This window comes from Ambystoma mexicanum, chromosome 11 (genome assembly GCF_040938575.1).
Source record: "Ambystoma mexicanum isolate Mex_15411 chromosome 11, UKY_AmexF1_1, whole genome shotgun sequence".
Taxonomy (NCBI): Eukaryota; Metazoa; Chordata; class Amphibia; order Caudata; family Ambystomatidae; genus Ambystoma; species Ambystoma mexicanum.
The window spans coordinates 433,271,157-433,343,245 of record NC_090934.1 but is presented as its reverse complement, the minus strand read 5'-3'; positions in this window follow the sequence as shown (position 1 = coordinate 433,343,245).

The following is a 72,089-nucleotide window of genomic DNA, read 5'->3' as shown; positions in this document are numbered from 1 at the left end:
GCCTCTCCACTCCACAGCTGCACATTCATCACTCTGTGTCCTGTCTCCCCCTTGCCCTCTGTCATGCTTCACATTGGCTCCAACACTTATACTTCCACTCCCCAGAACGTTGCCTCATCACTTGGTGTCCTTTTCCTCACTGCATCCATGTGTGACCTGAAGGCCCACGTGACACCTGACAGAAGGTATGTAGAACATGCATGTCTGTAATCAATGGCCTCACTTGTGGCCTCATCCCAGGGCTGACTGACACCAGTTTCCAGGGTGCATGCCATGCTGTGCCTGAGATCTGTTTGCTTCACTGCCTGGGACTTCTCTCTTGTCGAGATTTGCTGTCATCAGGTTGATTGTTGCTCACTCTCTGTTATTTATACTTCTGGATGTTGACACTGGGTGGTCACGGGAAGTTGCCTTGTTCAATATGGGAGTTGTCAAGATTGTCACGTTTCTTTACTTTAATGCAATTCCTCTCTATGCTAGCTTAGAATGTTGTTTCAGGGTTAATGCTGTGTAATTGTGATTGTAATTGGTTGTAATAGGTTATTTACAATGTGCTTAATGCCCAGATGATTCTTTGTGCGAACCTGTGTTGCTCCGTGTCGTCTTGCTTCTAAGGCAAGCACGTTGCCCCTGAGCTATCCTCCCGGATATGCGAGACAGGTGGGTACCTTGTGCAGGTAAGTTGAAGGCACTCAGGAGGGCACAGGTTTGATGTTGGTGGCAGGGATTCTGGCACTGTGTGCAGCGTTTTGTTTGCCTTGCACTGAGGCGTGCAGGTCCAACTTCATAGGTGCGGGGACACATGGCAGAGGTAGGCTGGTGAGTCTATGGTTGCTGTTTTTGCATGGCAATCATGGGAGCACTAGATGTGGGTGGTGGTTGTGAGGGAGGATATCACTGTGGGGTGTTTATTGTTGAGTTATCCTCAGGTGAGCATTTCTGGCTGCATGGGTGCAGGGACACATGGTATTAGGAATCTGGTGAGTGATTGCTTGCAGGCTTTTCATGTGTCTTGCCTACTGCCTGGCATCCTGTTCATTCAGATTTTCATGGCATGCCTAGCCATGCTGGCCATCCACTCATGGTGCTTTTACCCCTTCAAGGGGTGCAGTCCCGAGTCAAATCCACACACAGCACAGCAGCCCATTTGGGGGATGCAATGTTCACCACAGACAGCAGGCACACACCGATGGCTTGGTGTTGTTTCCCATGGGGACATGTACCATGCTTGGTACACCAGCAGATATTTTGCTGCCTATGGAGAGCTGCTCAGTGCATCTCAATGCTCCCTTCAGTTAATAGCACATTGGTCCCTGTTCAGTCCCTGTGAGCTCATACTTCCCTTCCTCTTGCCTGTACTCTGCTCCGTTTTGTGTGCCAATCTCCTTGATCTCCTTTTCTCATTCCTTGCTGTTGTCTGCTTGTCTCTTGTATGTCAGTTGTCTCCATGCCCTGCCTTCCTTTATGACTGCTGCCTCTTTGACCAGCTGCTTTCTGCTGGATACTATTTCATTGCAATTGATGAGATGTGTGAATTCCATTTACCATCATGGGCGCCCCTGTGTCACCTAGGAGCCAGCTGTTACCGAAGGTTCTTGATGTCAGGGCCCGGCAGAGTGCTGACTGGGGGAAAAAGTAACTGTCATGTGTGTTTCCAGGAAAATCGACGTTGACTTGCATGATGACTCCTTTTGCATCACGAATGAACTGCACATTGATGTAATGCCCATGCCTCCGGTTCCGATAAATGTTTCGTCAATCGGGGAGGGCGTAACGCAACATGTGAACAATCAATGGCTCCAAGTACATGTGGGAAGTGTGCTACCATATAGAACTCCTGGCACACTCTGCCTTTTGTGCACTGTGAACGGCGTGTGTATGTTCCTATGCATACTTGCATGTGCTGTTATGCAGGATAACACCTCATGGAGCCAGCAGGATTGTGTTGCTTGAGATATACCACTGACAATAGCTATGGTGCACTGAAAAGAGCATATGGCTATGAAATGGAGTGCTGTCAGCACCTTTTCCAGGGGGGAATGGAGGGAATGGGAGCAGATGGTGGGGATGCAATGTCTTCTTCCCACTCCCTCACCAGTTCTATTATACCATATACCTATTCTTATGTGCACCTGGCTGTCTGGCATCCCAAACAGCATGGTGTGTGGTGCAAAAACTGGGGGTCTCCACATCCTCCTGCCCAACTACAATGGCTCCCAATAATCCTGCATTAATTTTGGATGACTGATATTGGAATGGTGTGCATTGCGTGCTTTCCATGTGTTTTTCCTTTGCATGTTGTACATGTGTTGTACTTTGCGTGTACTATCTTGTGGTGGTCAGATCAGGAGGTGTGCATGTGAGTTTTCTCTACGTGACATTGTTCATGGATTCTCAAACCCCCACCATACCACCCACTGAAGCAGCCCCACAGAACATACCCAGATGACATCACCAAAGTAATCATGAAAAGGTGATATGGCTGAACACACCCGCATAGACGTTAGCCAGGTGCAAAACAAGACACATGAACTGCTTACTGACACCAAAAAAAAACAATGATCAGCAAAATGGAAGCCACAGCTGCATTGAAAAACATTGGGAAAGCTCACAACACAGGGTTGCGGTCAAATACTCTGACTTTTCTGAGAGATGAGAAACAGGGCTGGCAGCATGTTCAGCCCTACCAAGGACACTGGGGAAGAGGGGTCGAGTCAGCTGAAAAGCCGAAAAGATACAGCACCTGCAAGGACATAAAGGCTGAACTCACTCATAAATGCCAGCAGAGAAAATAATGTATACGGTCGTTGAACACGTGACCTGGAGCTGGAGAACAAAGCCCATTCAGACAGATAAGTCATGCCCATCAAATCGAAGACAAAAGATGAAAAAAAATGCAACACAACGTGAACATGGAGAATGGAGTGTCCTTGCTCAAGGTCTGGGAAGTCAGAGGGGTGAAACAATAGTGGGAAGCAGGTGATACTATGAGGGCACCTTCCCCACCCATTATTTTTGCTCACATGCTGGTTAACTAAACTGACAAGGCCTGCACTGACCTGGCGGGGTGGTGCCAGGTGGGACTACCAGATCTAACCAGACCAATTAAATTATCTGTCCCCGTGAGACTGTAATTATGCCTATAGTGCTTACCAATCCCATTTTGCCTAAGATCAAGGAATGTATCATTTGGTTGTGAGGTCATGGCAGATTAAAAACTCACTGCCCGCCTGTAATGAGCTGGAAGTGCATTTGGAGCTGTGGAATCTGTGTGCCTATCCCTGATTGGACTAATGAAAGCAGCAATTTGTCACATTTTAGGAATTATCTGTTTTTGGGGGGAATTCCCCCAAGCCTAACTCTCTTTTTCTAACCACACTTCAACATTGCACGGTAACCTCCATAAATTTGGTTGTGTTTGTGCGTTTTCTTCATTCTGCGTTGGAAAGGGGATATATGCATGTTTCGCCCCCTATTTATTTCCTTGCGTAGGCCCGTCCCACACTTTGCTTGGAGTCTCACGCACTGCACTCGACTTCATGCAGGTACGCGGCAGGCCCATGCCAAGCCACAGAAAGGCACGCAAAGTCAGTTCCAAGAATCGATTAAAGGAGTTTTGCATGCTGCTTAGTGCGTAAAGTCACCATTCAGCTCGCAATATTATTCTATAAATCAGGTACCAGTTCTCAGAAGCCCTCATTTTGTCACTGTGCTGGTCATCAGCGCTCATATTTAAGGTGCTAGTGCCACTTTGCTCAGACTACTTGCAGGGCCAGCAGCATGACTCCCACGAAGAAAAGGTTGTTTGAGTTGGCGATGCACCTGGGGCCACCAACCTCTGTATAGTCAAATGAAGAACACAGGTGTTTACAGACACTGGCAGAGCTATGCCATGTTAAACACTGTTCTAAGGATTCATTTAGTTATTGGAATGTGGACTCAAAAGGGAAACACCAGTGTGTCAGGCAAGAAATCGGTCACAAATACAGAGACTTCGTTCCAGAACTTCATTTTTGGGCGTTTGTGCTCATAAATATGACATATGTCAAATTTGAAAGTGTGTAATTTGACGAAAAAAGGCCTTATGTGGAGAATAGCTGAGTAACTAAAAGCAAGAACCAGACAATGACAAAGGGGCACAAAGGTGTGATACACACTCTCACAAGCCAAACATTGTTTTTTAAACAAGGGCACATGTGACAGATTTAAAGTGAGATATATAAAAAATATGTAAATGTTAGCAATCTTTTTTTCATCCTGATAGCCATAATCTTTTATCATTTGAGAAAAAAAAAATGTGCTTTCAGTTCACCGTAGAGAGGGGTTTCAAAAGAATACTTTAAATAATCAATGTTTCAGTTTTTGTTTACTGTCCTAGAAAACAAATCTATATAAACAATATCAAGTAGGTGTGGAGGTAACCGATTCTTCAGATGCCCAGGAGTAGGAAGACTTGCCAATATTATCTGAAATGCACCCTTCCTCACTAGCCTTATATCTATTGCTATTTTTGGATTGCTGGATTATGATTGTATCTGCTCCTACAAAGGTTAGGTGGAGATTTATTATCTCTGAGCTAAAGACATCTGCCGCCTACCAGTGCCATCGGGACACACCTGTGTGAAGTAGGACGGTTTGATGTCTGTTCTTTGCTGCCCAGCCACTTGTGTCATGTTTAATTGTCCCTTTACTCCCAGCTATGAAGCATTTGGACTATTTCCGTAGACTAGAAGGAGGGGTAGACCCTTAACAAAAACTGAGGATCCTGGCATATATTAAGAACTCATCATGAATTTATAAAAGGGCCATGTGGTGCCATTTTAGAGAATGAAAAGTTCCTGTTGCAAGCTATAAAACTAAGCGTATTTAAAGGGGACAACACATAGAATATGTTTCTCTATCTTTAAATGTGTTAGTGCTAATATACACCAATCCGGTTTTGAGCAAGTAATACATATTAGCATCTGGGGTAAAGGAGCCAGCCAATCAGGTTACTTGGGTCACAGACTGAATCTCATCATCTAAGGCCGCGTTCCGAGCAACCTGAAGGATGCTCACACCTGCCGCGCCATTTCTTCCGCACACTCCCCTGCCCTCCGGTCTCCAGCTACTTCCCTACCCACCCCCGTCCCCACATTCCTAATTCATTTGGCGGCAGCACCAGCCTCACCACTCCAGCCTCCCGGGCCGCCTTGGAAATGGAGCTTAGGTAAGTATTGTGTTTGAATGAAATGAACGGCAAGTGCACATCCTGTTTATTCAAACAAAATACATTGCTGTCAGTAAGGCAGGTTTTCAGATTGAAAATAGCAATGGCAATAGCAATAGCAATAAAACCCAATCCGGTGGAACGGATCGGGTGGCAACAGCACCAGGGCTCATTGTTATGGGTTTTATAGCTAAATTATTAAATCGGGAGTTTGCCTATTTTCAGAGACAAGGGAATGTGTTTTATAAATATTTCTTCTTCGTGTTTATGAATAAAATCCCTTTCAGAGCCCAGTGACATTCATACAACTCTTAAGGAGCTATGCCTGTACCTAACTGCACCTGCTATTTAAATTTCAGGTGGAATTGTCTGGCTTGTGTGTGCATAAATGCCCATCTTCTTATTATTCATCATTGTCTAATTCATTTGGTGCTTTTACATTCCCAGGCACCCTAATCTGTGCTGGCACCAGTCTTGATTACAGTCATATGCCATTTGTTTGTATTTTCTATTTATGCTATGAAGGCGTTTTAGGAGTTCTTAGGTGCAGAACTGTTACACTTCTGAGGCCACAATCAATGGTTCTTGAGAGAAAAGACCTTTCATAAGGCAAAATCCTCCAAACCTTGTAGTACTCGACATAAAACCTGCATGGTCTTGTTTGGAAGATATACGCAGTTCACTGAAACGCGATGGCGTGTGACGATAAAGGCATTACAGCTGCATTCTTATACATTGATCTCAAGTTTCCCTCGATCATGCATGACATGTTTAGGCAGTCCTGGTCTTATTCTTTGCACTCTGAGACTTGTAGTATTTTTCCTTTCCCATTTAAATGTGGATATACAAATCCCTGAAAGCAGAGCCAACTCTAGAACTGGACAAACTACTCATATATGTCACGGCAAGATCTGCATACAGATGAATGAATGTATTGTTTTGTGGTCTATAGATAGATAGAAGCCTTAGGGTAGCAACTCTAAAATGTAAGTACAAGTTTGAGTTTAACTGTTTTATCAATAATTCGAGTTGTACATTTGTTTAAATGGAAATAAACACCATTATCAGTTGTCTTGGCCATAGGTCTGCAACCTGCTGATCGCCAGATGTTTTGAACGACTCCCATCTCTCTCAGCATTGACTATGATGACTAGGGCAAAGGGGAGTTGTAGTCCAAAACATCTGGAGAGCCAAAGGTTGCAGCCCCCTGGCATAGCACATTCACAGGCCTCTCAACTAGAACCAAATCAGGAGGGTGCAGCACATCTAGTGGTGCTTTTTGTTTTATTTTGCATTCTAGCAATTGGAATCCTTAATTTATAACAAAATGCAAAACTACAAGTCCCACCATGCATATAAAAACAGTGGTTGGTGTACCATGACATGACATGGGTCTATTGATGAGCTCTGGGCATTGGTGTGGAAGTTTTTGATGGTCCGACAAAATTTATTTTCGCCTGATTTACAAACCATTTCTTAAACACTTTTGTAAATCAGGCCTCCATCTTTAGACCAATTCATTCTATTTATACACCAGCTCTGCATTTCATAACTAATATGATGAAGGAATACATCCCCATATATTACAATAATAAGCCATATGTTGGGAAGAACATCCTACATCCCACACATGAGAGGAAATACACATTAAGGAAACCCATAAAACATGAGTCTGAACACACATCAAAGTCCAAAGGTCCAGGTTGCAAGCAGATCACCCTGTAATTCCCATAATATCCCTTGAATAAGAGATAAACAGTGAACAGTAACATACACACACGTGTTTAGGTCTAGAGGCACAGAAAGACAGCAGACACTGTTAACCAGCAGCTACACATTAAGAGTCAACTTGGCGCAAACAAGTAGAGGTGCAAGCAAGACGGCCCCAAGAGACAGGGAGCCCGGCTGGCGATAGAGCATGCATACACTGGACAAAGCAAGCAATGAACATATCATGGCAACATACACAATATACTAGGAGTTCTGATAGTTTCTATTGATATAAGGTAGATAGCAGCCAGCACAATCTGCAGACACACGCAAATAGGTGCCCTTCTTAAGCCATATAAGGAATGGCAACAACAGAATAACACAGAGGTAGATTTCAGCCCTAACCAGATACAAATACACACGTCAGCAAGGACTGGAAGAAAGAAGAAACACTTCCGATAGTTATGAATGTGAAGTAGAAACACTAAGGAAAAGAGAAGGTAACACACTATATGTATATATATTCAGTGAAAAAAACTTTGTTAAAGGGACATTATGGTTCCAAGTAAAACCGAAAACCCCCTGAAATTCACCAGTTATGGTAAGCTAAGCAACCATAACTCGCGCCACCACGGTACACAGCTAAAACTAACACCCAGGACATCAAAGATGACATCACAAATGTCATTGATGACATCACTAATGACATCACATATCTGGCTCCCTCTTTTTTCCTTTACTGACATATCTAGGCCAGTAACAGTCAGGAACTAAAAATGAAAAAAATACTATTTACTGTAGACTTATACTTCAAATATGTTCTTACAGTAATTCACTTGGGGTTCACTCACAGCATATGAAACATATACATAGGGAAAAACAGACTTGGAAAACAACAATGCTTTCTATGTATGAAGATGTTCAGTAAGGTTATGAACACTTTCTTATAGTTCTGCTGTTTTTTTATTGCTGTACTTTCCCTGGATATGTTCATATTTGTATACATTGTATACACACTACTTTCCTCAGGGTCCAGTCATGATATATGATAGTTATAGTAGCTTTGAAGCAGAGCAATCATTTATGCACATAAAGTTAATCAGTTAGGGTATGAAGATTGGATGGTAATACTGTTGTTTACTTCGTTTACCCTGTATATGCTCATATTTGTATGTGTTGTTGTCTATTTGTGCTTTGTTTCCAATAATACAATTATGTAGTAAGTTGGTTTTATTAGCTAGTTATTAAATATTTCACAATAGGCAAAACTGTAATAAGAAAGCATGTATCATTTTACTATTCAACATGGTAAGATGAATAATATTGCACCTCCAACACCTAACAATAAGAGACCAACTGAGTAATTGCACCTCCATCATGTATATTGCACACAATGCCTATGTTTCTACATGAGTAGCTTAGTATACTGGAACGAACATGATAATAGAAAGGTATTCGTATTATTGGATTAATTAATGAACTACGTACCTCATGATATTTATTCCAATAATCCTTCACACTTTTTTATCAACATTACTACAAGAATCCCTTGTACAGACTTTTCATGAAAAGTAAATGGATATGTGATGTCATCAATCATATTTGTGATGTCATCTTTGATATCCTGGGTGTTAGTTTTAGCAGTGCACCGTGGTGGCGCAAGTTATGGTTGCTTAGCTTACCATAATTGGCGGATTTCAGGGTTTTTCAGTTTTACTTGGAACCATTACATCCCATTACATTTTTTACTGAATTTCATAGGTTTTTAGTAGCGCAACTTAACCACAACGTCCGTTTAAGAAAGTTTTCTTCTCTGAATTTCATAGGTTTTTAGTAGGGCAACTTAACCATAATGTCCCTTTAACAAAGTTTTTTTTAATTAATTTCATAGGTTTTTGGTAGCTCAACCTAACCATAATACCCGTTTCACAAAGTTTTTTCACTGAATATAGATATACATGGCATGATTTTGATAGGTGTTTATTAGCATTCCCTTAGTTTGTATACATGTAACATAGAACATACTGAGCCCCCTGCTAGTTATTTGATGTCCGCGGACCGTGCTCATTGTGTCCGCGGACGAATGCGGTCACCATCAACACTATCCAAAAACTCAGGGGGTATCTTACATTATTGTATAATACAATAAAAACACTGGGTATGTTCAAAAAGTGCCACAAAAATACATTACATTTAATAATAAATAAGAAGGAGAAACTGTATATGTAAGACCCCAACCATCCACTGAAATAGTGTTTGCAATGTAATGGAATATACCAACAAAATATAAATATGCCTCCAATATAATTACCTCACACAAACTGCACAGCAAGAAGCAAGAACATACCTATACAACAGTAACACCAACAGTTTGTAAGAAACTAGTAAGTACACTACATTTATTTCATATATTCTTACATTTTCTGTATTAGGTACACTAAAACTAATATATATATATATATATATATTTTTTTTACACAGAAATGTCCAGTACTTTGGAATGGCTGGAAGAGAATTTCCCAAAAGATGAAATGAGTGTAGAGAGTGATAATGATGGTAGACAAAAATGTCTCTATATAAACCAATTAATAACCATTCTTTATGTGTACATTTTTTTAACAGACCAGACAACCAATAAAACTAAGATACCACAAGAGATAATAGAAGATCCTCTCCAATGAATGGAACTGAAAATGGATGTATTTCTACAATACTTCAATCAACTAAAAGACTGCATTGTGGACCACATTAAAGAAAACATTAAGGGGGTAATTCATAGAATTTTGCGCAGAAGTAGCGCACGCGGCTGGCGCAGAGAGGAAGCGTGCACCAGCCTGCGCCAACCGCGTGTGCCAAAACCCATTTTCACACACAGCGTATTCATGGATACTTACATCCATAACCAGCCGTGTGCAGAGTGGCGCACCGACCCTGCAGCAGCACCAGTTACGCCCACAACGCCGTTGTTACGCTCACCAGGGTTCCAGAGGGGCGCAGAACGAAGCTGGACTGCAGCAGTCTCCACCAATGTGACTCGTAGTGTAGTGATGAGTGACTGCACTTGCCCACTCAGTTTTGTCTGTCTGGCACATAGGAGGATTATCCTAAAGTAGTAAAATTGTAATTAGCCTACTGTGGTAAAAGGGGCTAACTTTGTCTTTTCTGAAACCACTTTGTGTTCCCCTGATCATGTCTCACCTTATTGTTAGGAAGGATGGGCTCTCCATCCTGCGTCGGCGTGCAGGGGTGCGTAGAAACCAGTTAACTTCACTGGTCCGTAAGCATATGGCAGAGTTTTCAGACAACGATGACTCCGAGGTAAGTTTTATGCCAATACGAAGTATAATGCAAGTTTTAGAGTTCAATTGTCTTATAGTTCTCTCTTGCTCCTTTATATATTTTTTCCCTTGCAGAATGTCTCAAGGTGAATGTTCCGTCTCCGAAAGGATTGAGGTAGCGCCAAGGTAAGAGTCAGTTTTGCACCAAGCACTAATCTTAGCAAGCAATATTGTTCATTAAGAGATTAACCAATTGTCCTCTCTATATTTTGCAGGTGTGGCGCTTCTCCAGAATGAGGGACGTAGGATGATGACTAGCGACACCTCGAGCGGTAATGTACTAAGTAAGTATCTTGCGGTATGAATTTGAATGTCTTATGCAGAGCGCAGCTCACCTGTTGTTTTTCTTTCTTTTGCAGACGCAGATGCTCCGAGCGGCGATTTCAACAGAGCGACTCGCGGGATCGTGTGGATGAAAGGTGCCTTGGTGAGTATGCCGCGGCGCTGCTGCTGACAGTGCAGCCCTGTAACAGATGTTTTCTTTTCCTCACAGGCGCGGCGACTCCCCGATGAAAGCGACGACTAATGGTGTGGCTCCTGTTCTAATCTGATTTTCCTTTTCTCTTTTGCAGGTTCGGTTCACAGAGAACAAGACAGATGTAGCTGTAGACTGGATGCTGAGCTGCAGGCATGGTGAGCATTATGCTGCAGAGATGCAGAATAACACGAAGCGTTTGCTGTTCTCCGGGCGTGGTTTAAATAGCCACCATAAAGTAGTTCCCAGGTAAAATAGTTCCAGTACCACACCCAAGAAAAATAGTCCCTGGAAGAAAGTAATCCCTTCAAGGCCTCACGGTGCCCTGTACATGATTTCTCTACAGGATGTCCTGCTTAGTTTTAAAAAAGGCAATATGAGCCTGGCGCCAACGAGTCCATAAAGCCCCTAGGCGGTCCCTTGAGCCTCCCTGAGTTCTCATGGGTGCCTGTACTCTGGGCACATGGGTCTGCTCCTGATGTCTGGGGGAAGGCATCATGACAGCACTCCCCCCCAAACCCCCTCCCAAGGTGGTCTTTCTCGTTGGTCCCGGTTTGTCTGGGAAGTTCTGGTGGAACCGTCTTACCAGTCGAGGTGCATGAATATAGTCACTTGGTTCCCATGATCTCTCTTGTGAACCATAGCCTTTCCAATCAACTAGATAAAAAAGTTTTGATTTGACTAATTTTGAGTCCAAAATGTTTTTTACTTCAAATTCTGGTTCTCCATCTACTAGGATGGGGCCTGGTGGTTTTGTTAGTCTTGTTCCTGGCTGTACTGGTTTTAAAAGTGAAACATGAAAAACCGGATGGACTCGCATATTCGGCGGTAACTCCAATTTCACAGCCACAGGGTTGATAATGGCCTTAATGGTGTAAGGTCCCAAATACCTGGGGTTACATGTGTGAGTCCTCTTTAATGGTATATGTCTTGAAGCTAGCCAAACTTGGTCTCCAATCTGGTATTTTGGAGCCTTGCTCCGATGTTGATCAGCGGTTTTCTTGTACCTCTCTTTTGCTTGTTTTAAATGTTCAGTTGCCTTTTTGAAGGCCTGTGTTATAGTGGCATGTAAGTTACTTACGGCAGGCATCTCCAAGTGTTGAGGTGGGTCGAGTTCAGATGTTCGAGGATGCTGTCCATATATGGTGAAAAATGGAATTTGTCCTGTCCCAGAGTGCAACAAATTGTTGTAGGCATACTCGATTATCCATAAAATATCTTTCCAGTTGCTTTCAGTTTGGTGTAACATGCACCGTAGGTATTGCTGTGACGTTTGGTTGGTCCTCTCGGTTTGACCATCTGTTTGTGGATGGTGACTGGTTGAAAGTCTTACATCAATTTGGGCCAATTGACAGCATTTTTTCCAAAATTGGGAAATAAATTGACTGCCCGATCTGAAACTAGAACGGAAGGAAATCCATGTATTCGGACGATGTGTTCAAGAAACACTTTGGCCAGGGTGTAGGCTGAAGGTAAGCCTTTTAATGCGATGAAGTGGGCCATTTTGGAAAAAAGATCCACTATTACTAAAATAGTGTTGTACCCATTACATGGGGGAAGAAGTGTGATAAAGTCAAGAGATAAGGTATGCCAAGGTGTAGGTGGAATGTCCAAAGGTCGTAATAGCCCCGCCGGTTTTCTTTCTGGATCTTGTTTTGGGCACAAATGCCACAAGATAATACAAATAACTTAATGTCTTTTCGACCAAGTAGGCCACCAGAAATGTCTCTTGATTTTGGCTTCGGTTTTAGTGATTCCGGGATGCCCTTCTACCAAAGACTCATGATAATTGGAGATAATTTGTTCTTGTAGTTCTTTACCAGGTAGATAAAGACGTCCTTGGTAGTACGGTAGATGATCAATGACTGAATAATCTTTGCCTTTGTTTGACCAGTCTTGTAAGGCTGCTGGATCGAAAAGCTGCTGGATTTTCTCATGGACATCGTTTAGAGTTAACAGAGTAGTTATTCCTAGAATTCTTCTTTCTGGAATTATAGGTACTGGTTCTGGATTTGTATATGCTTCTCCCATTCCAATGCGGGATAGAGCATCAGCTTTGCCATTTCGACAACCTAGTTGGTAAGTGATCACGAAATCATATTCCGCAAAAAATAAAGCCCATCTAAGTTGACGTGATGATTGATCCTTGGCTGTCTTCAAATATTATAAGTTCCTATGATCCGTGATTACTGTGATGGTGTGTTGGGCTCCAAGAAGATAGTGCCGCCAGGCTTTGAATGCCGACTTGATGGCCAGGAGTTCTTTATCGGTAACGGCATAGTTAAGCTCAGATGCTGAAAACTTTTGTGACCAAAACGCCACTGGATGAAGTTGACCTGTTTCAGGATCTTTTTGGGAAAGAACCGCCCCCATGGCCAAACTGGATGCATCAGTTTCTACCACGTACGGGAGATCTGGGCGTGGGTGCTTCAAAACAGGAGCTGAAGTGAATTTCTGCTTTAGATCTTGGAAGGCTTTTTCTGCTTCTTCTGACCACTGAAAGCGTTTATTCTTCCGCAATAAAGATGTGATGGGGTGCACCAGATGTGAAAAATCGGGAATGAACCCGTGGTAGAAATTCACAAATCCAAGCATACTCTGTACCCCTTTTATTGAAGTAGGAGAGGGACACTTGAGGATAGCATCTACCATCCGTGAATCCATTCGAACTCCATTCTGGGTCAGGACAAACCTAAGAAATTCGACCTCAGAAGTGTGTAAAAAGCATTTTTCTAATTTCACATATAATTTATGCTGGCATAGTTTTTCTAATACTGCACGAACATGTTTCACATGGTCTAGTTCAGAAGAGGAGTATACCAGGATATCATCAATATACACAACGACACAGACATAAATGAGTTCGCGAAGGACATCGTTTATAAAATACTGGAACGCTGCCGGGGCGTTGCAAAGCCCGAAGGGCATCACCTGGTATTCGAATAATCCGTATTTGGTACGGAAGGCGGTCTTCCACTCGTCACCTTTTTTCACATGTACCAGAAGATACGCCCATCGGAGGTCCAGTTTAGTGTAGATACAAGCATCTTTTACTTGGTCCAATAATTCTGGATTAGGGGCAAAGGGTACTGGTTTTTTACAGTTACTTGATTTAATGTGCGATAGTCAATACAAGTTCTTAAGTCCCCTTCCTTTTTTGGGACGAAGAACAAAGGTGATGCCGCCGTAGACTTTGATGGGCGAATGAAGCCAATAGCCAGTTATTGATCTAAGTATTGCCTTAAATGAAGATTCTCGGGTTCAGTAAGGGCGTAGATCCTACTGCATGGAATTAGTGCACCAGTTATGAGGTCAATTTGGCAATCATATGATCTGTGGGGTGGTAAAGTGTTGGCTTGATCTTTCTGAAATACATCCTGAAAATCCTGGTATTCATGGGGTAACAGAGTTGTCGGGTTTGTGACCGTGGCTAGCTTCTTGGTCGAGGGTTCTTCTGGATAGCAAGTGTGCACACACTCCGAGAAGGTCATTCTTTTTTCACGCCAGTTTATCCAAGGATTATGCGTTTCTAACCATGGCATTCCCAGAATTATTTGGAACTTTGGGGCCTTGATTAAATCAAACACAATGTTCTCTAGATGTCCATCTTGGCACAACAGCGTCATCTCCATCGTTGAATGAGTCACTGGGCCGGAGGCTATTTCGGTCCCATCGACGGTGGTGATTACATCAGTTGTGGTTTTTTCACAAAGAGATAGATTAATCCTTGTAGCCAATTCTTGATCCATATACTTACCTATGGCTCCGCTATTGATGTATGCTCTAACTGCATGCATACGAGATGGCTGTCAGTGATCAATAAGGATCATTGGTATGGTTAGGTGTGAGGGCTGAGTGTCCTTCTTCTCGCTCAGCAAGCGGACCTCTACGCTTGTTAGGCGGGGTCGTTTCCCGGCTCTGATTCAGTATTGATCTTGTCGGTAGCTCCTACTGCCTTCTTAGGTGGTTTCACCGGAAAATCCCGTAAAAAATGCCCTGAGGTTCCACAATATAAGCACAATTGCAGCTTTCACCTCTTGACTCTTTCGGTTTTGGACAAGGGTCCTCTAACCCCCCCATTTTGCATGGGTTCAGATACGTCCATTCCTTTGGGGGTGTTGTCCTTGGGTCTTACCAGTACTCGATTCTCAAATCTAGCCCGATCAACCTTTCGATTCTGAAGTCTGTGGTCTAGTTGGACCACCAGGTCTATATATTCTGCACAGTCTTGAGGTGGGTTCACTACCTGTGCTAAAACCTATTTTAGCTCGCCTCGTAACCCACGATGGAATAACGTAGTTTGCGTGTCTTCAGGCCATCCGGTTTCTACAAAGTTGCGATGTAGGTTAACAGATCCTGTTTACCCTGACGTAAGGACAAAAGTTCATTATCTAATGCTTGGCCTTGAGAATGTCGGGCAAATAACTTCTCCATGTTTTGTTGAAAGCCCTGGATCCCAAAGGAGGGGGCCATCCTGGTTGACCAGTGGAATAGACCAATCGGCTGCACTGCCGTTGAGATATGACAGTAGGAAGGCCAACTTCAATTCATCATTCGGAAAGGCTCCATGCCTACATAAGAAGTGCAGGCGGCACTGGTTCATAAACACTGCAAACCTTTTAGGGTCCACCGCAAAGCGTTCTGGTGGTGCTAAAGGGACAGCCACCGGTAATACCACTTGTACAGGATTGCTGGATTGAGTTTGGACTGAAGCTCCCCCCATTCCAGGTAGTCGTGCATGCCCAGCTTGGGCTTGAAGTAATTGCCTGGCGAGATCATCTTTACGTTCCTTCGCCACAATCAGTTCTCTTCTGAGAGCATTGGTTTCTTGGCGGGCGGAATGCACTTCAGCCCTGAGCTCCCCCAGGAGCTGGGCTAATTGGTCAGTCTCTGAGGTTTCCATGATGCCCGGGTGGAAATTTGTGGTAAGGCTTTGCGTTCTGTTACGCTCACCTGGGTTCCACAGGGGCGCTGAACAAGCTGGACTGCAGTGGTCTCCACCAATTTGACTCGTAGTGTAGTGATGAGTGACTGCACTTGCCCACTCAGTTTCGTCTGTCTGGCACGTAGGAGGATTTTCCTAAAGTAGTAAAATGGTAATTAGCTGACCGTGGTAAAAGGGGTTAACTTTGTCTTTTCCGAAAACACCTTGTGTTCCCCTGTTCATGTCTCACCTTATTGTTAGTAAGGATGGGCTCTCCATCCTGCGTCGGCATGCAGGGGTGCGTAGAAACCAGTTAACTTCACTGGTCCGTAAGCTTATGGCAGAGTTTTCAGACAACGATGACTCTGAGGTAAGTTTTATGCTAATCCGAAGTATAATGCAAGTTTTAAAGTTCGATTGTCTTATAGTTCTCTCTTGCTCCTTTATATATTTATTCCCTTGCAGAATGTCCCAAGGTGAATGTTCCTTCTCCGAAAGGATTGAGGTAGCTCCAAGGTAAGAGTCAGTTTTGCACCAAGCACTAATCTTAGCAAGCGATATTGTTCATTAAGAGATTAACCAATTGTCCTCTCTATATTTTGCAGGTGTGGCACTTCTCCGGAGTGAGGGACGTAGGATGATGACTAGCGACACCTCGAGCGGTAATGTACCAAGTAAGTATCTTGCGGTATGAATTTGAATGTCTTTTGCAGAGTGCAGCTCACCTGTTATTTTTCTTTCTTTTGCAGATGCTCCGAGCGGCGATTTCAACAGAGCGCCTTGCGGGATCATGCAGATGAAAGGAGATTTGGTGAGTATGCCGCGGCGCAGCTGCTGACAGTGCAGCACTGCAAAAGATGTTTTCTTTTCCTCACAGGTGCGGCGACTCCCCGATGAAAGCGACGACTAATGGTGTGGCTCCTGTTCTAATCTGCTTTTCCTTTTCTCTTTTGCAGGTTTGGTTCACGGAGAACAAGACGGATGTAGCTGTAGACTGGATGCTGAGCTGCAGGCACGGTGAGCGGTACGCTGCAGAGATGCAGATTAACGCGAAGCGTGTGCTGCTCTCCGGGCATGCTTTAAATAGCCACCATAAAGTAGTTCCCAGGTAAAATAGTTCCAGTACCACACCCAAGAAAAATAGTCCCTGGAAAAAAGTAATCCCTTCAAGGCCTCATGGTGGCCTGTACATGATTTCTCTACAGGATGTCCTGCTTAGTTTTAAAAAAGGCAATATGAGCCTGGCGCCGAAGGCGTCAGGACTGAGGCCATAAAGCCCCTAGCCGGTCCCTTGAGCCTCCCTGAGTTCTCATGGGTGCCTGTACTCTGGGCAGATGGGTCTGCTCCTGATGTCTGGGGGCAGGCATCGTGACAGCCGTCCTGTGTGCCAAAAACATAATGAAAATCCCCTACCTGGCGCAAAGGCCGGTGGACCAGCATACAACCCTTCAACCACAAAAAAACGCTAAAAATGCCGCTCAGCCCTCACACGCCAGTGAAATCATTTGTAAAACTCACTGGGCACCCCTGGAATATGTGTACCCCGCTCATGCTAGTGAAATCGTGTGTAAAACTCCCGGCGCACCCCTGGAATACGCGTACCCCGCTCGCGCCAGCGAAATCATGTGTAAAACTCCCTGCACACCCCTGGAATATGCGTACCCTGCTTGCACCAGTTAAATCACGTGTAAAACTCCCCACGCACCCCTGGAATATGCGTACCCCGCTCGCGCCAGCGAAATTGCATGTAAAACTCCCTGCGCTCCCCTAGAATATGCATACCCTTCTCGCGCCAGCAAAATCATGTGTAAAACTCCCTGCGTACCCCAGGAATACTCGTACCCCACTCGCACCAGCAAAATCACATGTAAAATTCCCTGCGTACCCCAGGAATACGCGTACCCCGCTTGCGCCAGCAAAATCGCATGTAATTCTCACTCCCGTACCCCAGATTCACGCAGCGGTGTAGTGAGAAACCACATGCACCCCCTGCAGCCATACCACGCCACCGGGGTCCATCGCGTGTAAAATTCCCTGTGCACCCCAGGAATACACGTACACCACTTGCGCCAGTGAAATCGCGTGTAAAACTCCCCACGCACCCCAGGAATACGCATACCCTGCTTGTGCCAGCAAAATCGCAAGTAATTCTCACTCCCGTACCCCAGATTCACGCAGCGGTGTAGTGAGAAACCACATACACCCCCTGCAGCCATACCACGCCACCGGGGTCCACCCTACACCCCTCCCCATGCCCCGCAGTCAGCCCATCCACCCTCCCCTTGCCCCGTAAGTACCAAGTAAGTATCTTGTGGTATGAATTTGAATGTCTTTTGCAGAGCGCAGCTCACCTGTTGTTTTTCTTTCTTTTGCAGATGCAGATGCTCCGAGCGGCAATTTCAACAGAGCGCCTCGCGGGATCGTGTGGATGAAAGGAGCCTTGGTGAGTATGCCGCGGTGCTGCTGCTGACAGTGCAGCGCTGCAACAGATGTTTTCTTTTCCTCACAGGTGCGGCGACTCCCCGATGAAAGCAACGACTAATGGTGTGGCTCCTGTTCTAATCTGCTTTTCCTTTTCTCTTTTGCAGGTTCGGTTCACGGAGAACAAGACGGATGTAGCTGTAGACTGGATGCTGAGCTGCAGGCACGGTGAGCGTTACGCAGCAGAGATGCAGAATAAAGCAAAGCGTGTGCTGCTCTCTGGGCGTGGTTTAAATAGCCACCATAAAGTAGTTCCCACGTAAAATAGTACTAGTACCACACCCAAGAAAAATAGTCCCTGGAAGAAAATAATCCCTTCAAGGCCTCACGGTGGCCTGTACATGATTTCTCTACAGGATGTCTGCTTAGTTTTAAAAAAGGCAATATGAGACTGGCACCAACGGCACCAGGACTGAGTCCATAAAGCCCCTAGGCGGTCCCTTGAGCCTCCCTGAGTTCTCATGGGTGCCTGTACTCTGGGCAGATGATGTCTGGGGGCAGGCATCGTGATAGCTGTCCCGTGCGCCAAAAACATGGTGAATATCCCCTACCTGGCGTAAAGGCCAGTGGACCAGCATACAGTGCCTCAACCATGAAAACACGCTAAAAATGCTGCTCACCCCTCACACGCCAGTGAAATCGCTTGTAAAACTCACCGGGCACCCCTGGAATATGTGTACCCCGCTCGTGCCAGTGAAATCGCGTGTAAAACTCCCTGTGCACCCCTGGAATACACGTACCCCGCTCGCGCCAGCAAAATCGTGTGCAAAACTCCTTGCACACCCCGGGAATACGCGTACCCCGCTCACACCAGAAAATACACGTTTAATACTCCCCGCGCATTAATGGGTACCTGCCAGCAGTCCCCGACTCCTGTCCCCAGCCCCCCAATTGACAGGCACCTGCCAGCAGGCCCCGACTCATGTCTCCCGCCATCCCCCATTGACGGGCACCTGCCAGCAGGCCCCAACTCATGCCCCCACCACCCCCAATCGACAGGCACCTGTCAGCAGTCCCTGACTCAGGTCCCCATGCCCCCAATTGACGTGCACCTGCCAGCTGGCCCTGACTCATGTACCCCACACCCTCCATTGATGACCACCTGCCAGCAAGCCCTGACTCATGTTCCCCCAAACACCATGTCCTAACTATACAGACCCATGGCCCAAATGCCAACCCAAATCCCACACCCCCACCCTCCAGTACGAACACCCAACGATCCACTACACCCACTCCCTACAAAATCACCCATTCCATGATAGTCTGAAAAAAAACATGACTCCATGGGAAAATAAAAAAAAGGTATGTACAAGTCCGTAATAATGAAAACAAAAGACTGACGGGTGCATTATCCCAAAACAAAAGGAAACCTACCTAAAATACAACTATATACAAAATGGGGAGCAATGTCTGTGAACTCCAAATAAAAATATTAAGAAAAATGAAACCTAAACCTAAATAACTATATACAAAGGCGGCGGGCTAGTCCAATGGCTCACTTTTTGATGTTCTGGACCAAGGCATCAACAAACTCCATGTCGATGTTCCAGAGGCGGGCCTCTTCCCTGGCCTCGAGGTCTCGCAGCGATGCCGCCATGGCCTCGTCCAACTCCCTGCGAGTTGCCTCGAGGCACTTAGCCCACCTCAATGCCCTGTGCATGGAGTTCCCCGCCCTGACCATTGTGAGCCGTGCCCTCTCCTCCCGCCGCGTCTCTGCACCTATTTGCTGGCCCAACCACCAGCACACGGAAGACACTCCCAATCCTGGGTCCTCCTGCCCGCCGGCTGATGCCTGCCCCGATGATGTAGGTGGCCCTGAGGCCACATGCCTTCTAAATGGCAACACCAGGGGCCGTCATGCAGGTGCCCTGCTTGCATGTGCCTGCACATTGTCCGTTGTCAGGGGTCCAGTTGCTGGGGTGACCACCTGTGTTGGAGCTCCGACTCCCGACTGTGGCAGGAATGGGATCTCCACCAGCCTGGCTGTGTTGGTTGGGGCAGGTCCACAGGGGACCCTGGTGTCATCTGGACCGGATGATGGCATGGAGAACGACTGGTGTATAGTGTGCACAGAGGAGGAGAGGGCCGCAAGACAGAGAGACATATGGAGGAAACCCCGACCACAAGCACTCCCAACTGGGCCATTTTGGCAAACATCTCTTTGTGATGACGTGCATGGACCCCCAGGAAGCATGCACGTTGTCACAAATTACACTGTAGGCAACGTGACACCAATCAGGATGGAGTCAATCCTGTCACAGGTCCCAATGTCCGCAGGTAGAGGAGTGCCAGATGACGTGGACCTCCCCCCTACCTGCAGACAGGCCTGGGAAGGGGCATCCCTGCTGGTGCATGGTGATGCTGTCACAGTGTCAGGGACAGTGACATGCACAGAGCCCTATGTGCCGACCTGTGCTGCCTCCTGCCCCTGGACTGCACCACTTGCACCAGTGGTACCACCCTCACAAGCCCCCATGTGCAGCTTTGATGTGGCCTCCTCCTCCTCAGTACACACCACCAACCTGGATGTCTCTGCACCATCTTCCGCCGTCGCCAGCCCCTGTGGGAGCTCACCCACCCCTTCCTCTGCAGCTGTAGTGGCAGACGCGGCACCAGTCCCCTCGCTCCCAGATGATGTAATTTCCTAGGAGAGTGACTGGGCCTTGCGTCGCAGGCCGGTGGATGCTTCCCTGCCGCTTTCCTCTACAGCGCCGTCTCCACCCTCTTCTTCACTAGCCACTGTATAAAGGGAGACATTGAACACAAGCATCATGGTACTGTGGAATAGTACCCTATACATAAAGCAGTAGCACATGAGTGACACTGTTAAATGTCACTTCCATCATGTCCATCTCCACAACACATGGGCCAGTGCAGGCAACACACATACAGGAACAGGCATGGCACATGCAACAATCATTTACATCAATGTCCAAGGCACCGTAGAAACATCTAACGGTAGGTTGAAACTCACATGCATCATGGGATATACTGACAACATGCACACACATCACCGGAGGGTCATGCATCTGGCCCTGTATACCCCCAGACACAGTGGATACAAGGATGATTAGGCTGTATCAGTGAATCAACACATCGTAATGCACATGTGTCATGCATCCATGGCGTTTACCAGTCACTCACACACTACTCAGACACACGGACATGTACACCATGCATGTCCATGACAGCAGCACCCATCTCTCACACCCCAAACATGTCTAAGTATAGACACAGGCATGCATACATGTGTGCATTCCGCATGCTGCTCTGCATGATGCATTGTAACACATACACCATCCAGGTGGGTCACGCCTGACTGGACTCCCATGCAGCACCATCATGTCCCAGCACACACATCCATACATGACCCATGTCACACATACAACCAAGTAGCTAACTACCACCACACTGCAACATGCACTGTTTTAAATGGGAATGCATGGGCACTTACCGCTCGACTCCAGATGGGCCTGCCTCCTGAGAATCTGGTGGTGAAGCTCTGGGCGAATGCACTCCAGGACCCTCATCTGCTGGGTGGTAAACTGGCCCCGGCACCCCACTGCATCCGCTGCCTTCAAGAGGTGCCGGGCATTCTTGAGGGTCCTGGATTTGTAGTCCTCCCAGCATTTCTGGACATGTGTGAGGTCACAGGGTGCCACCCCCTCCGCGTTGATGGCACCCACTATGTCCTTCCAGATCCTCTTCTGTCCTTCCTTGTCGGCGCGCAATGATGTAAAGAGGACATCATAATGCCCCAGGACTTGCTCCACCAGGATGCCAACTTCATTTGCCCTGAAGCTGGCAGCCCTCTGCCTCTCTGCTGGGGGGTTGCCACTGGTGCCGGATGGTGTTGGTTCGGACATGGCAACCCCTGAGGCAGGTGTGGGTGGGCAACTGGGTCCTGGGGCTGGGCTGTGGAGCGATGGAACACTTGTCGGGGGTATTCTGTTCCAGCAGGGGTGGTCACAGCAACTGGACCCCTGCAGATGGCTGATGAGCAGGCACCAAATGGCAGGGCACTGTTGGCAGCAGGCAGGCAGCAGCAGATGGCTTGTAGGAGGCTCCCTCTGGGTATGGGGGGGCAGGAAAATGGCCTTTTGGACAGGAGCGTGGTCTTCCGTGTGTTGTCGTATGGCCATCTTGATGCAGAGTGAATTGGCACATGAAAAAACAGCACGTCAGCGTGTAATCGAGGAAAGGGCCTTAGCGCGTAAGCGCGTAAGTGACGTGATGCGCACAGGTGTTTCCCTCGTACAGGTGCATATTGAATCTGCACGTGTAAAAACAGCACATCCGCGTGTGAATGCATGTAATTCGAGGAAAGGGCATTAGCGCATAAGCACGCCAGTGACGTTACGCGCGCTGGTGTTTACTCTTCTGGAATCACAAGCGATTACTTCACAGTGTTTGAAGGTCATATCTCTTCTTTTGGCGGGGTGTTGCCTACGCGCAAAAGCGTGTGTGTTTTTCTTTTTCTTTTCAACGCAAGGCAGGCGGTGAGTCGCGCACGCTATTTTTCCCACTGTGTATTGCGTACCATTTTCGAGGTCATAGTAGCCCGCGTGTTCCACGCGTACGTGTTTTTGTGTCCCTGGGTGCCACACCGTACATTTTTCTTTTGTAATTTTACAATTTTTTAATTTTTTTATTTTTTAGGGGGCATGAGTGTTGCGTGACCCCGTCATTTTTCCCCAGGGGTCACAGATAGCTTTGCAGGAGCACAGGGGTACCTATTCCATCCAGTACCCTGCCCCCTTCAACCCAATTGCCCAAGACAACTGTTGAGTGCACCTCCCATCGGCTATTTACCATCTGTGCCATGGTTGGGAGGCCACTAAAGGGTAGGGGGGCAAAGCTGGGCGTCCTCCCAGGGGTGTGCATGGTCGGGCATGTGGGTGTGGAGACCAGGGGGGACAGGGAGTCCAGGGTAGCCAGGGTGGCTACAGAGAGGGAAGAGTCAGGGGTGCCCCACTGGGGCGGGATGCCCAGCCATGTGCTGGTGCAGACATGCCACCACCCGCTGTGGCTCCTGGTGATGCAGCTGTTGCATCACAGCCTGGCACCCATATGACCCAACAGCAACTTACATCTGCTGTCACGGGCCCACCGGTGGTGGTAGCTGCAGGTGCAGCTGTGGGGACCACCACCCGGGCTCGGGCAGTGCATGTTGCATTTCGTGATGAGGACTCCTAGGGCGATTTCCATCATGTCCGAAGGTGCTGGTCATGGGTGTCCAGTGTAGCTGTGACTGGGGCACACGTATCTGGGGCAGTTATGACATCTGCTGCCCCAAGCAGCCGAGTGGTGGTAACTGCATGGGCAGATGCAGTCAACACCACCCTGGCAGTGAGTCAGACCCAACCAAGACCTTCTGTCCTCATTGTCGTTGTTCCCCATTCCCCGTGTTCCGCCCCCTTTTCAGGTGTATGTGCACTAGAAATAGTGCGCTTTCCCCGTTTCTGTCGCGCACGCGTTTGGAAAGTCGCAGTGAAGTGTAAGGTAAGCACAGATTTGGTGCACATCCCGGGAAAAACATGTGCAGGGCCTTTCATGAATCGCACATGTGTGATTCGCACGCGTGCAATAGCTTTTTCAGGCCATATTACGCCACAAATTTTGGCGCACATTTATTCCATGAATTACCCCCTTAATATCACTGTCCCACATGTAACTGCTCCCCCTCTCCATGTCCCAGCCAACTATCCCCAAACCCTTCCCAGCAAGAAAAGCGCTACGATGAGACTTTCATCCCTTCCTCCCATAATGTCCAAACCCCTCATTCCCCTGTATTTGTTTCAGTTTCTGCTTCCCCCTCTGTTTCCTAATTTGTATACTGTTAAACAATAATACAATTTTAAGTGTGTTCTTAGTATATGCCTATGTCTTATTTTGTTAAAAAAGGCAGTTAGGGTGTCCGCAGACAGTGCGGCTGTTCGGGGTGTCCGGAATTAACCAAACTGGAGGTCTCCTAAGGACACTATACCTGTCTGTACTGTCCGTACTTAAAATGGAGGTGTTCATAGGACACACAAGATGTCCCCCTGTCCATAATTAACCAAAATGGGGGTGTCCTAAGGACACAATACATGTCCATAATTAAAATAGAAGGGTGATTAGGATATACAAGATGTCCGCATGTCCACAATTAACTAAAATGGGGGTGTCCTAAGGATACTAGACCTGTTCATAGTTAAATGAGAGTGTCCACAGGACTCCAAGTCCATCTGCATGTCAGTAACTATTCAAATTAGGGTGTTAAGAATGCCCCCCCTGTTCATAATGTCCGCAACCAGAATAAATATATCCTTAGAACACATATCCCGCCCGCATGTCCGCAAAGTTTTTAACACACATTTATGTTATTCAGGGACTTCAACACTATTCGCAGAACACCCGCGCACATGAGCAACACTCTATTTGGTCCTACGAACATCGCACCTGTCCGTAACACATGTGTGTCGCGCTTTTAATTCGTTGAAGGACCCGAACACGGTTTGAAGAACACCCGCGCACATGTGCACACCTGTCCCTGTGCATTTTGTGTCCTATGGACAGCCGTCCCATCCGCGAACGTGTTTGCGGCATCATCATGTGACCGCACCCACGCTGAGCGTGTGTCCTTATTTGCGGACACTGTCCGGGCCCCCAAACATTTAAAAAGTGCTTTTTGGAGCAATCCAGGGTATTTTAAAGTAAAAGTTCACCATTGCACATGTCCCAGACTATGTCCCTGCCGATCTACATACTTTCTGTAACTTTTTGGGCCCTTTCCTGGTGTTCGATCTGCACCAGCACCCCTATAAAAGGCCACACCCTAGAAATGCTCCTCATTGTGCTTCTGGCTACCTGACAAAGCATTGCTTCTGACCTACATTCACTGCATTGCTGCTGACGTCTGCCTGCTATCCTCCAGATGGCAACCATGTCTGCTTCGGCTTCATCATCACCCCAACACCCTCCACCAGCACCACCACCTCCCCAAGGACCTGCAGAGGGGAACAGGCATGAGGATGCAGAGGAAATGGATGAAGAGGATGAGGTAGTGGAAGACCCTACTACCAGCATTCAACGTGAGTTTTGGGTATGGTGGTTGTTTACCAACGTTGATGGAGTGTGCAAAGCGTGTGCTAATAAGGTGATCTGCACTCAGTGCCGCATGATGCTGAGTCGAGGGAAGGTCTGGTTTGTATATCTATGGTACGTCATCAATGAAGCGACACCTAAAGTCATTCCACGGTGGGGCTATTTGTAAGGTTGTACAGTGTGATAAACATAGTAGGCTGCGTTCCTCTACAACATCCTCCATTTCCGCTCCTGTCACCACAAGAGACACTCCTGTGGGACAGCGCATCCCTCCATTCATGATGCTGTTGACCCTTACCTTTCGAGGGTCACAATATTGTGCATGTACTGCGACGCAGTACTCTGCAGGGGGAGAACCTTCGGAGTGCTTTTGAGACTACGGTCAAGGAGCATGAGAAGGTCTGCGCCCTACCTCAATAAGGCCCACGCTACATCTTCCTCTCTACACCTACTCTTTCTTATCCCCGTGGTTGGTGTCACTTCCTTACCCCTCCTTTCCTTGTGTGTCGTGTTTAAAAAAACAAAAAAATATATAAAACAACAAAAACCAAAAAAAAGTTTCATTTTAGAGCCGCTTTTCAGTTTAAAACTAAAAGTGGCAAACAAATGGTGCAGGGCCCTGTGCATTCTTTAGAAGTCAGCGGACAGTCCGTGGACATCTAAAATTTTTGTGGTGTTTTAAGTATTTCAAAAACTTCAAATGGTCAACACCTACTGCAAAATGGATTGCTGTATTTCCCAAAAAACGTAACAATACATTTTGTATATTTTGCAGAAAAATCTGATTGCTGGCATAAGTAAGATGTACTCCATCTCTGCAAAAAATGTTTGTGCTACGAAACATTTTATTGTTGAAAAGAGGACATGCCAACATCTCTCAAAAAGGCTCAAAAAGGCACAAACAGCCTTGCTGTCATGATGCCTACCCCCAGGCATCCGGACCAAGCCCATCAGCCCCGGGAGCAGGCAATCAGACATTTAATAAAACCTCAGCAGCCCCGGCTAGGGGCTATCTGGGTTCAGTCCTGGTGCCTTGGGCACCAGGCTCATAGTAGGAATCAGTCCTGGCACCTAAGGTGCCAGGCTCATAGTCATTACTCACCTCAGGCAGACCATGCTGCAAATGACTCAAATCCAACATGAAGCCTGAAAGGGACTATTTTTCTACAGGGACTATTTTTTACTTGGGTGTGGTTCTAGGGACTTCTTACCAGGGACTACTTTTGAGGCTATTTAAACCACACCCGACCAGCAACACACGCTTCGCATTATTCTGCATCCAGAAGCGTAACACTCACCGTGCCTGCAGCCTGCATCCAGTCTTCTGCCACGCCCGCCTCGAATCCAGAGCTCCTAAAACAAAGAGGAAAGAAAGGGACAAGGTTAGAAAATGAACTTATTTCTATTCCACACCTGATTCTGGATCCATCTTGTCTCCGGACCTGTAAAGAACATCATTTCTGCACGCGCCGCACCTCCAGCTGCAGTGCCGCACCATACTCACCAGTCTTCACAGCATCCTTCGGGTCGGCGCTGCCTCCATCATTTCTTCGCCGAACTTCGGCACCTAGGAGACAAAAGAAAACCACAAGGTGAGCCGAGGAAACCAACAAATATAATTCTTACCACCATAGACTTACCTTATTTACCACCAGAGGCATCCTTTTGTGACTCTCTATATTTTCACGTGCCGCATCTGTAAAGAGAGACAAAACAACACGTTTTCATCGTGCAACATTTACCGGACAGAGCCGGGTAATACAGACTCTTACCTGAGCGCCACCAGCTGCCACAAGAGCATCTTTTCACGAGCCAGCTGCAAGACAAGAAAGGAAGGGGGGAACAAGAGTGAACATCGGACATATTGAACGCTATGAACTTAATACTTACTGGTCCTCACCAGAAACCTCAGAGTCAATACTCTCCGGAACTCTCCTGAGCCTTCAAACCAGTGAAGTAACTGGAATCGACGCGCCCCTGCAAATCCACGCAGTATGGAGAGCTCATCTTTCAAGAATATAAGGTGAGATTGCTGTGAGGGCATTTCGGAGGTGATTAGTTGGGGAGGACTGTGGGGGTGCCATCACTTGAATCCACAAGTGGCTAAATCCATCTCTCCACTTGCAGGAGAATATTTCTACGGGTTAAGCAGACAAGATTAGGAGGGCAGATCCAGTCAGTCCTCGCTGCACTACGCATCACGTGGGTGGAGACCGCAGCTGTCCAGGTCTGACCGACACCCCTGTGGGAGCCAGATGAGCGTAAAACTTATTGATATTGCACCTCGCATTCTCCATTTGTGGACCAAATAAAGAAGAATGCAGCCGCATTTGTCTCTGCGCAATACGAGAAAAAAATTACTTGGGAATTTGGAAACATGTCCATGACCTTCCCATGTTCTTCTTTCATTGCAAATTGCAAAGAGATTCCAGAGACATGTCCTAAACTGTTGCCTCCACAATGAATAATAATAATGTCTGGATGACACTGTGTCACCAAAGTAGCAAAAGAGGTACCAAAATCAAAGAGGTACCAAATCCTGCCACTTCATTCCACGCACTCCATGCCAGTGCACTTCCACATGAGGGAATCCAAATGTGCTGTCACTCCACAGTGATCTGCTTGCACCTCAAACCAATTTATCCACAAATCTCACAAAATCCAAACAATCTGCTTTCTGAAACACACAGCCATAGCTATCTGCTCTCCTCTCAGGAAAAAGACTTTCTGACAAACTCTCTCCTTACACAACACACCCAGTAAACCTTGTTGACCAATCCCTTCCTCATCCAAGTCTCATTTGTATGCCTCTCAACCCCAAAATCCCCAAATCTCCGTACGTAATACGCGCTGTATTCAGAAAAACCTTTTATTTTGTATTTTTTTTCTTATTTTGAAACAAAAATCTTCACAATAACTTCTCCAAAGCAACCCTTATATTCCAAAACAGTATGGCATTTCCCATAAATGATATAGACATGCCTTCTTCTTTAAAATAAACAACATTGCCAGAATCAATGTTCTCATTATTACAAAAGAACATACCAGCTATAATAATGAAAGCAAACATGCTTCGGTTAATTGCACATCTAGCAATATTTTGCTGAGGACAAAAAAACAACTATTTTCCCATATTGCCCTAGGTGCTAGACCAGGAAAAATAACCTTGGCATTTGGGAGTGTTTCCATCACTGCCTGAACCAAGTTTTCCAAATCTGCCAACAAAGTAGGGGCACTGACAAAGCCCAAATGCAAAGCAATACACAGCGCAATACAACTACATGTGGACTGTTCACCCTGCTATATCTCGACAAACTTGTACAATTACCTGCACATTGAAACCAGGAACAGTGCTCCACCCAACCTCCACTCCTTTAGCATCAAAATTCTTTGCTACATTCCTGCATTTAGCATACTGCTCCAAACCATGCACAAACATATCTCCAACCACCAACACCCTGACTTTCTCCACCTCTGCCATCTTCCCTACACACAGTCTCTTTCAACACAAACCACAACCTCAAAATCTGATTGGCTGATCCCTACAGTCACCTTTCCATGCTGGATTTGCTGAGAAACCCCAGATGTGGAACGCTCTGTCCATGGATAGCTGCAGTGTCTGCGGAGCATGTAACACTGGGGCAGCCCTTCTACCCTTTCCACTCCACTCTCTGCACCATTTCCTCATTGGCTACTGTTAAGCAGTCACACAGTCATCCACCAATCACATCCAAGAACTCTACATCTAACTTTATCATCACAGATCAGCACTTTAGATGTACTGTTGTTCACTCTCAGTACAATTGGACTGTGACTGCAAAGGACTTACAGCAACAACTACTAAAAAACTCCCCAAGATTTCTACTTGCAGATTCATGCACATCCACATGTAAGAACACAGACTAAAGGTATGAATATTTTGTGCACAGTACATGTACAGCTCTTCTAGGAATACATATAAACAGAGTAACTGCCACTTACCCTGTATAAACTGTAAAATAAACTTACTGTCATTTCTCCCGTCTGCTATGATGAAGTTTCACTTGCAAACGTGTCTGCTCTCCAAATTTTTGTTTACACAAACAGCTATCTAAAAAAATGTTCTTCATATTAAAAGATGGGAGAAATAAGAGTATAATTATGAAAAAGGCTGGCTAGTGTGTTATAAAATTACAAGCAGCCAGGACGAGTACATGCATCTTCATTCATCCACACACAGAGACAATATCATTAGAAAGGCTTCCAGCTGAAACAACACCACTGCCTCTATATCAAATGCATATGATTGTTTCTTCTATCACTTAACATCCAATAACATATTCAACTAACATATTCTAAGTAAAATACACAGGATCACACTGCATTTAATACACTAACAAACTCTACTAATCTTCACTCAGCTAAGGTCCCGCGCAAGTGCACAAATTAAAATCCGGCGGAAGCGGTTAACCCTAGCACATCAACACCTACCTCAGTTGTCATTAACAAGAATCATCGGAAATTTGATTTTGATTCAATGTCACACCAACAGGAAGAACTAGGTCAAAGGTGTCTAAATGTCTCAATGCTTGGAGGTGGCAAGACCAAACAACACCACCTTCTTCCTAGAAAACAACTATCCATGCCTTACCATCTTCCAGAAAAATGTATATGGCATACTTGAAACTATGAGCATGGGCATCCAAATCTCAAATACCCTTACCGCACTGGTCTGCACACCTCAGCAACAAGAGACTCGGAAGTTTCAGATCAACAACTCCTGGATTCTGCTTCAAAACTGGAAGCCCTAGAACGCCGCTTAGAGGACAAGTCTGTGAGGTCTATTGGAACAACGCACTCACAGTGCTCATATATCGCCAGATTTAACTCAAAACCACAACAACTATCCTCTGACGCAACTGTATTCTTGTCAGAGGCTCCCTTTGATGATTCACCACGGGATGCCTTGGTTCAGGTTGCTTTTGAATCGGAAGAACCCAAAGCAACCGTCCAAGACAATACTACACAAACTACCAGGACACCGGACAAAGATATTCAGGCCAGACCACCTCTAGAGGCAACTGTAGAAAACAACTTTAACATAATAATAAATATACAGGAATACAGGATGCACATAGGCAAAGGAAAGTGCATGTCCATACTATGCTCACTTGTTAGAAAACACTTCTACTACAAACACAGATATTCACTAACTTCTTTCTTTTACAATTGCAGTGAAGACCACTCTCCTGAAATGCAGCAGCGTCTGAAGTACGAACAAGGACTTAGAAGAAACCTCCTCTTTCCATACAATAAGTAAGTACAAAACTAACATAATGTCCTGTTACTCAAACACACTAGCATTTTAGTATTGTAGAAGAAACAAGTGTAGTAACCCTTTACCATGAGATGTAGTATTAGTGCTTTCCCTTACCATTTCCATACTTTATATTGTCATCTGAAGGCCAGTATAGTAATAAACAAATATAATACAAGCCTTCCTAACTAGATGTAGCTGCCCATTGCACAATCACACACCTCCACAAACATCCTTACCATCAAACTCAGACACACAAAGCATGCATAAACTACACAACAGCACAACCCACACTTACTTTTTTCTCCATCAGACCCCAAAGAATGCCTACCAAAAAGCATCTCTGTAGAAAGCAATGCAGAAGTAGAGCAAATCAAAATAAAAGTATCCAAAATAAGCATCCATCTCGAGCAGATTTTGTACGAAAAGCTCAAACAGAACAGCTAATATAGTCATTAAGCGAAAGAAAACAAGCTTCCAGTACAGAAACTTTCCCTCCTCTATCGAAATGTAAAACAAAACAGAAAGTTATTAACAAGACTTCAGCTACCACTATTGCTAACACTGCACCTACAAATCTTAATATAGCGGCAAGTAACCATACCAAAACAATATTTGAAAATTGAAAAAAAAATGTTGCGTCAGAGAGTCCTTCAGAACCTTATAAAATCAGCAGCGAGATTATGCACAACCCTTAAAACCTACCCTAGAAAATGAATCCTAGAAGCTCTCATAGAAAGTGCAATCCTTCCCAAAAGGAAGTTATTTATTTTAGTTTTAAACAGAATGATACCACTAACAAAACAAACTACTAAACTTCAAAAAGACTTCTCAATAAACAAAATGTCAACAAAAATAGCTTCTTAAACATCTGTGGAGGTGAATGAGTCACACCTCAAGCACAGAACCATATTTTAATGAAGAAGCACATAAACAAAAGCAAACAGACCCAATTGCCATACATAGCAGTGGACAAGGGTATGAAAAACTTAATAACACCATTATGGAACAAGAAACTCTGTTCACAAAAATATTCCCAGAAAACTCAGTACAACCTCTCTATTCTACTGAACCAAAACGTCCACTCTACAAATGGCCATGCACATCAATGTGTAACATTGCCAAAAAATCTTTCAAATCTTTACACCAGTTCCTCAATCAGTATGTAAAAAGCAAAGACAAATGCAAAATTAAACTACTACAAAATATGGATGCCTGTCCAGTGCGCAAATACACAGCACTACAAGGACATTCATTAGCCTGCATTTCAGGACCTATTTGCAAAAGCACCTTCCATCATACCAAAATTATATCAACAAATCATTCAACTATAAGAAATATGGTCCATAATCTCTAATATACTAAAAGTCCTGCTTTAGCACTAGCCAATTTAAATAACAATCTTCTACATGGTACAGCCAAACAACTATTCGAAGAAACAGAGCACATCCAGAGAAAATATTTTGGAAGTGAAAGCCACTTAGAAAATGCAATAGATTTACAACAAAATAGCAACTACTGTACAAATAGCAACCTTGTATTAGACATATACAAAAAAGAAATACTAAAGTTTAAAAGGACCTCCGCTAAAGTACCAAACCATGTGTGTGTGTGTGTTGCAGCAGGAATTTTTTATAAAAGTAGCACAAAAACTGTAGACATAATATTCAAAATAGAAGACAATGAAGATTCAAAATGGTTCCAATTAGCTCCCTACCTTATAGCAGAAAAAAAATATGAAATTACAGACCCCTTAATACTTTGCAATTACTGCACTGCAAAACTTGACAACAACCAAAAACCTTCACGTGCTATCACAAATAACTTGAAATTATTCCCACTACCAAAACCCCTGCAACAACTAAATATATAAGAGAGGATCATAATTCAAACAGTGCACCCATTTCAAGCAATAATATGCCTTCAACCAAAAACAGCAAAATTACCTCCCTCTGAAGTAGTGAAAGGCATTCATGGCAAAGTAGTGTATTTACCATTAGATCTCAAAGAAAATATATACACTCTAGGAGTGCAACGGCCAATAGATCAATCTTTAATTTCCATAGTAAATGGCATACCTACAAAAGACAAAAAAAATTGGCAACAACTCGTGGACTTACATGAAGTTAGACAAGCCCTGCAATATCTAAAAAACAACAATGAGTACTACAAAGAAATTAATATTGAAGAAAACCTGAGAGTAACCATTGAAATTATTCAAGAGTCACCAGAAACTGGTTAATTTCAACTTCTAAATCCTTCTACAGAATCCAATATTTTATACCATTATACAATTCATCCTTTACACTCTAATGACACTATACATGATGCACTGGAAACGTAGCAAATGCGACAAGTGAAAGGATCTCCAAGCTACTCTTTCCTACTGGAAAGGAGGAAGGTACGATGATAGACCCACACAGATAACAGCATCAGAATATCGCTCTTTAAGAATGTATTCGGACGACCCCAAATTCAGACAGAGGGCCTCATTACGACCCAGGCGGTAAGGGATTACCGGTACCGGTAAGGGCACAGCACCGGTAATCCCTTTCCACCCTATTATGAGTTCCCTTTGCAGGTCCTGCCTTAACGCCTGGTTTTACCAGGCGTTAAGGAGGGGGCTCACAAAGGGACTTTGGTGCTAATAACGGTACCACAATTTGCAGTACCGTTATTAGCACCTTCCCCATCCACATTGAGCCCTACGGGGGCTCAAATGGGAATGGGGAAGGGCCCTGGTGAATGGGGAATTCCCACCCCCACCAACCTTGGAATGGGGCGGAGTCGGCAAGGATTTGGAGGCAGCCATTAGCGCCATGGTTACCTCCCAACTCCTAATGAGGCCCAAAACATGGAATACATGCATCTTCTCTTTGAAAGTGAACTAGCAACTCTATGCTACGCAGTTGCACACACATTAAAACCAGGTACCCATTTTCAAAATATGTCAGCTACGCAATTATTACAAAAAGTGCAAGAAAAAGATGGTATTTTACAGTCAAGCATTACAAATCTTTTAGTAAACATGCATGGTACAAAAGAACACTGGTTCTGACATCACAGAGATGTACGCTGTATGATAAGAAACCTTGGCCCACCCACTTGGTTTGTTACATTAAGTTGTGCAGAATATGCATTGGAAGATTTACATGATTTCCTACGCATAGCAAACAAAAACAAAACAAACATAGATTTAAAAACACCAGGAGAACTCTGCTCTCTAGATCCTGTAAATGTATCAAGATATTTCCATCATTGCTTCATTGCTATGCTACACTTTATTTGTAATAAGACTGTTCCTCCCCTCGGAGAAGTTCAACACTTCTTTTGGAGAAAAGAATACCAAGCCAGAGTAGCACCACACATCCACATGCTATTATGTATTAAAGATGCTCCTAAATTTGGTCAGGACAGTGATGCCACTGTTTCGTAGTTCATCCAAAAATATGTCACTTGTGAAATCCCTTCACAAACAACACATAGTGATCTTGATGCACACATTTTACAATTTCAAAGACACAAAGGTGGGAAATATTGTCATCACAAATATAAAAACAAAGGGAAATAGTACACCAAATGCTGCTTTGATTTTCCTAGACCAGTTCCAGCAACAGGTCAAGTAAACAACTTCATGTCTTCAGTCAGACATAGTGTCAAAGGTAAATCACCTAAGGCCACTTATTACATAAAAAGAACAGAAGAATCAAAATACATCAATGATTACAATGCAATCATTGACCTCCTATGGAATGCAAACACAGATGTGCAGTACATTGCAGACAATTCCACTGCAGTTGCATGATATGTCACAGACTACTTAACTAAAGCAGAGAAAATAGTGCTTCAGGACCTCTGGGATGACATATCATCTGACAAAACACTATCACAGAAATTGTACAGCTTAGGCATAAAAATGCTCTCTCATGGAGCATGTGGCTGCTATGAAGCTGCATACAGTTTAACCGGTACTGCCTTATATGGAAAATATGACAACATAGTATGGCTAAGTCTTGGTCCTGCTAAATCTAGAAAAAGAGTTCTCAAATCATATGAGGACATAGAAACAAAAGCCACAAATCATCCCAACAGCAAAGACATGTTGAAACACAATTTACTAGACATATACTACCCAAACAGGAGTACCACTTTGGAAACCATGTGTCTCTACCACGTAGCCTGAAACTTTAGATACAAAAATAATATTGAACCAGATGCAAAGAAAGGTAGATACAGAGTTGTAAATTGTAAAGGTAGCTTAGTGAAACTTACCAAGCACAGCTTCATTAATCATATCAAATTGTCATTAAAAACTCCTCAACATAAAGAACTATATTACATGTCCCTGCTACAACTTTTTAAACCATGGAGAAAAGAAGAGTTACTGGATACATATGACTCCTATAAAGACACTTTCAAAGCAAATGAAAGCACTATAACAGATGTAAACTTTACACAGTACCAAACAATGTTGCACAATGAACAGCAACACAAAGAAGAACTCCAGGCCCAACTAGAAGTGTATACTCCCGGCAGTAGTCAACCTTCCGTAACAGCAAGACAAGAACCACTTGGACAGCCACTAATAGCAAATTGGGCAGAATTAGCCATGCCACAAGTAGAAACCACCATGTGTCAGTATGAACAAGCTACGGAATACTTTGCTGTACTGAAATCACAACTGAACAATGATCAGCATAGCATTTTCCAAGAAATAACAAAACAAATTGAACATGGTCTGCAACATGAAAATAAAAACTGTACCTGCCAAGACTACCAGCCTATAATGCTATACGTGAGTGGTGGAGCTGGTTCGGGCAAAACATTTGTAATCAAAATCATCAGCAAGTTACTGCAACAATTGACAAACAGCAAACTGTCAGCTGTTATAACTGCCCCCCACAGTTTTAGCTGCCTACAACATAGGCAGTGTCACTTTACACTGCTTACTACTCCTTCCAGTAGAACACGAAAACAAATTAGACTATTACAAACTTTCCACAGAAGCTCTAATGGAACTAAGCAGAGTTTTCAAACAAATGAAAATGCTGCTAATAGATGAAGTGAGCATGGTCTCCAACATAATGTTGGCTTTGATTCACCTCAGATTACAAGAGGTCCTCAAAACAGACTATGAAGAACTCTTTGGAGGAAAACACATTATTGTTTTCAGAGACCTTCTTCATTTGACACCAGTGAAAGGTGATCCTTTTTTTAAAAAGCTTAGAACACAAACTGTGCCCTAAAACTCTTGACAGCATAGGACATGTCAACCTTTGGCAACATTTCCAATACAGAGAATTAACAGAAAACATGCGCCAGTCTGCAGACCTCACATACGCCAACATTTTAAAAAGTATTAGAGTTGGTGTACTATCTCAAGAAGCACAATCAATATTAAAAACCAGGCACATCCATGCACACTATGGCCATAACTCATGTGCTACTGATGTCATGGAACAATTAGCACACAAAAATATCAATTGTTTGTCCTTGATTCCAACTCTTGCAAGCTGTTCAAAATTCAATGAAACAATGTTGAAAAAAGACATGCAACCAATAATTGAAATTTGCTCCACAGATAATCTGGACATACATGGTATGACACTACCCATGTGTCAACAAGCCACAACAAGGCTAAACACCTTGGAAAACTCTATCTCCAACACAGCTGGTTTGGAGAAAATATTAAAATTATCTTTAAACTGTAGAGTAATGCTTAAACGTAACCTTCACATGGAGCAAGGACTAGTTACTAGAGCACTTGGTACAGTTGTTGGCGTTCAAACATACCCACGTGACAACAACATTCAGTTTGTCAATATTCTCTTTGACAAACTGTCAGAAGTTAAAAGGATTGAACACTCAACAGCCCACTTCCTTCTTTTCAAAGACATGTATGTATGCAGAGAACAATTTTCACTAACTCTAGCATATGCAGTCACCATTCACAAATCACAAGGTCTTACCCTAGATAAAGCATTTATAGATATTGGTAGCACAGTCTATAAAGAAGGCATGAGCTATGTAGCACTATCACGCTTATGTACACTTGACGGGCTATTTCTAATCAACTTTGATGGAAGTAAAGTAAATGCTGATATTCCTTGCATTCTAGAACACAATAGACTGCGTTGTTGACTCTACACTCCCCATCTAAAAAGCTATTCTGTTCCTCAAAAAACAAAACATTGTAAAAGAAAACGACTTCAATCTGAAATGATACAGGAACTCACTGCAATTCCTCCAAAACAAGTAAAAGAAGCTAATACTTAATCAAGTACCACAACCAAAGAAGACTCTACTGCTCAAAGTAACTCAACTACTTCTTCAAAGAAACAACACACACCCCGAACAAATGACTTCAACACAGAACTGTCAGGTCCATTCAAATGTTCAAATACAATTGGTGTAAATTGCTATGCAAATGTAGCAATAAATATTCTATTCCAATTGTCACCAATTATTGACAAAATTTACTGACACAGTACAGACCAATTGTGTTTGCAAATGTTAGTCCTTTATAGAAATGCAACCAACAATCCTGACAACACTTACAGTGTTCATGGAATAAGACAAGAATTGGACTACTGTGCTGGAATGGTCAAAGTCAAATTCACTATAAACTCACATTGATGATCCACAAGAATGTCTAATGTATTTATTACAAGTACTGGAAAACAAAAACATACCTATAAATGAAATCTTGCAGACTGCATACATGTGGAAACGTACATGCACTCGCTGCAGCCATGTGGCACAGGAACAAATCCCTAATGAACGTTTTGTGTATGTATCCAAACCCAACTGTGAATCCATTTAATTTCAGCAACTTGTACAAAATGCAAACCATGGCAGATTATGTACTACCTGCAATTCAGATAATCGCTCCACCTTACAAATACAGACACATAGTAAATACGCAATAGTAATGCTTTTATGTTACAATGCAGATGGTACCAAAAACAACAGTAAGATGGCTGGATTCACACATGGTCAAGTATCACTTGGTAAGAAAAATGATAATACCATTACTCTAAAGCAGAGATCACCAGCACATCTTGAAAATGCTTACTTAATATTCTTAAAACCAAAATTTAATATGTAATCTGTGTATGAACATAAGCAAAACCTCAACCATAAAACTATGCACAGTTAGAATACACCAACATATATCTAACTGCCCCAAGATTCTGTAACAAGCAAACAGATAAATAAATACCACTAAAATGTAACAAGAAATAAACAGTTAGAATATGCCAACAGGTATCTAACTGCCCCAAAATATCTACAACAAACCAACAGAGAGATAATTAGCATAAAAGTAGAAATGAACAATTGGAATACGGCAACAGGTATATAATTGCCCCACAAATCTGGAACAAGCCAACAGATAGAAGATTAGCAAAAAAGAAGAAATGAAAAGTAAAACAATGAAAGAAATATATTGTACCACAATATAGAAAATTTGAAGATTTTTTTTTTTTTTAAATCCATCTTGGATTTTTTTTCCCACAGACCCAATGATTTAGAAAACAAACACTGAGGCCCTCATTACAACCCAGGCGTTAAGGGGTTAACGGCGCCGTAAAAGGTGGCGGCGCCGTTAAACCCTTAAAGCCTGATTACGAGGTCCCTTTGCGGGTTGGAGACTTTAACGCCTGCTTTTTGCAGGCGTTAAAAACCAACCCGCAAAGGGACCTTGGTGCTAAGTACAGTGCCACAATTTGCGGCACCGTACTTAGCGCCTTCCCCATTACCATTGAGCCCTATGGGGCAAAAATGGGAATGGGGAAGGGCCATGGCGGCATGGGGAATTACCGCCACGCCAACCTCGGAATGGGGCGGTAATTCCCCATTCCGCCATGGCGGAGTCGGTAAGTTACCGGCATGGACCATGGTGCTTTTAGCACCATGGTCCAACGCCAGGGTCGTAATGAGTGTATGGCATACAGCCTGCAACCATGCACCCAAAAGTACACATCTTCGCCAAAACCACATCACTAGATAAAACCCATGTGGGCTTGTAAGTGAAGAGGTTATAGCTTTGTTGTTGGGTGCATGGCCTTCGGCCATGCACTCAAGACTGCACACACTCCCCACAACCAGGCAATCGATACGCATTACTACAGGTGTATCCATGGGTGTGACATACTGCGGTGGTTGTGGCCAGGGCCTACAGTCTTGGAAGTAAGGCCTTCGGCCGACGGCCATGCATCCAAGACTCTAGGCCCTGGCCACAACCACTGTAGCATGTCACACCCATGGCGGCGTACTAATGAATATAATAATACCCATAGGAAAAAGTATTGCAATTACGGCATGTTGTCAATTTCAATGTTCGCTACCACTACGCGTCTTCTTACAACAGTAACAAGTTTCCTGTGCACTGCATGGACTCAAATGCTACTGTTATTACACCGCTCATTTTCTGTGCGTACAAGGTGGCCACAGAAAATATATCATGCAGAGGTTCTAACTTTGTTATTGGGTGCATGGCCTTCGGTCATGTACCCAAGAGTGCAGGGTCTCCCCACAACCACCTCAGTGATGTGTGGTAGTGGGGGGTTTTCTATAAGTGTGGTATCCTTCACTGCTTCTGGGCAGAGGCTTCACTCCTAGCTGTATGTCCATAGATATTACATGGGATGGGTGTGCAGTGGCTTGCACGTCCAGTACGTACAACTTTGTTGTTGGGTGCAGGGCCTTCAGCCATGCACCCAAGACTGCACACACTCCCCACAATTTAGCAATCAATCTGCAATACTACGGGTGTTTCCATGGGTGTGACAGGCTGCGGTGGTTGTGGCCAGGGCCTACAGTCTTGGAAGTAAGGTCATCGGCCTTTGGCCGACGGCCATGCATCCAAGACTCTAGGCCCTGGAAACAACACTGTAGCATGTCACACCCATGGTGGCGTACTAATGAATATAATAATAACCTTAGGAAAAAGTAGTGCAATTATGGAATGTTGTCAATTTCAATGCTCGCTACCACTACGCATCTCCTTACAACAGTAACAAGTTTCTTGTGCACTGCATGGACTGAAATGCTACCGTTATTACACCCCTCATTTTCTGTACATACAAGGTGGCCATAGAAAATACATTGTGAAGACCGACCCCCAGAACAAATTCATTGATCACCCATGTCTTACTGTCTGACCCTGTCCCAACGCTCTGTGACACAGCAAAAGAGTTTTATACTATAGCATGTGCACGCTGGTTGTTGCTCCGCTATTGGCGGATCCAAGATGTCGGGCGCTGCCAAACAATCTGATGCAGAACACGTCTCGCAGCAGCCAATGAGCAGAGATGTCGCGTGTTCGCGGTCATGACGCAAGCCCATTAGCCAATCGTTATCTTGTCCATGGAGCGAACAGGGAAGTGTGACCGCAGAGAGGACACAGATATCACACATTTTTTTAGGCATACTTTTTGGTCATTTTAAAGAAAAATACTGCACGGATTGTCACCAAATTTACAAAAGCACGCTTTCTGGACCAAGCCCCTATACCTGCCGCAAATTTTGTGAAAATCAGTCCAGCGGTTTGACCTGTAGCCGTGCGCACATTTTTCCCCCATTCAGTCTATGGGAAAAAATACATTTTGGAACCCCCCTCTAACTTTTCCCTTCCTGGACCAAACATCACAGAACTTTCCAAAAACATTCAGAGTGACCAATATACTTTTTTCTGCAAAGTTTGATGAGGATTCGTCCAGGGGGAGCGGAGTTATGAGCCACCCAAAAAGTGCTCTTCCTATGGAAACAGAAACTTAAACATAACTACACAGTCACTACCGTGGCCGTGAAATATATACATGAACACTGTATAGGTAGATACATCTTAGTAGGCTTCAAAAACGAAGGTAACTCATGGGCCACTTAAATGTTAGGGCATCAAAACCATCAGCGATAGTGTTACACAGCAAAAGCCAGCCAGTTTCAAGTGTGCACATGAGGAATGTGCTGGCAAGGCCAGCAGCCTTGTGCACGGTGTAAAGTCTCAAAGTGATTGGTTAGAAACTCTTTCCGAGGCACAATACAAGGGAATAGGGCTTGATTAGATATTGATACCAGAAGCAGATTCCATGAGGGGAAGGGGTAGAATGCAGATCGGGGATTGGCTATGAGCAAGAATGTTCAACCCAGTCCCACACATTCTGAAAGTGAAACATATAACTAATAATGTTTCTGTCCATTTTCTTAAAACTACAAAAATCAAACACAAGGTTACAGCTCAGGTGAGTACAAGGCTACAGGCAGAGACATGCACAGGACAAAGTCATTCAAACAGAAGAGGCACATTGCCCCCTGTAGGAAAATATCCGCCTAGGTGTGGAGAAACATACACTGGATAACATAAGTCTCAGCCCAGGGAGAACTCAGTATGTAGGACTAAGGAACGTCCCAAGGCCCTAGCACAACACAAAAGATGCACTAAAAGTTGTATATCGATTACGAGACATCTATGGATTACAGGAATGGTTTTAAAAACAAGAACACATGTCCATAGATTGGTAAAAAACACATAATCCAGACAGCTGCACGGTCTAAAAGCAAGGGGCCTTGGAGCACATCACATGAGGTCATGCACACAAACCATGGGAATGGAAGAAGAGGAGTTACCTGTTTCCAATTTGCTGCCTGATTCATGGAATTATTTGTGTGAAAAACAGCAGATTTGCACACATTTCTGCCCGAAAATCCCTGTTTGAAGTATGGGGATTTTTGGGCAGAAAGGCGCGCAAATCTGCATTTTTCACCCAAATAATTCCATGAATCGGGTAGTTGATGTTGCAATAGTATGCTGCTGGTTGACAGCGTGAAGGGTGAGAACGGTAAGATGGTGCCTACGTTTAATTCTCATTAGAACAGGATGCAAAGATGCAAAGACTACAACTGTTGCCAGAATGCACACACCTCACAACTCCATTGGCCAACAGTGACCGAAGTGGCCGACCCCAGGAAGACCAAAGGAGCTCCACCAATTGAACGCTAATAGTAAAATGCTGATTATTTAATCAAAAGTCTTGGAAACTGAATGGTAACACCATGAAGTCATAATTATGAGGCAGCTAACAGAACGGTCACGAGGGACCAATAGGGCTAGGCATGGTATAGATTTGCCTATAAAGCAATCCTGGTTGACCAATCAGAGAACAGTATTTTCAAAGTATTCTGAAACAATGTTTTGTGATGTCACTCTACTTTTCGATTGTTCCCTGCCACGGTTGGATGTAATAAATGTGTTTTTCTTGCTACTCTTCACTTTATTGACTCATTTCGATTTTTTTTTTTTTTTTATTATTGATTTTTGGTTCTTACCCTACACAACCGACCCAGCATAACCTAACATTACAAGGGAATGGCAAGGGACAGAGCCATTTAATTTGCTTGCGAAGCTTTGTGTCTGATATTTACATTAAGCAACTATAGTGACACTAGTTCTCCCTTGATTGGCAGCTGTTGGGCTATGAAATCAAATCACATCAAAGCACAGTCCTTTTGTATATTCTGTGACAACCATTGCCTGGAAACTACTCTTTGCAGCCTAGAAGAAGCCATCCTCAGTAGAAAGAAATCACAAGATCCAGGACATGAATGTATCTGTCCATTAACAAGATATCATTGAGGAACCTGTATGCCCTCTATGACCCGTCCTTAAGAGATATTGGGCCTCATTCCGAGTCTGGCGCTAACCAATGGCGCTATTAGCGCCTTGGTCGGCGCCGGACCCGTACCGGCACCGCCCTGGTGGAATGGGAAATTACCGCCCTATTCCGAGTTGACCAGGGCGGTAATTTCCCATTCCCCAGGGCTCTTCCCCATTCCCAAATGAGCCCCCATAGGGCTCAATGGGAATGGGGAAATTGCAAATAACGGTGACCGTACTTTACGGTCACCATTATTGGCTTAAAAGCCCGTTTGCGCCCTCGTTCCTAACGCGTTAAGGATGAGGGCGCAAAGGGAACTCGGAATGTGGCGGTAAGGGATTACCGGCACCGGTCTCGTTAACGGTGACCGGTATCCCTTACCGCCATACTCGGAATGAGGCCCATAGTGCCTGATTTACAAACATCTTTTGCCCGGCACAAAGTGCAATTTTTCAGTGCAAAACATTTTCTAAATTAGGCCCTACAGATTGTGGGTAAATTGTATGTGCTCAATATAAATTCTGTAATAATGCATTACATGATTTTGGGATTGAAACCGTATTTCAGTAAACCATCCCATTTTCTGAAGAATCATTACCAAAATATAACTGATACATAAAACTTGTTACAAGTATTATATGTAAAGTTAAAATAACAAAATAACACATCTGCACAGATGTGCTCTAGCCCAAAATATTGACCCGATTGTCTGACCCTGGGCAAATCACTTTGTCTCCTCCGTGTTTCTTAGTTCGCATATCTCAACAATTGGAGCACTCCTTAGCAAAAAAAGGCCTTACGCTAAAAACGGGTTATTTTCATGTACAGATAATATTGGATAAACAAAAGCCTAAGGCTTTGGAAAGGGAGTGAATTCATCCAAACGCCTAAGATTTCTTGAGGTGGCAAAGTCGCCAGAAGTCTTATCTCTCTGCTGCAGCAGGTACATCGTAAGGTACAGTAGAGGCCTCTGTGTGTCCGTCACGAGCCGTCTGTGGCAGGTGGATACACCGCACGCGCTGCGGAAAAAAAATGTGTGTGCCATGAGAGAAATAATGGCTGTCATAAATCATGTGACATAGGAAATAAGTGCCATCATAAATCCTGTGCCCGAAGAAATAATGGGCATCCAGATAGAGTGCGAGTGGTAAAATGCCAATCAGAATTCCCCTGCCAGTGAATATGGTATCAGAATACAAGTGGCGCATTTTGAACACTGCATTGTTCATGTCAGAATGTGTGCTTGTCGTGTACGCCTATGCCATTTAAATGTCCATCGTTTATTGAGGTCAGACATTTTACATGCCGCTATACACCCACGCGCTTTGCGTAGATCGTAAACTGGGACATGCTGCGGCAGCTTATCTGAAAAATACAGGGACAGTGTTCACCTCACAACTGTTATCACATGTCATAAATGGAACACACCTCAATACCAGTGGTTTTCTCAAAGAGATGCACATCGATTTTCGGTAATGATAATAAATAATAATAATAATAATAATAATAATAATAATAATTATAATGTGCTCTAACATAATACAATTCTACTCCTATATAGGGAGCCATCACAGCCCCTTCCAGCTTCAGAGCGCTCTAATCGCAGACATTGATGGTACCCCATTTTTTAATGCCACTTGATGTATAGACCTTGGAAGGGTAAAAGGATAAGTGAGCCCTGCAGTGGGGCTCACACATGAGAAGTGCAAACTGGGACCAGCGCGTTGTCCATGCAGTTGGCCAACCATGGCCTTAAAACACTTTAGGGGATTTTTCACAGAGTTCCTAGCGCCCTGCTTCGTGGCCAGACTGTGCACGTTCATTACTGGACCTCGCCCACCTTTGATTCTATTGACCCGATGATGCTACTTTGAAGAAATGGTAACGCTTAAGACCATTGATTGTATTCTTTTGTATTCTATGGTACCTCAGCTTGTGAAATGAAATATCGGCGAACAGCTCCTACAATTTTCTCTGCCTCTGTCCTCTTTGTATTGCTTTGTGGTGTCATTCAATGTTTGCACATAGCTTTGGTCAGGGTTGTGCAACCTCATAGTAGAGCAAAGTGACAGCCACAAGAAAAGACCAGACGCCCTAATGTTTGCTGTAATGGCACAGTCAGGCTTAACTTCAGAAGGGTGGAGGGCTCGCAGGGTGGTACAATTATTCCGAATAGTCACCACAAGAGTCCACCACACTGATGTACTGGAAAATATCAAAATGTACACTTTTATTACAAGGTCACATATAACATATTCATGTTAGGAAATGTAAGTACTCAGGTGAAATATGACATTCAACAGAGCCTGTTATAAGTACAAAAACAGTAACTGGCCAATTAAAGTTCTAAGGGCCAAATACATACAAAAAGCACTAAGTCTGGGCAAAGTACTTTGCACTACAAAGAACATTGCGTGTACTTGCCCATACAAAATGTTTAGCTCTCGGCGCTGTCTCATTTTCTAAAGCGCAAAGAAACCTGCAGTGCAAACAATAAAGTGTTGCACCCAGAATACCCAGAACAGAACAATACGCAAGCAAAAGCTAGTGCTATCAAGCAACCTTTGCGCCAGGCAAATGTCAAAAAGTAAGCAAAGAATGCCAAAAAGTAAGCAACATTACACCATTACACCATAATTCAGCACCCCAGCGAAACTGCGCATTGTCACTCCTAACTCAAAGCGACACACTGACGAAACTGCGGCCCATACACCCCAACACAAAGCAAACCCCGGCAAAACAGTGGCCCGTTCCCCCTAGCTCAAGGCAACATTCTGGCGAAAATGCAGCAAGTACCCCCTAATTCAATGCAGCACCTCAGTGAAACTGTGACCCAACCGACCTAACTCAAAGCAGCACCCTGGCAAAACTGCGGCCCGTACCCCCTAATTCAAAGCAGCACCCCAGCGAAACGGTGTCCCGTACCACATAACTAAAATCAGCGGCCACAGTGAAACTGTGCCCCAGACTCCCTAATTCAAACCAATATCCCAGTGAAGCTGTGCATCATCCCCACTAACTCAAAGCAACACCCTCGCAAAACTACACCCTATACCCCATAACTCAATGCAACACCCCAGTGAAACTGCAGCCCATACCCCCATCTAAAAAAAACACCTTGAAGTTCACCCTCCTCCCACTACACCCATTGACCTCTGACCCAATACCCTCAAGCCCCATGCTAGCCTATCCTCCTCCCACTACCCTTGCTGACCTCCACCCTGACCCCCTCAATCCGCTTGTCTGCCCTCCTCCCACTTCTGCTTACCTCAGCCCTCAACCCCAGGCAGCCCCCTCAAGTACTGCCACCACCCACTACCCCCAATGAATAGCAACGAGTTGGTGGTAGATCTCTTTCTTCGGCTGGTGCTTTCTCTGGAACAGCCTCCCTGCCTCCCTTGAACTTGAGGAGAACCATCTCCGGTTCCAGAAGCACCTCAAAACCTTTCTCCTTGCTTCTGCTTTTTCTCCTCCTCTCCTCTGCTGACCTCCTGGCTGTAACCAGAACTGCCCTGGCTACCTGGTCACCCTCTGACCTCTAGCCCAGGTCCTTCCCCCGCCAGCGTCACCCAGCTGCACTGCCCACCTGGCAACCCCTGCACTTGGCAACTATTTCTGTATCCCTACTTTCCCACTACCAGCCCTCGACTCCTGATGCCCGCACTTACCCATGCACTTGCCACATGCTGGCCGTTTACTTATTTATTGTTCTCATCTTTTCCCATGTACTGGACTGTTCCTGCCCCCTTCCCATGCACTTGCACAATCTGAATGACACCTAGCCTAGTAGGATTGTTGTCCGTCCTCCCTTTTGTTCCCCTCCCTTGCCTCGTCACGCCTTGAAACACTTGTGTATAGGCATGTTATAAATGCCATTTCATATCATATCATAACTCTACCTCGACCCCAGACATCCCCCCTTAAGTCCTGCCATATCCCACTACCCCCCTCAGACCCACACACCAACCCCCTTAAGCACCTTGCTAGTTTGCCCTCCTCCCACTACTCCCACTGGACTTTACCCCTAACCCCCTGAAGCCTGCTAGTCCACCCTCCTCCCACTACACCCATCCCAACCCCAGAAAGCCCCCTCAACTCCTGCAACATTCCATTACCCCTAGTGACCTGTGCCCTTAACCCCAGGCAGCCCCCTCAAGTCCTGCCATGTCCCACTACACTACCGCAACTGACCTCTACCCTAACCCCAGGTAGTCCCCGCTAGTCCGCACCCCTACCAGTCCAATGTGGAGCAACAACCAACCTCAACTTCTTTGGGCTGCCTCCACCAAGAAGTACACCTGCCAGACATCATCCTCCAACATGATCAACTGGGAGCACTGCTGTTGAATCCAGGACTGTAGCTTCTTCCATGAGTCTCTGGAAGACAACACTCAGCTGTACATCAACAGGACAGCATACTGTTGCACAGGCTACACTTTGACCACTACATGAACATGTGGCATAGTATGCAATGTGGCTTTGTATAGTGACTTTGTGATATTGCAATAGACTCAAAGCACTGTAGGTGAATGCTCTTGGAGGACTGAAGTCTAAGGAATCAGAGATTGGTATGAATGATTTATGATGCGTGTGTGCATTTTAACCTGTACAAAGGTAGGTAGGGGTGGCTAAGTCTCTGCTAGTGACCCACGCAGAACAGGCTTGTGGTTGGGTGATGTGAAAGCTGTCAGAGAATGTGCGACTCAAATTGACTGATAATATGTCCAGCTAGACTGAACCATCAATCATGGGACTCAGCTGCATTCCAGTGAGAGAGTTGATGCACAATATGAGAACAGGTAGTTGGTGATTGCAGATGTGTGCGGGTGGGTGGCTGTACCTAGGGAGGGAAATAGCAATCTACCATTGAGTGCACATGGGATGACTTTAGCCCACTCATCCAGAGTGAGGCCACATCTCACCTCAACAGCCACAATGCTAAATACCCATACCAGTGAATGACATGTGGGTACATCCACATTGACAAGCAAGTGCCAAAGGAACACCTAAACATCAGTGGACCAGAAAGGAACTCAACATATAATAAACTCAACCCCCAGTAGTGAATGAGCAGAGGTGAATGAGCTGTCATCAGATGCAACAAACAACTAAAGCATGTGAAACATGTGGCAATGCACATGAACATGTGAGTACCCATCCCCAATGAGAGACCCCAAACACTATCATGGTACATCTCACACATCACCAAAACCATTCCTGTATTCACGCCATTACAAAAAAACCTAAAACATCACTCCAACAACACTAACACACTGACACCAAACATGCATTGCCCGTGCACAAGGAAAGGAATCAGTTAAACAGTCATTGATGGCTCCACTCCTACATGTGAAACACATATGCACATGTCCAAGTCAATCAAATGAATGCCACTATGTCCAGCACTAACAACACACATCACCAAACACACATGAACACATTCAGCAATTGAGTACAAACTCATTCACAGAATACGACTCACACGCACACACACATCAACACAATGTAAACAATTCAACAACATGCCTGTATTGAAAAATGTGCATGTAGGCAAGCAACAGATGTGCATTACAAAGCTGTCAAAAACATACATCTACATGAGGCCACCTATGGTCATCAAGCATGGATGAAACAACAATCACACACATGAAGCATGCGCATACGCCCCCCAGCAAGCATCACAGTAACAACATGACAAACACAGTGAGGCCCCAACCCACATGACTTTCATAGAACATGTGCACTGGGAGAACATGGAAAAAAAATGCACACATGGACAAAGACAACTCAAGAAGTGTGGTATGAACAGTATGAAAACTTATATTCAAGATAACTATGTACACATAAATGAGCGGAAGGGTAAAAATGGCCATGCAGAAAAACAACAAAAAGTCCAAAATGAAACCTAATGCTTTAAAGCTATTTACAATAGCAGTGGCTACCCTGTGCCAGTTTCTGTCTAGACGTGGACCAGGGCTGACTCACTCACCACATCCTCTGCCTGTAGGTAGGCTTCCATTGTTGCATGGAGGGCTTGCAGGCAGTCCAACATCCACCTCTCCTTGTCCTCCGCTTCCCTGCAAGAGTATTCCAGGATGGCAGCCCACCTCCTTACCCACCTCTCACAATGTCTGCCTACCTAGCCCGCCATTCTCCGCCACCTGCTGCCTCTCCAACCAAACATATTATGGACACCATGTTCTGTAAGAGTCTGCATGCCTCCTGCCTTAAGTTGTCCAGGTGGGTGCCTGTTTGCCTCCTCTGGGTGGTAATGCCCTGCAGCAACCACCTCCTCACTGTCGCTATCTAGGCATTGTGCAAGCTGCTTAGGTAATCCCTCCAACTGGACAACCGTTGTCGGGGTAGTACGGCAACTGCACTGCCCTGAAGTACCTGCTGTCCCTCCACTGCCTGTACATGTGTGGGCACTTGGGCAGGCTTGGTGACCGCCTCATGTGACGTCATAAGGACTTCCACCTCGGGCAGGGACGAAGACACAACGGACTGGCCGGTGGTGGTGGGACTAGTGCAAAGGGGGCCATGGTTGTAGTTGTCACATAAGCCTGACTGGAGGATGACTGAGGCACAGAGGAGTCAGTGGAGGAGGAGTTAATTGCAGTGGTCAGCCCAGAGAGACCACCCAACAGCAGTGCAGTCGCCAACTGTACCTGGAAGATGCTCATCTGCCCGTGATGCTGTACAAGGTCCTGGCGGGATGCACGTATGACATCACAAATAGATGCCACCTGCCTTGTGATCCCCACTAGCAGGGGCTGCACCACATCCCGGATGGACACATCGGCCGGAAGTGGGGCATCGGTCTGGCTGGAGGCATCGCAGAATGTGGTAACTGCTGCAACAGAGGGTCCAGGAACAGGAGGTTGTGCACTCTCCACGGTGGACCAGAGACGTTTTTATGGGATGGCATAAGGGGCACTTGCCAGGGCCCCCACCTTAGAGGGGGCCCCAAAAGGCTAGCTGATCTGAAGAAGTAAGATTCCAGTGTTCACCAGTCTTAAATAGGACACGTCAGGATATTTTATGGGGTGCTGCTAAGGCTCTAAACCCATTGCAAAACCCATGGCCTTTTTTTTGGCAAGTGCATTTTGCCTTGATCTAATCATCATGTATTGTTTTCTGTGTTCCTTGTAGTATACATAGCTTGTGTGTTCCTTATGGCACAACTCAGTAGCATTCTTTCCTTCCTGTGGGAATTATGTTGATCATGTGCAATAGGCAATGGTGAAATGCATATTGATAAATTGAGTGCCACAATGGTCCAGACGTTAGCTCAGTGTGTGAAGCACCCGTTCCTGAGTTATGTGTTCATATGCAAAATTAGAATATCACATTCCAGCCAGGCTGCCTGAGCCTTTCCTATGTCTGAAGATTATAAAACAGCCAGCATATGTAACTGGTTTTGCAGAACAACATCTGCTATTATCAGCGATGTACCTGTACCAGATAGGGGTTACAAAACTAACATATCATCCGTATGGTGAAGGTCCAAAAATTGGTTTGTTCAAATGGGGTGTTTTAAAACCTAGTCAATTGCCTCCAATGATGGCATAAAATGTTAGTTCAAGAGGTGAATAAGTATCCAAATTCAAGACTGTGTAACAACACCTTTCATGTTTGTGTCCTGGATATGCCAATAGACGGTACAGTGATCCTGGTCAAATCATCTAATATATCTTACATGCTGTGCTGTCTTCTGCGAGGTTTGCCTTCTTGAATGCTGCTGGCATCGTTTAGCTTATAACTTGATCTTTCTTCTTATCGAGTCCATTTGGGTGGAAGGGTTGATAGACAGAAAAGAGCAGACCATGGGCCTCATTACACGGAAGGCGGTGAGCCATGGCGCTGTTAGCGCCATGGCTCATGCTGGTAAAATACCGGCACTGCCTTGGCGGAAAGGGGATTTACCGCCCCATTCCAAGGTTGGAGGGGCGGTAGATACCCCTTCTGCCATTGCCCTTCCCCATTCCGATTTCTGCCCCATAGGGCTCTATGGGAATGGGGAAGGTGCTAATTACGGCACCGCAATTTTGCGGTGCCGTAATTAGCTCCGAGGTCCCTTAGCGGGTTGGTTTTTAACGCCTGCAAAAAGCAGGCGTTAAAGCACCAATCCGCTAAGGGACCTCGTAGTAAGGCGGTAATGGTTAACGGTCACCGTTACCATTAACGGTGGCCGTTAACCATTACCGCCTTCCGTGTAATGAGGCCCCATATGTTGCAGGCCTCAGGCAAGCATATTTTAAGGTCTGCTTTTTTGACACAAAAAACGGTTTGCTTTTTAGTGAAAGTCAACGTTTTTATACACGTTTATAAATGAAAATGTCACAAGCTGTTGTTTTGTAAGTATTTAACGCTTTCAAATGCAAAAGACAAACCCTGATGTGTTAAATCACATTGATTGGTATGCTGGTTCTTACATACTTCCTTTGGTGATGGAGAGAATTAAACTACAATCATTCACATTTTGCATAACACCCTTCTATAATATTTTGTTTAAAAATGGTCATGTTTGGTCATGTGATTGTGTACTTGCCAAGTCTGTTTTTTTTTATAAAAATGAGATTGTTTTAGTTCATGGTAAGAACAGGAAAATAAAGTGTTCAAATGCAGAAATTGCAGAGTTGTGATCCTAAGCATCTAATTTAATCTTTTATTGCCTAACCTCTCAATATTGCCAGTCCCTAAACCTTTCAAAATTGTCAGCCCTTCCGAGTGATTTCCTTCTCATGGTATGATCTTCATATAAGCCTTGTACATGGTTTCACGGTGTTAATAATGAGCATATTTATAACACACACCACAGGCATTTCTTCCTTTGATATGTAATGGCAACACTATTTGAAAACCATATCCCACTTCTAATCTCAGTCTGTCTGGATAAAGACACCTTCCTGGTAGTTTCTAATCTTAATCTGCCTCCACTACCCATGCTACGGTATGTGTAGCATTCTCCTTCCTTCCAATTGGTGGCCTCTATCCATGAATGAACACTTTGCATTCTGTGAGGCAGCTAATGTGTGTTCACAGTCTATTATGGGTTACGTGTACCTTTTACATATGGTCCTGCATTAATACTACATCTACCTTCCTGGATGTTATTGATAAAAAGTATCCTGTATGTACTAGAACAGTAACCCCTGTGTAGACTGCTAATGTTGGTCTTCAAATGCTACTTGTTTATCATTCTGATTAGAGCAAGAATGAAGAGGGCAAGGGGACTTAAAGGGAGTAAACATGCTTATTATGCTGCAAGACGGCATATCAACCTATAGTTTGTGAGCGGGACGGGTGAGGGGGTGGACGGCATGACCAGTATTCTTTATCCCTTAATTCCTTTGGTTTGGTGGAGGGGGGCATCAAAGATGTACATGCAGCCCTAAAATGCTTAAGATGGCCCTGGGTGAACTGCACAACCTCATGTCTTTAGGCTATAGGCTAGGGGTGTAGCCTCAACACCTTTCTCAATGCCCCACCTGATCCAGTGGACTGGGCTGCAATGGCCTCCTCCTCCACCTTCACCTCCATCAAACCAGATGATTCCAGAGAGGCCTCCACCCTAGTTGGCCCTTTTGTGGTAGCGCCCTGTCCCACTGCTGCTGAGCTGTCCCCCATAACAATCACCTCCTGGGACTTATAACCTTGCCTGATTGTACTGGCGCTCCCTAGCCATATTGCTCTCGCAAGAGGACGTGTCAATTGAGTATGGCTGGGGTCCGCGTTTGGGTCTGTAGGCCCTGTGTCTGCTCCTCCGCTCCACAGCACTGCTTATACCTTTATTGCCAGCTGCAACAACTTTGGAAAAGAGGACAAAGAACCTAAACATCAGTGAACAGTGGCACTGCACGTGTGGCATACACAGCATTAATAGTACCATGAATCAACCAGCAACTGCCCCACACACACGCCCATTCAATCAGCATGAATACTGATGACAAGTATAGGGACAATGATAAATCACCTTCATGAGACACACACAAGTCAATCAAGCACATTGACTTATGGCCACAATACACATTGCAAGAAATCATTACACGTCACAATACCATACCAAAGTGAGACAAGTGTAAATTGCAGGCTGGACCATGGGATGTCATGGCTCACAATATGACCTTGTCTGCTCTCATAGACATGCAGCGTGGCATACACAGCGACATACAAGTGTGTGGCCACAACGCGTGCATCCGGCTATGATTAACGCCCTAGAGCAGTACACTCACAAGACGCCTGGGGACCCTGGCTGCCTTATGGAGCCCCGGTAGCACTTCCATGGCACTCCAACTGGAGCCTGTGTTCAACCTGGCCCTTCAACTTCTGGCCTTGCTTAACCACACCCACTGCAGTCTGGCCTGTAGCTAAACACCTGTTCTGGTTCCCCTAGTAATAGCCAGGAGGAGCCACGCCAGCTCCCATGTCACATGCCCATCCCACAGAAAGACGCTTAACACAGACTATAAATCATGCACAGAGTGGTGTCCATGGAGCCTGACTGCAGACAAATGTGGGACACAGATGGGCCAGCTGTGACTCTGGACATCTGGCCACATGAGCAGTTGGGCCTTGCCGAAGGAACATATGGTCATGTGGCCATGAGGCAGTGCTAGCATTAAGGCCACCATCCAGGGTCCTGGTCTTAAGCCACCAACACTGTGCTGGGGTCTGCTAGCAGAATTACACTGTCTGCAGGTTGAGCTTCATTATGATCATTTGTGCCCCCTGAGCTGGGCTGGGAAGTTGCCCACTTTACTCTGCACTCCCCGCGTCAACTGTCAGATGGTAAGTTAGCACTGTGTACTTCCTACATCACTCAACATGACTGAGGGAGTCAAGGACATTAAATAATGTTCCATTCAGTAACATGCCTTCATGTAGCAGTTCGCCACTTCTAATTTCAGTACATAGTTGGGTAACAGGAGCTCAGGTGACTGGCATTGGGGTCAGCTTTGCATCCTCAGGCCTGTCCGTGTGTCAGTGCATGTAGAAATGCTGCAGGTTCAGGGATCCCTTTTGGTCAAGCACCAATTTTCCCAGCTGGATGGGTGGGAGGGAGAGCCTAGACCCAGGCACCAATTTTGCGAGAAGGCAGCGGCTGTTGCAGAAGCCTATACCACTAGTGTAGGGAAGAGTGGGATGGCACCATGGGGTACTTTTATCACCCCAGACTGCTGTTGGAGAATGAGCTCAGTTGAGTAGTGTAAGGGCATAGCTCATGTGGGCCCACAACGACTGCATGTTGACCGGGGCCTGTGGTCAGCCCACCACCCTCTCACTCTGACATGACCATTAGGAAACTGCTGGCCTGCTCTGCCTTTGCACTGCTTGGAGGGGAGAGGCACCCATGTAAGGGGGCAATCCCTGAGGGGGCATGCTCTCGCGTCAACATCGTCCAAACGCAGGTGGTATGTCATTGCCTGTCACAACTGCCACGGTCGGCCAAGCAATTCAACCAAAGACGAACCAAGTGTGCAAAATGATCTGGTGGATTGCAGGGGGTCAGATGGACAGGCTGCCCAGCCGTTGTGGTGCAAGTCATCTGGGGTTCATTAGTCATCCAGGCACCCTGCTGGGCCATAAAGGAACATGGCCATTCAGAAGAACGCACCCAGCAGGCAAAGCTCTTCTGGCACATTGCGTGGGGCATGGCCCTTGTCTGTTTGGGGATGTGCAGGGAATGGGTGTGTCAGTGAGAATCAAGTGGAGCACAGACAAGACCCTTACACAGTGTCAACTGTAGGCCAGAGGAAGGCAACTATGCTTACTTGTAATATGTGCACCCTGGGTGACAGAGAAGGAGGATTGGCAAAAAGTGTCATGCCACCTCATAGATACAACACAGGTAGATTCCAAATTGGAGCCCATATGGAACTCTGGAGCTGATCAGCCTTCTTGACCTTCCATGCATTCCTAAGGGCAACAATCAGATGGTCGGGATGGGGAGCGGACAATTGACAGTTCAAAGGATCACAATGGGCACAGGTGGCCCATACCCATGGCCTCATGGCAAAGACCCCCCGTGTCCCCAGCGTGGCCCTGGGAGGCAGATCACAGTGATCGCAGGTGGGCAGTGGGTCCTTTGGCAGGGTTGCTGACAGCTAAACTCATGGGCATGTAGCTGATCCGGGGGACCTTCATGGGCAAGAAGAGCACACTGCTGGGTAACCATAGCTGTCAAACTACCCTGTTCCATGCAGGACCCCTAGAGTCAGTCATGATTTGATTCTGCACAGCACGGCCATGAGATCGGGTGGAGAGGTCTCACGATACCTGCTTGGGCACTTTGACCTGAAAGCGTGCAGACCGTAAAGGCACACTTTGCTGAGGTACAAGAAGCAATGTAGTTGTTCCCAGCCCCAACAAATGCTATGATGGCACATCATGCCTGCCCCTTCATGCAGTGGGCTGACAGATCACACTGCTGTCCCTGAGAGGTCAATGCACCATGAATGGAGCCTGCATCCATAGACTTGTATGCACAAGTGTCCCCCAAGGGCCACTCTCCTTTGTTAGGGTAACCTGTTCTAACATCCAATTCCCAATTCCGAGAAATAGCTCAGCACCCTTGTGGAGTCCCTCCTTGAATAGTGCAACTCTATTCTTCATTGCCTTACCCTCCTTCCTGCAACACTACAGCCCCTTGAAGAGACCTATTGTGTACTTTAACGCATGACTGAGTGCTGCCATGCTACTTTTGAGCACAAAGCTCCAGACTTCATAGGGATTAAACTGACAATTAGTTAAGATTGCACTGTGTGACCCTCTTCTGTTACAGGTTGTGGATCTGTCCTTGTTGAATATTCCTTTAGGCCACCAGTTACTGTATATATGTTTCCTAGTATTGGTAATATTGCTGTGTTTTCACCTTGTTTTTGATTTAAAAGGCCTTTAATAAATGTATATGTATTTTATGGTGTTGTTTGTTGTGTGTGATCATTGTGGACTTTTGATCACCCTCCTGAGACATAGCCTTGACAGCCACCAATGCTATCTTGAATGGTCTGGCTTGTCCAGAAGGTTACCCCGTTCCAAGAAACAAGGCTTGCCTTCTGAACGTCTGCCCACCAGGTCAGAGTTCAGAAATCCTTCTTAACCCTAGGCATGGCTTACCATAATTTTTTGTTGGGGTACCTCGCCAACCTTGTCTTTTATATCAGAATATTTTGTTTGGGGTGACTTGCGAACCTTGTACTGTGTGTTAGGCATCACGCACTGTATGTTTGTGTTGTGGCTGCCTCACAAGCCTTGTACTGTATGTTAGGCATCACAAACCTTATTGTTTTTGTGGTGCCTCACAGAGCCTTGCAGAAGCACTTTTCTACATTGTGCATCCCATACCCTATATTTCTTGGGGGAGGGTGAATTACAGATTGACTGCACCATGAGTGGGAAGGCCTCGTAGAGATGGAGATGGGGAGGATGAGGATGAGGCAGGAGTGGTGAGCCTACAGGTCCCCCTGCACCACCAAGGTCCACTATGGCCAAGAGAGGCCAGCCAGAAGATCAGGAAGAGACAGCACCACATGATGAGGCACAGGTGAAGGAGAAGGGGCCACTGAGGAAGAAGTGCTTCACAGATGAGGAGCTGAACATTCGCCCAGATTTTGCAGAAGAGCGCCATGTGGTGCTGTTCCCTTCGGTTTGCAGTACCCTTACTCCAACTCAGTAGATGAGAATATGGCAGGAGGTCACAGACCTTATTAATGCCTGTGATGTGGGGAGAGGTCCAGAAGAGGTTGGGGGACCTCTTGTGACAGACCAAGGAAAAGCTCAGTGGGAATCTGGCCTCTGTACAGTCCAGAGGAGGAGGTTCGCCACAGGAGGATGAGCTGATGCTATTTGAAGAGGTACGCAGTGGACTTCACACAAGTGAGCAGGTGGTTGTGTGGGAGACGTGGACCCCCATGCAGCCACTTCAGGTGAGTGCCATGTGTGCACTTAATATGTGCTTCCATATGGTCAAAAATGTGGTTGAGTTGGCTGGAGTTGTCCTCAGAAATCCATGGACACTGCATAAATTCTACGGTGTACACCTCCATCACATGATCTGCATTCAGGGAGGTGGTTGCATGGGGTCTGTGTGCAGTTCACATTGATCTCATGGTACATATCACTGAATACAAAATGTCACTGCTGTACCTATGCACCCATTTGTGGCAATAGCATGCACAACACATTTCATTGGACAAATTCACAGTGGCATGCATGCGGATAATTTGTTATGAATGCAAATCATGACTCCCAGAGAATAACAGCAAGGTGTGGATGATGTCAGAGTCATCAATTTCCTGGACCTGGCTGTCAGTGGACATGGATGAGTGACAAAGCCGGTGCAAAAATGCACTAGGCTGTCTCTGATGATGCACAGACCTCCGACCATCCACTGGTAGGAATCACACTCTCAATCCTGTCTGTGTGTATGTATGTTCTCCTAATCCTTCTAACCATGGCACGTCAAAGTGCATAATATGCCCTGACATGATTGCACATGTGATTATATGTTCCTTACAGCTCACTGTGTGCTCAGTTACAATGTGTGATGTATGTGTGGCTGGCCATTTTGTTTCTGTATGCATTGCAATTCACATATTCATAGTGTGCCACACACTCTTACCTCTACATTTTGTTTTTTGTCTTTGTGCAGGTGATGATGCAGCAGATGAATCAGAGGAGGCAGTAAAGGAGGTGGAGGAGGACAATGCACACCCATCCTCCAGTGCAGCCCGGTGTGTGGTGCCTGGTGAGAGGTCCCTCCTGCTGCAGTTAATCCTTAGCAGGACTGCAGACTCTACAGATGATGCTGCCAAATGAAATATGGATGACATACTGAGGGGAAGGTGTCCGGACATTTCATTGAATAAAATTCGTCGACGGGACATTTGGTCGACGTAATTTCGTCGAAAACCAAATGGTCAAATCTTTTTTTTTAATTTATATATATGTTTTTAAGGTTGTAGTTTAGGGAAAGAAAGGGTTTTTTTTTAGAAAAAAAGGGGTGTTAGGGGGACCCCCCCAAAAAAAGGGGTAAAAATAATTTAAAAAAAAATTCGACCCTTCGGTTTTCGACCAAATTGGTTCGACCATTTGTCCAGTCGACCAATTTTTTTCGATCAAATGTCTGGTACCCTGAGGGGATTTGGAGGGTTTGTTAGGCCACAGCACCACCGCTCCCACGCCTGGAGATTGGCTGCATCCACATCCCTATGGGAACGCTGGCAGAGGTTCCATCTCTTCCCAAGATGATGGCATCCCTGGACAGGACACACAACGGCAGATGGAGATCACTTGGGGACCGTCATGACCTGATTGAGAATTCTGGGGCTGTAATAATAAAAGATGCAAACTCCTGGTAAGCTATGCATTGCAACTCAACATTTTCTGTTGTTGCCTGCGTTCATTCGTTCGTTCGTTCGTTCGTTCGTTCGTTCGTTCGTTCGTTCTTTCATTTTTTCATTCCTTCTTTCCTTCCTTCCTTCCTCTCCTAGTGTCCTTCCTACAATTCTGTTCCCTCTCTGCTACTGGTTGCCTGCTCAGGTCCCAGTTGTTTCCCAGCCTGCTCCCGTCATTTCCCAGGTATGCCTGTCGCCTCAATACCTGTCTCCATCCATTTAGCCACCATTGAAGACCTGCACAAGGAGGTTTTTTTTTCTACTTGGTTTTCCTCCACTAATTAGGCTGGGCTCCTGAGGAAGAGTCTGACCCTCTGTTTTCATTCAGAGAGGTGAGGTGGCTTTTCAGGGAGACAAACCTTACCTTTCCCTACCAGTATTCCCAGCATCTCTTAGGTAAGGACTGTTCCCAATGAGTAGTCTGGTTGCCATGAAGCTCCAATAGTTCCTTGAGCCTGCTGAATCAGAGGAGATCCAGGAGACCCTAGGCCCAGCAGTTGAAGACCCGCTTCAACAGTGGCTTCGTCATCTGCAAGATTGCTTTTGCCCATGATGGATCCAGCAGCGTAGGCTGTTTTCCAATGGAGGATTGCAGATCACCAGCCAATGACTGTGCACTCACAGCGACTGGTCTGGGCTCCAGCATCCATCTCGGTAGGCCCAACACTTGTAGTGGATGTGTGCCTGGTGGACACTCAGAGTGGGAGCAGCAGATGCTGCAGGCAAGTATCCAACATGGCGAGGTCCTGCAGGAGATGACCAGCGACCTCTATTGCCTGACTAATCATGTCATTGCCTCAACAGCTGCCTGGGATGCAGAGTATTTGGCCTCCAGGGACCATCAGAGTAAATTGATTGACACCTTGAAGGAAGCTCTGCATGCAGAGATGGAGTCCTCAAGGCTCTCCCACTGTCAAGAGGCAGAAGCCCATTTCAGTAGCCTGCAGGCAGAAATGGCATCTTTGAGAAGTGGTAGCCCAGACAAAAAGCCTGCTGCTCGAGATGACGGCATCTAGGACATTCGACTGTCAAGACACAGAGACCTTGAGGCAGTCTCTGCATGATGAGATGTTTGCCACAATGGACATCCACCACCAAGAGATGGCCTCCCTGAGGCAAACTCTCACCCTGCAGTTGGAGACTTCATGAGTGGGCATGCATAAAAACCCTGTGGCCAATCGTGACGAAAATCATCAGGACCTTGTTGCAATTGGGAAACCGCCTGCACGCATCTGTCTCATGAGTGGCCATAGAGCACAAGAGCAGGCTTTGGCACTGCGTGGTCTGAGTGCCCCATCCCAGGATCCACCACAGGATGCCAGTCCCAGCTCAACGGTGCCACCTCTTCTACCTGTACCCTGGTGTCCATGATCCCATGGAGGGATTTTATTTTTTCCTTTTATAATTTTTGGTCACAGGTTTGGACATCCCCCTCGATCCCTCCAGGGTGACCATTTTTTTTATTTGTTGCCCGCCTCCAAGTTGAACTTTTTTTATCTTTTGTATGTCTCTGTCCAGGCGGACTGTATCTGAATTTTACCCCATCCAAGATGGACTCTTTTTTCCCTTTTTTATTGGCCTACCTTATTGCCCTCTCAAAGCCTTTTTGAGTTGGAGGACTGGGCATATGGCCATGTGCAGTGGAATTTAACTTCCATGGTTTTCTGGACTGCTATAGCCTCCCACATACAGGTACAGATTACAATTTACATTGATTCTCATATGTGCAGTCTATATGATTGACTACTTTAGCTGGTCCAAAAAAAAGGCATGTATTGTTACCAGTGTTACACTCCCAGAGTGGTCCACTGAGTACCCTTTTTCCACAGTAGTCCCCATTCCCTCTGTTGGACACTCGTCCTCCATGCCCCAATGCAGAGACACAGTGTTAGGTGGAGGTTGTGAGGGATTCACAGCAGAACAGCTGTACCAGCAGGTAAGGTGTGCACTATCAATTGTGTTCATGACTGATGACGTTTGCACCCACAAAGTGGCATGCAGTGACATACTTAGGTTTGGATGATGTGATTTGGTGATGTTTGGGTGATGGTCACTGTAGCTGAAGATGTGAGTTGGCCTACATGTCTGTGTGTGCATGTCTCCTTGATCAGCCATTCATGTGCTTTGGGTTTCTGGTTGCACGTCCACAAAGACTGCAGACTCAGAAGGCTGTGCTGCACTTATCCTCCTTGACCGATCAGCGGCCTTTGACAATATCAACCACAGCATCCTCGCTGACAGACTCAACTCTCTAGGCATCAGGGACTCTGCATTAAGATGGATGTCCTCTTACCTTGCTGAATGTTCACCATCCTACCACCCTTCTCCCCCCTCCTCAACCTATCTCCAACTGGATCCTACAGGTGGACTCCATATCCCCCCCTCTTTGACCTCTACCTGTACCCCCTCCCCGCCCGTGTCCACTCACATGACCTAACATGCAACAACTATTCAGATGACACCAAGAGCATCTTTAAGATCCCCAAGACCCGGTTCCCCCCCATCCTGACCTCTCTTCGTGCCTCACAGAAATCAATGACTACATGATGGCAAACCACCTCTTCCTTTATCCTGGTAAAACTGAAATCCTGATTTGTGGTAAAACAGTACTCTTCCACCGACCCACCCCATGGCTGACCTCCCTAGGCCCCCCGCCAACAGCATCCAGCTCAGTAAAGAACCTGGGATGCACCTTGAATTGTGACAGAACAGTATCTCAGTGCATCAATGCTGTATGTAGATCCTATCATGTACACCTCTGCGTGCTTAGATGAATCTTCCATTACCTCTCCTACTGTCACCCATTGTGCCCTCCATGAGACAGGCCCTGACTTCGTCCGACACTAAATCACATGCTACCAATCCAACGGAAACTTTACATCAGGCTCTGCACTCATCGTGATCCCTTCCTTCAATTCCATTAGAATGGGAGGATCCTATTTCTCTGTCCAAACTCCCAAACTCTGGAACTCACTCCCAGTCAGCATCCACCATATAGAGGACCACCTTTCCTTCCGGAAAGCATTAACATCCTGCTTCTTCCATGCTCCAAGCCAGACAAAGTTCACACACCATGCAACGTCAAAGCAAAGCTTGCCCTGTTAGGGACACCCTGCTAGCACATGGCAGTTTATTAGTATATGTATTGTATTGTAGTTTTCATATATATATAACACCCTTTACCATTATTATAGCCTATTCCTCTTTATCCGATTAAGGCTATTCTTCCAGATTTTGCTCATGTGTTGATCGATGCTGTCAATACATCTTTTTCAACAGGAGTGATCCCAGTATCTCTCAAATTGAAGAAACCCTTGCTCGATCCATTGGTCCCCTCTGACTTTCTGCCTTTTTCTCTTTTTAACTTTCCAATGAAACTTCTTGAGTGATTGGTCTGTCCTTTACTTTCCACTTTCCTTGAGGAATCGTCTTTATTTCACCACTCACAGTCACGTTTTCGACCTGGGCGTGGGACTGAGAGTGTCCTGGTCTCTGTCATGGATGACTTGGCACGGACTCAGAACGGGGGCAGCATCGGTGCTCTCATCTTATTGGACTTGTCAGTCACCTTTGATACCATTGATCATGGAGTCCTGTTAGGCCACCTGGCCGGGGCTGGCCTCTCGGGCAATGTCCTATCCTGGTTTTCTTCTTTTATTTCTGACTGCTTTCAAATACTCTCACTTCCTCCTTTCAGACTGTAACCAAGCTGATATTCTCCCATGGCTATCTCTGCTATTCTTATGCAGACGACACACGCATAAGCCTTGGTCAGGCTGGATCTCTCCAGCCCTGAGTCTGTGGCCAGACTTCATGTCTGTCTGGAGGCTGTGGGAGAATGGATGCATTCCAACAGGCTTAAACTGAATGGTGATAAGACCGAGGTTACAGTAGTTGACCCTGCTTCAGCGGCCTCCCTCTGGATGCCTGCCCTGTGGCCGTCTTCTCTAGGCCCCTTTCCTCAACCAGTTTCCATGGTTACGGATCTGGAGGTTAAACTTACTTCATCCCTGTCGATGGCGGCACAGGTTGGCTCCGCCTGTCAGCGTGGCAACTTCCAGCTGTGCCTTCTGTAATGGTCATTCTCTATGTTCCAGAGCTCCTTCATGCCTCTGTTATCCCTGCTTTGGTCATGTCCCTGTTGGACTATTGCAACTCTCTTTACTTAGAACAGCATGCCTATGTACTCCATCATTTGGAAGTTCTTCAGAACTATGCTGCACGGCTGGCAACTTCTACGCCACGCTGCTGTCACATTTTCCCGGGACTCCGTAAACTCCATTGGCTGCTGATGGCCAAATGTGTTCAGTTCAAGGCCATTTGCCTGGTGAACCAGGAATTTTATGGCCAGGTGGCGAGATCGCTTATAGCTAAATTTGTGCCTTATATTCCGAGTTGTGCCTTGCGGTCAGCTTTTGACTGCTTGCTGACTGTCCCTATGGTGAGGTATAGTCTCATTGGCGGCTGTTCTTTTTCAGTGGCTGCTGCAGTTCTCTGGAACTCACTCCCTTTGTCTCTTCCAACTATCTCTGTTCATTTAACATTTTGCAAAACTCTGAAAACGTTTCTTTTTTAGGCTCTATCTGTCATTGTTCTGGGGGCAGCGCCAAGATGCCCTTGGGTGAATGCTGTGCTTAATAAATAAAATCCAATCCAAATCCAATGTGGACCCCTGACAGCCTTTACCTGTGTTACATTTATGTCACTTGTTGTTTATCATTGGTTTTGTGTAGGTTTTTTAATCTTCAATGTATTGTATGACTTTTCATTTCCCAAAGGTTTTTCTCATCTTGCACACTAAGTGACTGCACTGTATGTGATTGTATAATGTGGTTGTATGCCTTAGAAATATCCTCCGCTCCCCACAGCATCTGTTGTCCCTGCATGTGTTTGCACTACACCAAGTTTCCCACTCTCTTCCTGGGAATAGCTCATTGTGGGGGTGGGATCTGAACGAGGGGTAAGTGACAGCTAGGGTGAGAGGACCTGTCCCATAACTATTGTGTGCCTCAGGGGGAAAGAGGGTGAGGGGGCAGACTCTGGACTTGGAACCACAGCCTTATATGCGTGGGGAGCAAGCACCATGGCCTCTTTCTGTGCGGCCTGCTGTGGTATGCTGACAATAAGGGTTGGTGGCAGAGAGGCTGAAGAGGCCCCTTTAGCAGGCGCCCTTGTTTCCCTGTTTGCCCTTCACCCACTCCCCATTTTGTCCTCATTTACCCCCAACCTGCCCTATCTTTCTTCAGTAGGTGTCCCAGCCCCCATGCACCAGTTTACTTTTCTCTTTATCGCCTTCTCATCTGTCCCTCTCTTTCTCTCTTCCCCCTTCTCTCACTCTCTCTACCAGCCCCCTTTTCTCCCCTCATCTCCTGACCAGCTAATCTCCTCCTCGCTCTCCACTCCCTCTCTCTCTCTCTGCTCCCAGCTGACCATTCATTCCGCTTTATCATCTCTCCCCAGTATTACTCACCCTCTTACCTCCTTCCCAACAGCCTCCCCACTCAAACTTTCAGTTTCCACCCACTTCCCTCCTCCCTTGGTGTCCCTTTCCTTCCCCTTCCCGTTCAATGGTGCCCCACAGGTCCCTGGGTCACTTGAATGTGGGTGTGCCTAACATGTATACCTTCCATTAATGCCCTGCCTTGTGCCGGCAGACCAGGGAAGAACCCTGTGTCCAGTGTGACTAACCTTCTCTGCTAGCAATGTGTTTACTCCTCAGACAGTAATGAATCTGTTTGTGAGTTGTGATTTTGGTGTCTTCTTTGGTGCTCGTGCTCTTTGGTGTAACCAGCCTGTTATTGCCAGAGGGGGTCCCCAGTCTGGTTTACACATGCAATGCATCTTCACTGGGTCTGTTTACCCCTGGTACAAAACTGTGACCCTGCCTGGGATCTCTCACATGGCCTTCCCCATTTTGGTGTTCCTGCCACATCCACAACCTGCGTTTTGAGCAATTGGCTTCCTCCTGATTTGGGAAGGGTATGCCCCCTCCGGTGCGCCCCCTTCTGTGAGTAGCTTCACCCTCCAAGCAGAGCAAAGTCTGAGCATTCTGGCAGGTCACTGGTGGTCCGATCAGAGTGGACAGGGTTGGGTGGTGTTATCCCCAGTTTGGCCCTTTCTGCCATGTCGTTCACCCTTCTCCACTGAGCAGGTATGTGCAGCAGTTCAGAAAGACCGTCCTTTTGGATGCCACTCCCCCTTGAAAGTGCATGCAGTAACCCCTACCACTTCTATTTGCCCTTGAGCCCAGCCTCTCCCCTTTTACCACCCCCACCCTAGATCAGGTCGCCTTCCAGTGACAGCTTGGTTGACCCGCCCACAACTCCAAGTGTCGGGGGAGTACACACTCTGTTGCTACTGTACGGCAGATGGCTCAGACGGCATGAAGATCGGCCAGAGGTGGGTGCAATTCTCCCCCAATTGTAACCCTCCAGCAGATGCAGCTAACGTGTAGATCCTGCCAATGACCTATGACTGTTTCATATTGAGCCATACATATCTTTGTACACATGGCCAGTACAGTAACACTGCAAATGGCTCATTGAGTTAGTGATGTTCTCTTTGATGGCTGCATCTGTTAATTGGATAACTGTGGTGAATGTACAGCAAATACATGTCGGCAAATGCTGACCTTCTGGGATGCGTGCCTTAATCAGACATAGACCAATATGGCATGGCACTGCCACTTTGGTGACTGTAGCTACATTTGGTCAGTTTGCGACTCCATTTGACAGCAAGCATACTCTGTGTTGTATGCCCTGTAAGCTTCCTGTGCATACCATGATGATCACAGGTAAGGGTGAATCAGGATTCAAACCAGAGAGTGAGCCTGAGAAACAGCAACCACATCCAAGGAAAGCAGCAGGCATGCAAATTACGCACTCCCAATCTGGGGAGGTAGTGCCGTACATTTATGTCACAGCACTCTTTTGAGGTCCTGTGATTGGAATGTGTACAATTCACATCCTTTAATGAGGAATCATTGAAGGGCAAGTCTGGTGGCAGCTTATGTGGTCACTCCAACTACAAATGCATATGTTATAGCTGCACTTAAAATTGTTCATAGTCAGATCTTATGATCGACTTGGTGTTCTGGCACTAGGCACCCAAATGACTGTCACATCCCCGGTCACCATCACCATGTGAAACCCATTGGGACCCTACAGAGGACAGCAGGAAGACTTAACAGGCTGTGCACCAGGAACCTGTTTGCTATGTTCCACAATGGTCTTGTTGAACTCCCAAGTTGGGATGATAAAAAAGGCACAAGTACACCTCACCATGCAGGCAGGACGGCTGACGCTTCCTCCCCTCAGCCCCTCCTGCACCGGCAAGTTCAGGCCGACATCTGGATGGATGGTAGTTGTCTGTGACTGAAGTCGGTGGATCACTCGGCTCACATGTCAATGGAGAATGCAGCTAGCTGCAATGTGTTAGGGTGAATTGTGGGACACATTCATCATTGTCACTTTGATCTCACATTGCAGCTCTAGGTTCCTCCTGAAGCCATGCCTGTCTGATGGTCACCTCTATCTATCTCTCTGCTCCCTTCTATAGCATCACTAACCCGTAGGCCTCTGGACGTTCACAAAGAAAAACATAGAAAGACAATGAAAAGGGGAGAAGCTAAAACGCAGAAAGGATGAGCCATAAAACAATTTTTGTCATTTAACCAAGTTCTTGATGTAAGAGGAACATCTTCAAATGTTTTTTGAAGAGAGTAGATGATTTACTGTCAACAAGATATTTAGGAAGTAGATTCCACAAAGCAGGGGCCCAGCAGTCAAAACTGGCTTCCCCAATTTTTTTCAGACGTGTACTTGGTTGGCTCTATAGGTTAGTGTTATTGGAACGTAGGGTGCATCTGATAGGACTCTTTTTTATTTTGGACATTAGATAAGAGGGGGCCTCATCGCGAAGGCACTTAAAGACTGTAACAAAGCCCTCATATTGCAGCCTCTGTCGAATTGGTATCCAATGTAAACTTCTGCAAGCTTCAGTGACATGTGCCTGATGCTTCAGGCCACTGACGGCGCGCAGAGCGCCGTTCAGAATGATCTGGAGTTTATTAATATTTGTCTGAGGTCCCTATCAGTAAGATATTACAATAATCCAGTTTAGAATGTATGATGGCAGCTGCAATCATTGCTTGATTCACATCAGTTAGAAGGGGACACATCTGCCATAATAACTGTGTGCAATAATAACACGTGGATTTTAAGTGACTCACCTGCCAGTTGAAGGATAACTGGGGGTCAAGAAAAACTCCCATGGTCTTCACTGATTTAGACACAGGAATAGTATGTTGAACTGTTACAAAATTATCATATTTAGAATCAAGCTTTTCCAGCTTGTGTTGAGTTCCTAGTATAAGAGAGAATTGTCTAGTATAACAGAGAATTTTCTTTAAAACTCTGGCTCTCACCCACAAATGCCTTCACGAACTTGCCCCCCCCTACCTGACTAACAGAATCACCAGGCACACCGCCACGAGACCTCTCAGATCCCTCTACGCCAACTTAATTGTTACTCCTACCACACGCAAAATGCGCGCTGCAGGCTCCAGCTTCCCCACCCAAGCAGCCAGGCATTGGAATGCCCTGCCACCTCACATAAGGCTCATTGAGTCCCACTTAGCCTTTCGTAAAGCTATCAAAACCAGACTTTTTGTCTGAACCTGATTCTGCATCATCCATCGCAAATATGCCTGACAATTTGTAACTAAGAGCCCTCCTGGCACATGTCTGTAATCTTAAACCTGCGTATTCTCTGTAACAGCGCCTCAATGCCTTATGGCTGCAAGTGCGCTTAACAAATGCAAATAAATAAATAAATAAATAAATAAATAAGAAGCTTGGTTTTAGAATTATTCAAGGACAGATAATTCAGTGCCATCCATTTTTGTATTACCAACAAGATATCGGCTCAGAATCACCAGTGTATATACCAGACATGCCTTGCTACAATCTGGGTGTCGTCAGCATAGTTTGCGAAATACACCCTGACAGTAGACAAAAGATTGCATAGGTGTCTTGAGTAAAAAACGTTAAAAAGCAAGGGCGATAGACATGACCCCTGAGCGACTCCACAATTAAGAGCAATCCTGCTAGAATGCACAGTTACCTTTACAACATTCATGTTTCTTGGACCAAGAATATATTTAAACCAAAGTGTGGCAGAGGGAGTGCATCTACCAACGGTAGACGGTCTATCCGCCAAAAGACATTGGTCTGCCAAATCAAAGGCAGCAGAAAGATCCAGAAGCAGGAGCAGTGCCGCATTGCCCTCTTCTATGATACCAGTGATGTTGGACTTTATATCTAATAAAGCCGTCTTTGTCCCGTGATTAGGGCGAAAGCCAGATTGCTGGTCTGCAAGGATGTCCTGACCTTCGACAAACGTTTGATATTGCATGTATGCTATTTTATCAAGAATCTTCAAGATAAATGGAACTTTGGTGATGGGTCGAGAATTACTGACCTCTTCAAGGTCATGACTTTCTTTCTTCAGTAAAGGAGTAACCCATACCGCCTTTATATTTTCAGGAACAGAGGCTTCTTGAAAGGAGCAATTTATGAACCTGGTAACCCAAGGTACCAAGGTCAAGATAAACACTTTAAAGACGGTGGCTGGGAAAATGTCGCCTTTACAGGAGGTAGGTTTAAGTTTTTGGACTACTTAAAGGACTTCCTTTCCGGGCACAGCTTTATTTATTTACTTATTTGGAAAGTGCCGAAAGTGCGCAGGCATCGGTGCGCTAACATAAACACAAAGGACAAACAAAATTATGGGAAAGTGGGCAAACTAGTGTGCCCTTGATCTTAAGACAGAAAATGGGACACTGGGGCATAGAGCCCTAGGAATTTAGCTCAAGAGGTGTGTTTTCAAGGTGTTTCTGAAGTAACTCAAAGTAGGTGTCTCTTTGATTGCTAACGGCAGGGAGTTCCAAAATGAGGGTGTCATAGCTCGGAATGATCTACCTAGGTCTTTGGCTCTTTTCATACTAATTCCCTGCAATTGGGTGAGAGCAGATGATCGCACGACCCTAGTCGATATGTATGGCATGATCATTGCTTTTAGGTATTCCGGGGCCTTTGCCTAAAGGGAGCGATGTATAAACTTTAAACTGAATATGTTGTTGTTGTGGTAGCCAGTGTAGCACTTTCCTGGAGTTGGATATATGAACTCTTCTTGGGATGGCCATTGCTTCATGGACTGCATCATTCTCAATGGTCTGGCATATCGAAAGATTAGATTTTGAGGCTCCGCTCAACAATATGTTGCAATAATCTAACCTTGACAAAATCATCGCACAAGCGATGGTCACTGAATTCTTCTTATTGATGAATTGCTGTATAGTCCGAAGGAGCCTCAGGTGGTAGTTACATATCTTATGAAGATTTTGTACTTGCGCTTCTGAGTTCAGGGAGGCCCATAGGGAGACCCCTAGGGTCTTCACTTTTGATTGGGTCAAGATCTTGTTGCCTTTTAACATAAAGTAGGCATACGCAGGATCCAAATTGGCACAAGCCTGGGGAGAGCCAAACATCAATAGCTCTGTGTTGTTGCCATTCAGGCATAGTCAGTTAGTTGACATCCATCTGTCAATGGCATTGTAAATGTTATATAAGGTTAGTGAATCCTGGAGGTTAACACACTCAGCTCGATGACTAGCTGCATGTCATTGGTGTAGTTGGCAAAGAAGACCCCTGGGTCTTCCAACAATGTGCAGAAAGAGACCATATACAAATTGTAAAGCGAAGGTGATAAGGATGCTCATTGGGGGATGCTATATTTGATTGGGGAGACCATGGAGGTGGCTGCACCCCATTGTATATGGGACTAGTGGTTCGATAAAAAAGACAAACCAATTAACCACTTTCAAAGAACAAGCCCCTTGCTATGATAAGCATTCAAGAAGGTGCTACTGATCAACAAGATCAAATGCAGACAACAGATCTAACAGGAGCAACATCCCAGCTTTCCCAATGTCTACAATGCAAGTATATGGGTTCAGAGATCTCCAAGAGCTGTCTCACTGCTTTAAATACAAAGAGTGTGGACTCAAGGTCATGGCCCTTAACTACTTTGGGGATGGGGTCAGCTGTGCTAGCCAGTGAAATTATTTGATCTTGTGTTTTTCTGATGTTTTTCTGTCTTCTCTATAAAGCCATCATGGAAACGTTGGCACCAGTTGTTGTCTATGGGTGTCATGGAGGTAGTAGTACTTCCTTTTAACTCCCGTAAGATAGAGAACAACGCCTTTGGTCTTGAGTTAGCTGCTAGAATTCTCATGTTTAGGTTTGTTTCCTTAGCCTTAAAGATGGAAATCGTAAAGGTTTTTGCAGCCTGTTTATATACAGAAAGGTTGTAATCAGTAGGATGTTTATGCCATAAGCATTCCAATTTTAGCTTGAGTGTTCTTGCCTCAGTTACCTCAGGGGTAAATGGCACATTGGTGGTTCTTGGACCTCATTCCGAGGTTGGTGGTAATCATGGTGTTATCTCAAAAGATATGAGATAATGATTAGACCAAATACATTTTTCAGCCGTTAGATGAGAAATCTTTGGATTTTTAGACAGAACCCAGTCCAGATTGTTGCCCCCAATATGGGTGGGTATATTGATATGTTGGACAAATTCCAGGGCATGAAAGGTCTCAAGAAGGGATACTGCTTCCAAATCAGAGGGATTATTAGCCCATAAATGAAAATCGCCCAGAATAAGGTTAAAGGAATGCTGTATAGAGGCATTATCCAGAATCGCAAACAGTTGCTCCTCAAACATAGGCATGGTCATCAGTGGTCTATATAGTAATAAGATACTGAAATTTGTCACAGGATTAATATTTAGTTTACAAAAGAAGGCCTCACAATGATCCAAAGATTGAGTGCCTCTGATTCACTAAGATTAAGACTAGATTTCAATATGAATGCTTCGCCACCTCCCCTCATTTTGAGGTGTCAATATTAGTAACCAGGTGACGCTGCTAGTTGTAAAGAGTGCTGAGCAGCCTCACCGAGCCATGTCTCCGTAATAGCCAAGAGATCCCCTTTAGTTTGGGAAATAAAATCAGCTACTTCAGTGGCATGTTTTATTAGGGTACGCCTATTTAGTAGGGTGCATTTAAAAGCATCTAAAATGGAGGTTCCCATTGAGTATTTAGGTACCAGAATTAACTATGCTATCAATAAATATTTGTAGCTGAATATTAGAGGCCATAAGCTGGTCCAAAAGCAAAGATACTATGGACAAGGGATAGTTATTAGGTACTGAAAAGCTGTTGCTATACAAATGTTCGGAAGTATTACAAGTATTTGGGGGCTCATCTTCAACAGTCAATAATCTAACTTTGCAACTTCTTTGAATTGCAGAGATAAGATCACAACGAGATAATATTATCGTAAATACACACAACAGAGGGAAATAACCCAAAAAGGGGAGAGAAAGCTAGTATCTTACTCACCTAGTCACGAACAGGCACAAACCGGCCCGTTCGCGCGAAGGCACAGTCGTGCTTGTGATCTAAAGATAAGCAGGGACTGAACTACAAATCAGTAGGGAACTATAGTTCCTTGTAGCCAGTGTGTGCAGAGACTTGATAAAGCTCTGCTTTAAATCGTACCAATTGCAGTTCAAGAAAACTAAGGTGAGGCACACGGAAAAAAAGAAACAGATTAGCAATTAAAATGAAAAAGCTGGCTAAAATCAATAAAATGATTAAAAAGCATATGGAGCAGCAGATATAGACAACCTCAAGGTGTTAAGCACGTTATAAATAACCAATTTAAAAAATACCAAGTAACAAAACAATCAACAAGGGAGAGGGATTGCACAGCCTTTATACTGGCACAAACCTGCAGGGACTGAACTACAAATGAGTAGGGAACTGTAGTACCTTGCAGCCGGTGAGTGCAGAGACCTGATAAAGCTCTGCTTTAAATCACACAATTCAAAGTAATTTGTCCCAGGGACATCCCCTAGTGTAACTGGGGCTGTCACAGCGTCCCTGTTCCCTTTGTCCCCCTAAGGTCAGAACCCGATCAGCACCGTCACTGGATCCATGGACCTGGTGCAGTTACTTGTTTCTGGGGCCTCCTGGACGCCCTGTTTCACACCTCATGGGGTCAGGTGAGCCAGGCACACAGCATGCACCTGGTAGTGGTTGAACCCCCAACACAAAATCCCCAGCCCTAGGGCAGCTGGCTTTGCATCATGTGTCTGTCTGTGGTGTTCCACGGCTACCACCACAGGACATGGCTGTGGTGCAGGCCTTGCAACCACATCCATCAGGCAACCACACACCAGGTGGTCATTGTTGCAGATCAGTCAGAGCCCACTTTACAATGCTGGAGGTGCATCCTGGCCAACACCCCAACTGTTCTGGGTCCAAGCCCAGCCAACCGAGTTTCGGGTCCCCCAGTATGGCCTCAGGTCAGATTTTGCAAGCCGCTGAATGTCAGCATATCACCAAGCAGAGGTGAAGTAACTAACCATGATTCCCTCAGTAGCAGCACGCGTAGAGGGACGAGACCAGCACTGCATCCACACCCAGCGGATGGTGCATAAAAGGTGATTCACAGAAGAATGACTCAAAATCATCATTCAGGGGTCCCGAGTTCTTCTGTTCAGAGCACACCACATAGATGGAGTCAGGCTATTATTTTTACCTGGCACAGTTCTATCAGGTCTTCTCTGAGTCTAGTACTTGAGAATGCAACACAAACCTGGTGGTTGACCCCATCCAAGGATGAGTATGGTGGTGAGACTGATAGCCAACAAGTACCATAAGTGAAAGATGTAGTGTACTATGCCGAGTGACTGAAAGAGGGCATGATACCATGGAGAGGTAAGCGGGTAGGTATTTCACACAGTGGGCAGTTTAGTCACCCTGAACAGTGTATCCCCTTGCAGGACCACCACCTGTGCACATCTGGGAGACACAGGGCTCATTAACTCTGTAGTGGTGCGCCACAACTGGCTTCAGGTTGGCTGACAATGCCCCGAGGGACAGGTGGCTCTACACTCTGTTGATGTGTGTTACTGACTCCTGGCTACAGTTTCAACAAGTCCATGTGGCCGAAGGAGATTGACCACCAGCCACCATCCTCTGGCAACCATCCCATAGTGTCTCGGCGGTCACTGGAGCAGAGACAGAGGACAGGACCCCCTGCTCGCAATGTGACTGTCAACTGGGTGGAGTGTCCACTGAGTACCCCAACCATGTGGCACTGCCAAATGGGGAGGCCCACAAAGGGCACAAGGGGTCTGCAGTGACCTTGGTTACCCACCCAACCCATTTTGTAAAACAGACCAACATGTACGGGTTTCGGAGCCAAACCAAAGCCTGTGGCACTATGGAGGTGTGGGCTTGCATAAACCAGCTGAGGTGTGATCTCATTGCACGTGAACAGAACCTCTCATACACTGGGCCTCATTACGAGGTTGGAGGTAGCCATGGTGCTATTAGCACCATGGCTGTCTCCAAACCGGGCTCCAATACCGGGTTCCTTCA